The sequence below is a fragment of the Aquarana catesbeiana genome, linkage group LG13 (genome assembly GCF_042186555.1).
Source record: "Aquarana catesbeiana isolate 2022-GZ linkage group LG13, ASM4218655v1, whole genome shotgun sequence".
Classification (NCBI taxonomy): Eukaryota; Metazoa; Chordata; class Amphibia; order Anura; family Ranidae; genus Aquarana; species Aquarana catesbeiana.
Window position 1 is genome coordinate 214,888,165 of NC_133336.1, and position 72,089 is coordinate 214,960,253.

General features: G+C 46.2%; 1 protein-coding gene and 2 pseudogenes across 1 annotated transcript; 1 reads left to right on the plus strand and 2 right to left on the minus strand.

Moving 5' to 3' along the window:
• Window positions 1–13,135: 13,135 nt before the first annotated feature.
• On the minus strand, window positions 13,136–14,095 carry LOC141117440 (beta-1,4-galactosyltransferase 3 pseudogene; annotated as a pseudogene).
• Window positions 14,096–45,009: 30,914 nt separating this feature from the next.
• On the minus strand, window positions 45,010–46,060 carry LOC141116666 (beta-1,4-galactosyltransferase 3 pseudogene; annotated as a pseudogene).
• A 3,611-nt stretch (window positions 46,061–49,671) lies between these two features.
• Window positions 49,672–57,684, plus strand: LOC141116395 (uncharacterized). Its single transcript, XM_073608645.1, has 3 exons — window positions 49,672–49,777; window positions 53,549–53,709; window positions 55,236–57,684. Exons 2-3 carry the CDS (start codon window positions 53,572–53,574, stop codon window positions 57,234–57,236), a joined length of 2,139 nt encoding a protein of 712 aa, XP_073464746.1. The 5' UTR covers window positions 49,672–49,777; window positions 53,549–53,571; the 3' UTR covers window positions 57,237–57,684.
• The last annotated feature ends 14,405 nt before the right edge of the window (window positions 57,685–72,089 follow it).

Genomic DNA, 72,089 nt, shown 5'->3' on the forward strand with positions numbered 1-72,089 from the left:
TGTCCCCTCAAAATAACTCAACACACAGCCATTAATGTCTAAACCGCTGGCAACAAAAGTCAGTACACCCCTAAGAAAAGAAAATCTCCAAATTGGGCCCAAAATGTCAATATTTTGTGTGGCCACCATTATTTTCCAGCACTGCCTTAACCCTCTTGGGCATGGAGGTCACCAGAGCTTCACAGGTTGTCACTGGAGTCCTCTTCCCCTCCTCCATGACAACATCACGGAGCTGGTGGATGTTAGAGACCTTGCGCTCCTCCACCTTCCATTTGAGGATGTCCCACAGATGATCAATAGGGTTTAGGTCTGGAGACATGCTTGGCCAGTCCATCACCTTTACTCTCAGCTTCTATAGCAAGGCCGTGATGGTCTTGGAGGTGTGTTTGGGGTGGTTATCATGTTGGAATACTGCCCTGCGGTCCAGTCTCTGAAGGGAGGGGATCATGCTCTGCTTCAGTATATCACAGTACATGTTGGCATTCATGGTTCCCTCAATGATCTGTAGCCCCCCAGTGCCGGCAGCACTCAGCCCCAGACCATGACACTCCCACCACCATGCTTGACTGTAGACAAGACACACTTGTCTTTGTCCTCCTCACCTGGTTGCCCCCACACACGCTTGTCACCATCTGAACCAAATACGTTTATCTTGGTCTCATCAGACCACAGGACATGTTTCCAGTAATCCATGTCCTTAGTCTGCTGGTCTTCAGCAAACTGTTTGTGGTCTTTCTTGTGCATCATCTTTAGAAGAGGCTTCCTTCTGGGAAGACAGCCATGCAGACCAATTTGATGCAGTTTGCGGCGTATGGTCTGTGCACTGACAGGCTGACCCCCCCACCCCTACAACCTCTGCAGCAATGCTGGCAGCACTCATACGTCTATTTCCCAAAGACAACCTCTGGATATGATGCTGAGCACGTGCCCTTAACTTCTTTGGTGGACCATGGCGAGGCCTGTTCTGAGTGGAACCTGTCCTGTTATACCGCTGTATGGTCTTGGCCACCGTGCTGCAGCTCAGTTCCAGGGTCTTGGCAATCTTCTTATAGCCTAGGCCATCTTTATGTAGAGCAACAATTCTTTTTTTCAGATCCTCAGAGAGTTCTTTGCCATGAGGTGCCGTGTTGAACTTCCAGTGACCAGTATGAGAGAGTGAGAGCGATAACACCAAATTTAACACACCTGCTCCCCATTCACACCTGAGACCTCGTAACACTAACGAGTCACATGACACCGGGGAGGGAAAATGGCTAACTGGGCCCAATTTGGACATTTTCTCTTAGGGGTGTACTGACTTTTGTTGCCAGCGGTTTAGACATTAATGGCTGTGTGTTGAGTTATTTTGAGGGGACAGTAAATTTACACTGTTATACAAGCTGTACACTCACTACTTTACATTGTAGACAAGTGTCATTTCTTCAGTGTTGTCACATGAAAAGATAGAAGAAAAGATTTACACAAATGCCACCGAGGGGTGTACTTACTTTTGTCAGATACTGTAGATATCCAGTGAAAGAAGCCATCATGAAAGCAGGCGCACAAATAGCCTTATTTCCAGATTTATCATGTAGAACTCTTATGCAACGCAGAATGATTAATCCCTTGTGGGGAAGTTCTACAAGCAGCTGATGTTAAATATCGCTGGGGATTTCCCTTTTATGGTTGTAGTAACCCGGAAAACAGCAACACTTAAAACGAAAGAAGACTTGCTACACGTCATAGAGGTGCTGGAGCTCCCCCTGGTGGAATTTCCGGATTGCAGCTTGAATAACTATAAACCATCACCACAACAACCAGAACGATGGCAACAAGTGCCAGTTAAAGGTCGATGGAAAATTGATGTGGATGTGGATAAGACAGGACTATAATCCGGTCCGTAGTGGTGTAAAGTGAAAAAGGCTAATGCCGCGTACACACGATCGAAATTTCCGTCAGAAAAGACTTGGATGGTTTTTTGACGGGATTCCGCTCAAGCTTGCCTCGCATACACACGATCACACAACAGTTCTCTGAACTTTCGACCGTCAAGAACGCGGTGACGTACAGCACTACGACGAGCCGAGAAAATTAAGTTCAACGCTTCCGAGCGTGCGTCGAATTGTTTCCGAGCATGCGTGACTTTTTCGCACGTCCGAAATTGCATACAGACGAACGCATTCTCGGATAGGAACTTTTCCGGACCGGAAAATTGAGAACCTGCTCTCAGTCTTTTGCTGGCTGGAATTCCGCCAGCAAAAGACCAAGGGAGCGTACACGCGGTCGCATTTTCCGACAGAAAGCTCTCATCGGAGTTTTGCTGGCGGCATTTCCAATCGTGTGTATGCGGCATAAGAGGAAAGGAGCAGAGTTGACTGGGGGGGGGGTGTTTTGGGTGGGGAAGGTAGTTTTTTCCCTCTGTCCTCTCTTAATCCCCCACCATCCACCATGACAGGACCTCTTCAATATAAGATCTGGGGGGTCAAAAAGACCTCGCATCTCATATTTACAATAAAATGCAATAATAAAAAATAAAAAATAAAAATTGTCATTTAAAATTTTTTTAAAAAAAGGCCCTTTAAAGGCTATGGTCGGAAGTGACGTTTTGACGTCGCTTCCGCCCTGCAATGATATGGAGACGGGTGGGGGGGGGGCCATCTTCCCCTCACTCGTCTCCATACCAAGCAAGGGTGAAGGTCCGATCGCCTCCGCCGCTGCCGACGGCTCCGGTAAGCGGCGGAGGGCACTAGAGCATGGCGGCGAATCCACTGCAGAGACCACTCTTCTCGAAAAGCAGACCGCCAGCCGAAGAAGAGGATAGAGTGACTGACTGTATAGTTTTTCACTTGGTTTTTCCCTAAGCTTTACCACTTTACCCCCCCCCCCTTCATGACCAGGCCATTTTTTGAGATACGGCACGGCATAACGTGCGTGCCCCCTACCCGGCAGTGTCAGGTGGCGCATGAACACCGCCAATTGCAAGATTGAGATAGGAGCGATCTGATCCTGGGAATAAAGGGTCATTTCCAGGTTTGGAGATCAGAACGATGAGGGCTTCTCCTATGGTAGCAGGTAAAATGGCAGAGTCGAATATACTATATTACCAAAAGTATTGGGACGCCTGCCTTTACACACACAAGAACTTTAATGGCACCCCAGTCTTAGTCCGTAGGGTTCAATATTGAGTTGGCCCCACCCTTTGCAGCTTTAACAGCTTCGAATCTTCTGGGAAGGCCGTCCACAAGGTTTAGGAGGGTGTCTATGGGAATGTTTGACCATTCTTCCAGAAGCGCATTTGTGAGGTCAGGCACTGATGTTGGACGAGAAGGCCTGGCTCGCAGTCTCCACTCTAATTCATCCTAAAGGTGTTCTATCGGGTTGAGGTCAGGACTCTGCGCAGGCCAGTCAAGGTCCTCCACCCCAAACTCGCTCATCCATGTCTTTATGAACCCTGCTTTGTGCACTGTTCCAATCCACTTGGTCGAGGGGGGATTATGGTGTTGTTTTTCGGGGGTTGGGTTTGGCCTCTTAGTTCCAGTGAAGGAAGCTCTTGAGGCATCAGCATACCAAGACATTTTGGACAATTTCATGCTCCCAACTTTGTGGGAACAGTTTGGGGACGCCCCCTTCCTGTTCCAACATGACTGCCCATCAGTGCACAAACCAAGGTCCATAAAGACATGGATGAGCGAGTTTGGGGTGGAGGAACTTGACTGGTCTGCACAGAGTCCTGACCTCAACCCGATAGAACACCTTTGGGATGAATTAGAGCGCAGACTGCCACCAGGCCTTCTCGTCCAAAATTAGTGCCTGACCTCACAAATGGGCTTCTGGAAGAACAATCCTATAGACACACTCCTAAACCTTGTGGACGGCCTTCCCAGAAGAGCTGAAGCTGTTATAGCAGCAAAGGGTGGGCCAACGCAATATTAAACCCTACGGACTAAGACTGGGATGCCATTAGGGTTAGGGTTTCCCCTTGAATAACAAGGTTAGGACTCAGGGATTAGAATAGGGACCTCCTCCAAAGGTCAAGAGGCGTGGCTGACCCACCCCCACCAAAGTGTTCCGCCTACCCCAACTAAGTCGGGGAATGAACACTATAGTATATATATACTATAGCCCCGTTTGATGAGTCTTTTTGGGAAAGATGCAACAAGTTTTTCACACCTGGATTTGGGGATCCTCTGCCATTCCTCCTTGCCGATCCTCTCCCATTCTGTCAGGTTGTAAAGTTCATAGTGTGTAAAGGCAGGCGTCACAATACTTTTGGTAATGTAGTGTATATGGGTAAATAATTCCCGCAGTCTTGAGACAAAAACCTCTCAGAATTGATTATAAAATGCCAGAGGAAGTCCATCTGACCCGGGGCCTTAGAAGGTGAAAGGTGCACCATGGCCTCCTCTATATTATTGATAGTAATCGGGCCCTCCAGCAGGCTAACCTGAGAAGGGGTCAAAGAGGGAATGCAGTTAGCTCAACCTGAGAGTGGTAAGCAATGGAGGAGTGAAGGTCAGTGAAAAACATACATACCAACAGTCCAGATTTTCCCGGGACATTCACGGGATTTAAACCCTTGTCCCATTTTTACATTGTCCCGGGAAAAGTCACGGGAAATTGACATTTGTCCCAAAGGCCAGCTCTCACGAAGCCAGATCATCTACCGAGGGAAAGAAACAAGAGGTGGAGCCCAGGTGGCTGCCAATAGAAATGGAAATGCCGCAAACCCCCCGCCCCGCAGCCTGCTGTCGGTCTGTGGCCTGTTGTGGGAAAGGCGGGGGGTTGGCAGCAGCTCCATTTCTATTGGCAGCTACCCAGGCTCCGCCTCTTGTTTCTCCCCCTCGGCAAGTCAGGCTCAGCCTGCACGAAGGCTGGTTTTCTGTAATGGCGACAGATCGTGCAGGAGGGACTCTGCTGGCTGATGTAAGGAGGGACTCCACTGGCTGATGTAAGGAGGGACTCTGCTGAGGGCACCTGATGTAAGGAGGGACTCTGCTGGCTGATGTAAGGAGGGACTTCACTGGCTGATGTAAGGAGGGACTCTGCTGGGGGCATCTGATGTAAGGAGGGACTTTACTGGGGGCTCCTGATGTAAGGAGGGACTCTACTGGCTGATGTAAGGAGGGACTCTGCTAGCTGATGTAAGGAGGGACTCTGCTGGGGGCATCTGATGTAAGGAGGGACTCTGCTAGCTGATGTAAGGAGGGACTCTGCTGGGGGCACCTGATGTAAGGAGGGACTCTGCTGGCTGATGTAAGGAGGGACTTCACTGGCTGATGTAAGGAGGGACTCTGCTGGGGGCACCTGATGTAAGGAGGGACTCTACTGGCTGATGTAAGGAGGGACTCTGCTGGCTGATATAAGGAGGGACTCCACTGGCTGCTGTAAGGAGGGACTCTGCTGGGGGGCACCTGATATAAGGAGGGACTTTCCTGGGGGAACCTGATGTAAGGGGGGACTTTACTGGCTGATGTAAGGAGGGACTCTGCTGGGGGCACCTGATGTAAGGAAGGACTCTACTGGCTGATGTAAGGAGGGACTCCGCTGGGGGCACCTAAAGTAAGGAGAGACTTCGCTGGGGGCACCTGATGTAAGAAGGGACTCCATTGGGGGCACCTGATATAAGGAGGGACTCTGCTGGGAATGCCTGATGTATGGAGGGACTCTACTGGGGGCACTGATGTAAGGAGGGACTCTACTGGGGGCACCTGATGTAAGGAGGGTCTTTGCTGGGGGCACCTGATATAAGGAAGGTCTTCGCTGGGGGCACCTGGTGTAAGGAGAGATTCTGTTGGGGGCACCTGATGTAAGGAGGGACTCCACTGGGGGCACCTGATGTAAGGAGGGACTCCACTGGGAGGCACCTAATGTAAGGAGGGACTCTATTGGGGGCACCTGATGTAAGGAGGGACTCCGCTGGGGGCACCTGATGTAAGGAGGGACTCTATTGGGGCACCTGATGTAAGGAGGGACTCTTATTGGGGCACCTGATGTAATGAGGGACTCTGCTGGGGGCACTTGATGTAAGGAGGGACTCTATTGGGGCACCTGATGTAAGGAGGGACTCCGCTGGGGCACCTGATGTAAGGAGGGACTCCGCTGGGGGCACCTGATGGCATTTGGTGGCAGGTGAAGTGGCAGGTGACACAGTCAGGGCTCCCAATGATTCCACATTATGGTGAGTTGAATGATAACATTTTATATTACAATGTAATAATAGAAATAATGCGCTTCAATCATCCTGACACCATAACAATCATGGTGCGCTGATGATTGAAGCACCAGGTGTTTGGAGTATCTTTATCTGCTGATTGTTAAACTTTCTGGAATACACACATTTCTATTGTGGTGTAGGATCTGGGCCTGCTGTCCCTCCATCCCTTTTCCTTCTCTCTCCTCCCCTCCCTATTCCTTTCTTTCTCCCTCTATCCCTTGTTCATCTCAGACTCTAACCACTCCCCCTTTGAGCCATGCCCCCTTTAAGCCACGCCCATTATTTCGGTTAAACCACGCCCAATATTAAGGAGGGTCTCCACTGGCTGCTGTAAGGAGGGACTCTGCTGGGGGCACCTGATATAAGGAGGGACTTTCCTGGGGGAACCTGATGTAAGGGGGGACTTTACTGGCTGATGTAAGGAGGGACTCTGCTGGGGGCACCTAATGTAAGGAGGGACTTTACTGGGGGCACCTGATGTAAGGAGGGACTCTACTGGCTGATGTAAGGAGGGACTCTGCTGGCTGATATAAGGAGGGACTCCACTGGCTGCTGTAAGGAGGGACTCTGCTGGGGGCACCTGATATAAGGAGGGACTTTCCTGGGGGAACCTGATGTAAGGGGGGACTTTACTGGCTGATGTAAGGAGGGACTCTGCTGGGGCACCTGATGTAAGGAAGGACTCTACTGGCTGATGTAAGGAGGGACTCCGCTGGGGGGCACCTAAAGTAAGGAGAGACTTCGCTGGGGGCACCTGATGTAAGGAGGGACTCCATTGGGGGCACCTGATATAAGGAGGGACTTTCCTGGGGGAACCTGATGTAAGGGGGGACTTTACTGGCTGATGTAAGGAGGGACTCTGCTGGGGGCACCTGATGTAAGGAAGGACTCTACTGGCTGATGTAAGGAGGGACTCCGCTGGGGGCACCTAAAGTAAGGAGAGACTTCGCTGGAGGCACCTGATGTAAGGAGGGACTCCATTGGGGGCACCTGATATAAGGAGGGACTCTGCTGGGAATGCTTGATGTAAGGGGGGACTCTTCTGGGGGCACTGATGTAAGGAGGGACTCTACTGGGGGCACCTGATGAAAGTAGGGACTCCATTGGGGGCACCTGATATAAGTAGGGACTCTGCTGGGAATGCCTGATGTAAGGAGGGACTCTTCTGTGGGCACTGATGTAAGGAGGGACTCTACTGGGGGCACCAGATGTAAGGAGGGTCTTTGCTGGGGGCACCTGATATAAGGAAGGTCTTCGCTGGGGGCACCTGGTGTAAGGAGAGACTCTGTTGGGGGCACCTGATGTAAGGAGGGACTCCACTGGGGGCACCTGATGTAAGGAGGGACACCACTGGGGGGCACCTGATGTAAGCAGGGACTCCACTGGGAGGCACCTGATGTAAGGAGGGACTCTATTGGGGCACCTGATGTAAGGAGGGACTCTATTGGGGCACTTGATGTAAGGAGGGACTCTATTGGGGCACCTGATGTAAGGAGGGACTCCGCGGGGAGCACCTGATGTAAGGAGGGACTCCGCTGGGGGCACCTGATGGCATTTGGTGGCAGGTGACGTGGCAGGTGACACAGTCAGGGCTCCCACTGATTCTACATTATGGTGAGTTGAATGATAACATTTTATATTACAATGTAATAATAGAAATAATGCACTTCAATCATCCTGACACCATAACAATCATGGTGCCGGGATGATTGAAGCACCAGGTGTTTGGTGTATCTTTATCTGCTGATTGTTAAACTTTCTGGAATACACACATTTCTATTGTTGTGTAGGATCTGGGCCTGCTGTCCCTCCATCCCTTTTCCTTCTCTCTCCTCCCCTCCCTATTTCTTTCTTTCTTTCTCCCTCTATCCCTTGTTCATCTCAGACTCTAACCACTCCCCCTTTGAGCCATTCCCCTTTAAGCCACGCCCGTTATTTCATTTAAACCACGCCCAATATTCGCTGCGGCTGCGGTCTTCTGCCGCTGTAGCCCATCTGCTTCCTGGTTGGATGTGTTGTGCGGTCAGAGATGGTATTCTGCATACCTTGGTTGGTTATTTGAGTTACTGTTGCCTTTCTATCATCTGGAACCAGTCTGCCCATTCTCCTCTGACATCAACAAGACATTTTCCTCCACACAACTGCCGCTCACTGGATATTTTCTCTTTTTCCCACCATTCTCTGTAATCCCGAGAGATGGTTGTGTGTGAAAATCCCAGAAATACTCAGACCAGACCATCTGCCACCAACAACCCCACCACATTCAAAGTCACCGAGATCCCCTTTCTTCCCCATTCTGATGCTTTTGAACTTCAGCAAGTCGTCTTCACTGCATCTAGATGCCTAAAATGCATTGAGTTGCTGCCATGTGATTGGCTGATTAGCAATTTGTGTGACCAAGCAATTGTAAAGGTGTACCTAATAAAGTGGCCGGTGGGTGTAACTATATTGCCTTCAATTCTTCTGGGAAGGCCGTCCACAAGGTTTAGGAGGGTGTCTATGGGAATGTTTGACCATTCTTCCAGAAGAGCATTTGTGAGGTCAGGCACTGATGTTGGATGAGAAGGCCTGGCTCGCAATCTCCAGAGGTGTTCTATTGGGTTGAGGTCAGGCCTCTGTGCAGGCCAGTCAAGTTCCTCCACCCCAAACTCGCTCATCCATGTCTTTATGGACCTTGCTTGTTGGAACAGGAAGGGGTCGTCCCCAAACTGTTCCCACAAAGTTGGGAGCATGAAATTGTCCAAAATATCTTGGTATGCTGACGCCTTAAGACTTCCCTTCACTGGAACTAGGGGGCCAAACCCAACCCCTGAGGAAAAAAAACCCCCACACCATAATGCCCCCTCCACCACCCCCCCACACCATGGCACTGTAGGGCACTGATGTGACAATGGTGGCACTGTAGGGCACTGATGTGGCACTGTGATAGCACTGGAGGGCACTGATGTGGCACTGTGATAGCACTGGAGGGCACTGATGTGGCACTGTGATGGCACTGTAGGGCACTAATGTGGCACTGATGGCACTGTGATGGCACTGATGCAGCACTGATGTGGCACTGTGGTGGCACTGTAGGGCACTGATGCAGCATTGATGTGGTACTGATGTGGCACTGTGATGGCCCTCTAGGGCACTGATGTGGCACTTATGTAGCACTGTAGGGCACTGATGTGGCACTGTGATGACACTGTAGGACACTGATGCAGCACCAATGACACTGATGTGGCACTGTAGGGCACTGATGGCACTGTGATGGCACTGTAGGGCACTGATGTGGCATTGTGATGGCATTGTGGGGTACTGATGTGGCAATGATGGCACTGTAGGGCACTGATGTGGCATTGTGATAGCACTGGAGGGCACTGATGTGGCACTGATGGTACTGTGATGGCACTGATGCGGCACTAATGTGGCACTGATGGCACTGATGTGGCACTGTGATGGCACTGATGCAGCCCTGATGTGGCACTGTGATGTCCCTGTGATGGCACTGTAGGGCACTGATGTGGCACTGTGATAGCGCTGTAGGGCACTGATGACACTGATGTGGCACTGATGAGGCACTGTGATGGCCCTCTAGGGCACTGACGCAGCACTGATGTAGCACTGTAGGGCACTGTGATTGCACTGTAGGGAACCGCTGTGGTTCTGTAATGGCACTGTAGGGCACTGATGTGGCACTGATGGCACTGTGATGGCACTGTAGGGCACTAATGTCGCACTGATGCGGCACTGTAATGGCACTGTAGGGCACTGATGTGACACTGATGGCACTGTGATGGCACTGTAGGGCACTAATGTCGCACTGATGCGGCACTGTAATGGCACTGTAGGGCACTGATGTGGCACTGATGGCACTGATGTGGCACTATACGGCACTGATGTGGCACTGTAATGGTGCTGAAGGGCACTGATGTGGCACTGTGATGGCACTGTAGGGCACTGATGTGGCACTGATGTGGCACTGTGATGGCAATGATGCAGCACTGATGTGGCACTGTAGAGAACTGATGCAGCATTGATTTGGCACTGATGGGGCACTGATGGCCCTCTAGGGCACTGACGCGGCACTGATGGCACTGATGTGGCACTGTAGGGCACTGATGTGGCACTGTAGGGCACTGATGGCACTGTTATGGCACTGATGTGGCACTGAGATGGCACTGTAGGACACCTATGTGGCACTGATGTGGCACTGTGATGGCACTGATGTGGCAATGTGATGACACTGTAGGGCACTGATGTGGCACTGTGATGGCACTGTAGGGCAATGATGTGGCAATGATGGCACTGTAGGGCACTGATGTGGCACTGTGATGGCACTGATGTGGCAATGATGACACTGTAGGGCACTGATGTGGCACTGTAATAGCACTGGAGGGCACCGATATGGCACTGTGATGGCACTGATGTGGCACTGTGATGGCACTGTAGGGCACTAATGTGGCACTGATGGCACTGATGTGGCACTGTGATGGCACTGATGCAGTACTGACGTGGCACTGTGGTGGCACTGTAGGGCACTGTGATGGCACTGTAGGGCACTGATGTGGCACTGTGATGGCACTGATGGGGCACTGTGATGGCTCTCTAGGGCACTGACGCAGCACTGATGTAGCACTGTAGGGCACTGATGTGGCACTGTGATGGCACTGTAGGGCACTGATGCAGCACCGATGGCACTGATGTGGCACTGTGATGGCACTGTAGGGCACTGATGCAGCACCGATGGCACTGATGTGGCACTGTGATGGCACTGTAGGGCACTGATTCAGCACCAATGGCACTGATGTGGCACTGTAGGGCATTGTGATGGCACTGATGTGGCACTGATGTTGCAGTGATGGCACTGTAGGGCACTGATGTGGCACACATGGCACTGTGATGGCACTGATGTGGCACTGTGATGGCTCTCTAGGGCACTGATGCAGCACTGTGATGGGACTGATGTGGCACTGTGATGGCACTGATGTGGCACACATGGCACTGTGATGGCACTGATGTGGCACTGTGATGGCACTGATATGGCACTGTAGGGCACTGATGTGGCACAAATGGAACTGTGATGGCACTGATATGGCACTGTGAAGGCACTGATGGCACTGATGTGGCACTGGAGGGCACGGGGCACTGATCCCGGGGCCCTTTACTCCTGTCGGGGAGCCCTTTATAAACCCTGGTTCACACTGCTGCAATTTATCGTTCGACTTGCAACATATAAAGTCTCAGGACAAATCAGAACACATTCATTTCAATGGGTACCGTCTTAATGCGACTCAAGTCGCAGCAACAAAAAAAAAAGAGCCTGCAAAAACTATTCTGCGACTTTGGTGCCATAGACTGCAAAGTTAAATCACAAAAGTCACAAGGAAATTGCACGGCTTCTTATGCCGCGTACACACGAGCGGACTTTACGGCGGACTTTGCCCGGCGGACTGGATTTCGTCGGACAATTCGATGTGTGTGGGCTCCAGCGGACTTTGTTTTCTCAAAAGTTGGACGGACTTAGATTTTAAACTTGTTTAAAATTTATCCGTTGAAATCGAGTCCGGTCGAAAAGTCCGCTCGTCTGTATGCTAGTTCGACGGACAAAAAGGCACGCTAGGGCAGCTATTGGCTACTGGCTATGAACTTCCTTGTTTTAGTCCGGTCGTACGTCATCACGTACGAATTCGACGGACTTTGGTGGATTGTGTGTAGGCAAGTCCGTTCATTCACAAAGTCCGTCGGAAAGTACGTCGAAAAATCCGCCGGGCAAAGTCCGCCGTAAAGTCCGACCGTGTGTACGCGGCATTACGGTCCCACAGCAGGACCCTTTTACATGTTCTGCTGCATGCCCTCTTTCTTAACCCCCCCCCCCCCCACCCATCCCACAGTCACTAATGCAACCTTTGTGACTTAGTTCCACCTACACCATTCCATTACTATTGGATAGCAACAGCAGTTGGACAATCTACTGGGTTCTATCCACTTTCCCAAGCAAAAGAATACTTGTTCATGGGTTCTAAAAGGTTCTAATCCTCCTACACTCCATCCAACATTGCAAAAAGTCGATATACAGTACAGACTCACCATAAATCATGTGGACTAAAGAAGACCTTGGGGCAAGGGTTCATTCATTGAAGATGAGATGTATTTGCTACTTTGTTGTCTTGGTGTCTCTCCAACAAGACAATAAAAGAGACCAGATGAATATATTACATGATCAAACTTGGGGGAGTCGAAGGGTTAGCCCAGTTGGAAGCACGTCTTCCATTATCCAGTAAACCCTTCGTAATTTTCCCATGTAGATATACGTTGATGAGAAGGGGGTAAAGGCACTGCTTGTATTTGTAAAATTTGTATTAAGAAAACAAGAGAAAAGAATTTACAACAATCAATTGCAAACCAACTAAATAACATTTCTGTGATTGGTTGACCAACAACAACTAATCCAAGCATGACTCCGGCTCAAGACTTGATGGACTAATCATGGAACGATAGAAAGATGTATAATGATTACAATGTCTTGGGATGAGTAAAAGCTAATGGAGATAGAGAGGAAGGACTCTAGAAAATTGGGCAATGTGATCAGTGAAAATCCAGTCTCAGTTCCACCTTCTTGAAGGAACGCGTTTATTAGTTCCAATGTCCACCGTGATATTGAATCCCACCATCCATAGAAGGGATGCATCAACACGCCCAGGTCCTTCATCACAACAGCAATATATGCAAATCCACTTGGTCTGTTAATCAACAGATCCAAACACTCCAGACCTCACCCCCCCCCTGAGCAGGTCCCTTCAAACTGATCCAATTACGACTCCGGCCAAGACTTGTTGGACTAATCATTGATAGAAAGATATATAAAGATTACAATGTCTTGGGATGAGTAGAAGGCCAATGAAGTTAGAGAGGATGGACTCTAGAAAATTGGGCAAAGTGAGCAGTGAAAGTCCAGTTTCACCTTGACAGAACACGTTTCTCAGTTCCAATGTCCACCGTGATGTTGGTGTAAAGCGGTAGAAGCTCCTTGGACAGCAGTTTATATTTGAGGGAGTTTAGGCCATCTTGTTTCCAGGTCATCAATGTCTGTTCCAGAAGGCTAAACCGTTGATGGTTTAGCTCGTTCCCTTGGTCTGGAATATGCTGTATCATTTTGTACCTTCCAACAAGGGCCGACGGCCGAGATATCTTCATGCCTCCAAAATAAATTCGAGACGATAAGTCGTCGTCCTCGCCGCCCCAGCCCCAGTAGCTGTTGGATAATCCATTCGTCTTTTGGTACTGCTCAGGAGTCAACGCAGAGACACCCCCGAAGCAGGACTCATAGGGCAGAGTGTAATTAAACTTGTCTATGGCAACAGAAGCGTGTATAGGGAACTCGGCGCAGGTGTACAGGTTGCGGTCATCTTCGGGGATGAGGTCAACGTCATGGAGGAACAAGCAGTCCCAGGCCTTGTCCTTCATGGCTTCTTTAAAGCCAACGTTCATGAGTTTAGCACGGTTAAAAGTGGAGTTGCCCGCTTGGTGGATGATGTAGATGCCGTAGTTCAGCTGTTGGCGTTGCAAGAATGGATGCAAATAGTACAAGAGATATTTAAGGTGCTTCTCTCTGTTCCGGTGAGGGATAATGATGGCGGTCTTCTTTTTGGAGATACAGTCGGGGGGCTCGTAGCGGCCTCCTTGGGTCACATTGGGGTTCTCCTGTATCACCTCTTCCAATTTGAGGGACTCTAGTAACTGTACCTGAATTGGTCCTTTTAAATATGGCGAGATCACTGGGCAAGGCTTAGATCCATTATTTAATGGAGTCATGCGGACTTTGGTCATCTTTTGGTCCTTCTTGAGGAACAGGAAGGCTAAAACCCCCAGCTGGACACAGAGAAGGAGCAGCAGGCACCATACCTTTTTGGGGAGCATTTGGCTGTTTTCTCCCTGGTGTCAAAATCCAACAGATAAATAAGGAGAAGTGGATGACTACAGTCCGGCAACCAGCACGTTTCTGTGTGTTCCTCAAACTCTGCAAAGCTTATTATTGTCCATGAAACGCCCCCAGGCATGACCTTTGACGCAACAGGTTTGACAAGCTAACTGACCAAGAGGTAAGGAAGGCATTTTAAGACTTTCCCAGTCAATTCCAGGCAACCCCCCCTCCCCCAGTAATCTCTCATGTATTACCATAAGGTGCTTCGATAGGGCAGATATCAAAAACAACACATGGCGGGGCCAATAGGAACACAGCACCATTCTAAGGAGGGGCCGTTTTTTACCACTGATCAGCAAAGTCTACAAGAGTCTTGCTATGCACATGTCGCCCCCCTTGATCGAGCGATCCTTTGATCCTACGATCCATCAACTGATGTTTCCTACAATTGATTAACCGATACTTCCTGCGATCGCTTGATCTTCCTTCGATCAACCGATCCTTTGATCCCTTTTTTGATCGACCAATGCTTCCTGCGATTGATTAACTGATACTTCCTGGATACTTCCAGCCATGGACCGACCGATCCTTCCTGTGATCGATCCTACCTTCCATCAATCTTTTGATCCTTCTTTCGATCAACCAGTGCTTCCTGAGATCAATCGATCCTTCCTGCAATTGATCAACTGGTCCTTCCTGCAATCGATTGACCGTTCCTTTTTGCAATCAATCGGCCAATCCTTCCTGTAATAAATTGACTGATCTTTCCTCCAAATCGATCGGCCGATCCCTGCTGCAATCAATCGATCCTTCCTGCAATTGATCAATCCTTCCTTTGATTGATCCTCTGATCCTTTTTTTATCGACCAATGCTTCCTGTGATCGATTAAAATATAACCAATATTAAATTTGCGCTTACTCTAAATGTCCATAAATATTATTGTACAACCATATAAGCCGCTCACACCACAACTAGAATTGTTGCCAGACAGATGAATACATGCATAAAAAATTGTGTAGCGCTAGAACAACACACTGTCTTAAAACCAGTAAGTTGAAAAGGCCTAAACATGAATAGTAATAAACACAAATAAATGTATCATATATAATAAAAATAGGCAAACAGTGAATTACTCCCCAAAAGTGAAGTAAGGAGCACCTTCACCAAAATGCAGCAAAAAAAGAATGATAATGAAAAATATTATTTTAAAGTCAATTAAAAAGTCTCATTAATATAATGAATCCTCATATCACACCACTGTGTCTTGTCAAAACATGCAGTGCCCTTGGATGTTTAAGATGGGAGCTTACCGGAGGGTTTGAACCCAAAGCAGCATATGATCTATTAATAGATCTCACCCAAGAGGTTCATAAGGGTAAAGAAAGGGGGGACTGTGTCCGCAGAGGAGGCTGAGCAGAACACGGCTGTGGTTCCTGGTGACAGCCGTGTTCTGCTCAGCCTCCTCTGCGGACACAGTCCCCCCTTTCTTTACCCTTATGAACCTCTTGGGTGAGATCTATTAATATCGGTGGAGAAGATACGTTTTTTTGGATCAGCTTCGTCCATATCATCAGACTGCTGAGATTTTCCCACCATTGCCAGGGTGCAATACAAGCTGGTTTGACCCTCACAGCATATGCTGCTTTGGGTTCAAACCCTCCGGTAAGCTCCCATCTTAAACATCCAAGGGCACTGCATGTTTTGACAAGACACAGTGGTGTGATATGAGGATTCATTATATTAATGAGACTTTTTAATTGACTTTAAAATAATATTTTTCATTATCATTCTTTTTTTGCTGCATTTTGGTGAAGGTGCTCCTTACTTCACTTTTGGGGAGTAATTCACTGTTTGCCTATTTTTATTATATATGATACATTTATTTGTGTTTATTACTATTCATGTTTAGGCCTTTTCAACTTACTGGTTTTAAGACAGTGTGTTGTTCTAGCGCTACACAATTTTTTATGCATGTATTCCTGTGATCGATTGACTGATCCTTCCTGCGATCGATTGACCAATCCTTCCTGCGAATGATAAAATGATCCTTCCTGCGATTGATCAGCCGATCCTTCCTGCGATCAAACGACCAATCCTTTCTGCAATCACCTGACCGATCCTTTCTTAATTTGATCCTTCCTGAGATCAAAAGACCGATCCTTCCTGTGATCGACCGATCCTTCCTGCGATTGATCGACTGATGCTTCCTGCGATCGATCGACCGAGACTTCCTGTGATCACTTGATCCTTTCTTCGATGAACCGATCCTTCGATCAATCTTTACTGCGATTGTTTGATCCTTCCTGCGATCCAGTGACCGATCCATCCTGTGATTGATCAATCCTACCTTCAAACAATCTTTTGCTCCTTCTTTCAATCAACCAGTGCTTCCTGCGACTGATCAATCCTTCCTTTGATCGATCCTTTGATCCTTTATCATCGACTGATCCTTCCTGTGATCGAATGACCGATCCTTCCTGTGATTGATAAACCGATCCTTCCCCCAAATCAATTGGCCGATCCTTCCTGCGATCGATTGGCTGATCCTTTCTGTGATCGGACCGGAGCACATGTCACACTTATGGTGCGCAGGGTGGGAGCAATATAGCTGGAGATGAGTGGGGACCGGAGATATAGGAGGATTAGCAAACCAGAGAATCAGCAGAGCTGAGGGTTACTACTGAAGGGGGGGAATCAGCATTGCTGGGGGTTACTACTGATGAGGGGGATCAGCATTGCTGGGGGTTACTACTGATGGGGGGAATCAGCATTGCTGGGGGCTACTACTGATGAGGGGGATCAGCAAAGCTGGGGGTTACTACTGAGGGGGAATTGGCATTGCTGGGGGTTACTACTGATGAGGGGGATCAGCAAAGCTGGGGGTTACTACTGAGGGGGAATTGGCATTGCTGGGGGTTACTACTGATGAGGGGGATCAGCAAAGCTGGGGGCTACTACTGATGAGGGGGATCAGCAAAGCTGGGGGTTACTACTGAGGGGGAATTGGCATTGCTGGGGGTTACTACTCAGGGGAGAGTCGGGCTACTACTGAGTGGGGGAATCAGTATCACTGGGGGTTACTACTGAGTAAGGGATCAGCAAAGTTGGGGGTTACTATAGAGGAGGGAATCAGAATTGCTGGGGGTTACTACTAAGTAAGGGATCAGCAAAGCTGAGGGTTACTACTGAGGGGGGAAGCAGCATTGCTGGGGGTTTCTACTGAATGGGGGATCAGCAAAGCTGGGGGTTACTACTGAGGGGGAAATCAGCATTGTTGGGGGTTACTACTGAGTGGGGGATAAACATTTCTAGGGGTTACTACTGATGAGGGGGATCAGCAAAGCTGGGGGTTACTACTGAGGGGGGAATTGGCATTGCTGGGGGTTACTACTGAGGGGGGAGTCGGGCTACTACTGAGTGGGGGATCAGCAAAGCTGGGGGTTACTACTGAGGGGGGGAAGCAGCATTGCTGGGGGTTTCTACTGAATGGGGGATCAGCAAAGCTGGGAGTTACTACTGAGGGGGAAATCAGCATTGTTGGGGGTTACTACTGAGTGGGGGATAAACATTGCTGGGGGTTACTACTGAGTGGGGGGTGAGCATTGCTGGGGGTTACTACTGAGTGGGGGATAAACATTGCTGGGGGTTACTACTGAGTGGGGGAATCAGCATTGCTGGGGGGTTACTACTGAGGGAGGGAATCAGCATTGCTGGGGGTTACTACTGAGTGGGGATCAACAAAGCTGGGGGTTACTACTGAGCGAGGGATCAGCATTTCTGGGGGTTACTACTGAGTGGGGGATCAGCATTGCTGGGGGTTACTACTGAGTGGGGGATCAGCATTGCTGGGGGTTACTACTGAGTGGGGGATCACCATTGCTGGGGGTTACTACTGAGTGGGGGATCAGCAAAGCTGGGGGTTACTACTGAGTGGGGGATCAGCAAAGCTGGGGGTTACTACTGAGTGGGGGATCAGCATTGCTGGGGGTCACTACTGAGTGGGGGATCACCATTGCTGGGGGTTACTACTGAGTGGGGGATCAGCAAAGCTGGGGGTTACTACTGAGCAAGGGATCAGCAAAGCTGGGGGTTACTACTGAGTGGGGGATCAGCATTGCTGGGGGTTACTACTGAGTGGGGGATCAGCAAAGCTGGGGGTTACTACTGAGTGGGGGATCAGCATTGCTGGGGGTTACTACTGAGGGAGGGAATCAGCATTGCTGGGGGTTACTACTGAGGGAGGGAATCAGCATTGCTGGGGGTTACTACTGAGTGGGGGATCAGCAAAGCTGGGGGTTACTACTGAGTGGGGGATCAGCAAAGCTTGGGGTTACTACTGAGGGGGGGGGATCAGCATTGCTGGGGGTTACTACTGAGGGGGGTATCAGCATTGGGTGGGTTACTACTGGGTGGGGTCAGCATTGCTGAGAGTTACTACTGACTGGGTGATCGGCATTGCTAGAGGTTACTACTGAGGGGGAAATCAGCATTGCTGGGAGTTACTACTGAGTGGGGGATCAGCAAAGCTGGGGGGTTACTACTGAGTGGGTGATCGGCATTGCTAGAGGTTACTACTGAGGGGGAAATCAGCATTGCTGGGAGTTACTACTGAGGGGGGGATCAGCAAAGCTGGGGGTTACTACTGAGGGGGGAATCAGCATTGCTGGGGGTTACTACTGAGGGGGGTATCAGCATTGGGTGGGTTACTACTGGGTGGGGTCAGCATTGCTGAGAGTTACTACTGAGTGGGTGATCGGCATTGCTAGAGGTTACTACTGAGGGGGAAATCAGCATTGCTGGGGGTTACTACTACTGGGGGGGATCAGCATTGCTGGAAGTTACTACTGAGTGGGGGATCAGAAGAGCTGGGGGTTACTATTGAGTAGGGGATCAGCAAAACTGGGGGGTTTCTACTGAGTGGGGGATCAGCAAAGCTGGGGGTTACTACTGAGGGGGAATCAGCATTGCTGGGGGTTACTACTGAATGGGAGATCAGGGGAATCAGCAGAGTTGGGGGTTACTACTAAGTGGGGGATCAGCATTGCTGGGGGTTACTACTGAGGGGGGATCAGCAAAGCTGGGTGTTACTATTGAGGGGGGAAATCAGCATTGCTGGGGGTTACTACTGGGGTGGGGGGGAGCAGCATTGCTGGGGTTTCTACTGAATGGGGGATGAGCATTGCTGGGGGTTACTACTGAGTGGGGGAATCAGCATTGCTGGGGGTTACTACTGAGTAAGGGATCAGCAAAGCTGGGGGTTACTACTGAGTGGGGGATCAGCAAAGCTGGGGGTTACTACTGAGTGGGGGATCAAGAAAGCTGGGGGTTACTACTGAGCAAGGGATTAGCATTGCTGGGGGTTACTACTGAGTGGGGGATCAGCATTGTTGGGGGGTTACTACTGAGGGAGGGAATCAGCATTGCTGGGGGTTACTACTGAGTGGGGGATCAGCGAAGCGGGGGGTTACTACTGAGGGGGGGAATCAGCATTGCTGGGGGTTACTACTGAGGGGGGGTATCAGCATTGGGTGGGTTACTACTGGGTGGGGTCAGCATTGCTGAGAGTTACTAATGAGTGGGTGATCGGCATTGCTAGAGGTTACTACTGAGGGGGAAATCAGCATTTCTGGGGGTTACTACTACTGGGGGGGGTGGGGGTTGATCAGCAGAGCTGGGGGTTACTATTGAGTGGGGAATCAGCAAAACTGGAGGGTTTCTACTGAGTGGGGGATCAGCTAAGCTGGGGGTTACTACTAAGTGGGGGATCAGCATTGCTGGGGGGTACTACTAAGTGGGGGATCAGCAAAGCTGGGTGTTACTATTGAGGGGGGAAATCAGCAGAGCTGGGGGTTTCTACTGAGTGGGAGATCAGCAGAGCTGGGGGTTTCTACTGAGTGGAGAATCAGAAGAGCTGAGGATACTACCGAGCAGGGTATCTGGTGAACGAGGGTACTAATAAGCTGAGGATCACCTGAAGGAGGGTATTAATAAGCTGGGGATCTGCTGAACAGGGATGCTAATGAGCTAGGGATCTGCTGAGTTGGGGGTACTACTGAGCCAAGATTCTACAGGGCCCCTTTAAAACAAATAGAAAGTCAACACACACAGGACATTTGCCAGGCTGGCCCAGGATACTTCCTCCCGCTTAACTCCTCACAGGATGTCAGGAATAGGGTTTGCCCGTTGGTGTCGCTGTCGGTCTCTTGGATCGCAGTACCAGTGTCCACCAGCAGGTGTCTTCCAACACTCAGGATCTGTGGTGAAGGGATTCACCTGTTGGTGGCACTGTTGGATCCTTTGGCTGTAATACCGGTGTCCACCTGTGAGGTGCTTCCCGGCGCTGTGGAGCAGACAGCACCTCCTGCCTTCGGGCGTCAACCTGGATCGGATGGCTTGTTTAAGATGGACTTTTAATGAGACTGTTTATTATTATCTCTGCTGGCGGCGGAGGATGGTGAATATTGCCGCCAGGCTTTAAAAAGGTCAGACCGGTGACCAACTGCTGGAAACGATCCGATCAGCTCATTCCCTGGTGGATCAGGGCTATACATTATTTGAAGATATTCAGCCTTTAATCCAGCTATGTGCCAAGCCGGCCCTGTCCTGTATTCCCGAAGGAAGTGATGACTTCTCTCCTCCCTTCAATGGTGAATGCCTGGTCCGCCTTTTTTCACTGAACATTATTGCTCTTGTCCAGGTGTTGTCTGCATTTCTTCAGTAGAATCCCTGGTTAGACAGGCTGTATATGTGATCCAACTTCTGTTCAACCTGTGCTACAGGCATGGTCAGATCTTTTGCCTTTAGCCAAGCCACAACAATCCAACCCTGCCATTAGAAACCTGATTCCCCGAGAGTCTATCTCCCCGTCGCCCATGGCAACCTCAGCTACAGCCCAGTATACGCTGCTTCCCACCCAGTACCAATACCTAGTCTCTACCCACTGCACCTACCCTGCCTTCAATCCACCTGCCTCTTCCCTTCCACAAAAACCTCCTTCAGCCATTGTTCCCCTTGTCTCTACCGTATTCCAGCCCTTGTTTTTACCCAGTTCCATCCTTTCCTTACAGCCCTGCAGTTACCTACAAAACTGCGGTGGCTAAATCAAAAAAGAAACGGAAGTTCTTTCCAACCCACACAATCCTGCCAGTAACCCAACCTGCCTCCACACCGACCAACCTTCTCCAGTCTGCCTTCATGCCAGCTGAACCTGATGACCCACTTGATCCTGCCAAATCTCTGCCTACTACCCAGTCCGACGTCCCAGTGCCTGCTACCCAATCCGACGTCCCAGTGCCTGCTACCCAATCCGACGTCCCAGTGCCTGCTACCCAGTGCGACGTCCCAGTGCCTGCTACCCAGTGCGACGTCCCAGTGCCTGCTACCCAGTGCGACGACCCAGTGCCTGCTACCCAGTCCGATGTCCCAGTGCCTGCTACCCAGTGCGACGTCCCAGTGCCTGCTACCCAGTGCGACGACCCAGTGCCTGCTACCCAGTCCGATGTCCCAGTGCCTGCTACCCAGTGCGACGTCCCAGTGCCTGCTACCCAGTCCGACGTCCCAGTGCCTGCTACCCAGTCTGATGTCCCAGTGCCTGCTACCAAGTGCGACGTCCCAGTGCCTGCTACCCAGTCTGACGTCCTATTGCCTGCTACCCTGCCCGACATCCCAGTGCCTGCTACCCAGTCTGACGTCCCTGTGCCTGCTACCCAGTGCGACGTCCCTGTGCCTGCTACCCAGTGCGACGTCCCAGTGCCTGCTACCCAGTCTGACGTCCCAGTGCCTGCTACCCAGTGCGACGTCCCAGTGCCTGCTACCCAGTCTGACGTCCCAGTGCCTGCTACCCTGCCCGACATCCCAGTGCCTGCTACCCAGTCTGACGTCCCAGTGCCTTCTACCCAGTCTGACGTCCCAGTGCCTGCTACCCAGTGCGATGTTCCAGTGCCTGCTACCCAGTCCGATGTCCCAGTGCCTGCTACCCAGTGCGACGTCCCAGTGCCTGCTACCCAGTGCGACGTCCCAGTGCCTGCTACCCAGTCCGACGTCCCAGTGCTTGCTACCCAGTCCGACGTCCCAGTGCCTGCTACCCAGTCCAACGACCCAGTGGCTGCTACCCAGTGCAACGTCCCAGTGCCTGCTACCCAGTCCAACGACCCAGTGGCTGCTACCCAGTGCGACGTCCCAGTGCCTGTTACCCAGTGCGACGTCCCAGTGCCTGCTACCCAGTGCGACGTCCCAGTGCCTGCTACCCAGTCCAACGACCCAGTGGTTGCTACCCAGTGCGACGTCCCAGTGCCTGCTACCCAGTCCAACGACCCAGTGGTTGCTACCCAGTCCGATGACCCAGTGCCTGCTACTCAGTCCGACGTCCCAGTGCCTGCTACCCAATCCGACATCCCAGTGCCTGCTACCCAGTGCGACGTCCCAGTGCCTGCTACCCAGTCCGACGACCCAGTGCCTGCTACCCAGTCCAATGTCCCAGTGCCTGCTACCCAGTGCGACGTCCCAGTGCCTGCTACCCAGTGCGACGTCCCAGTGCCTGCTACCCAGTGCGACGTCCCAGTGCCTGCTACCCAGTCCGACGTCCCAGTGCTTGCTACCCAGTCCGATGTCCCAGTGCCTGCTACCCAGTCCAACGTCCCAGTGCCTGTTACCCAGTCTGACGTCCCAGTGCCTGCTACCCAGTCCGATGACCCAGTGCCTGCTACCCAGTCCAACGTCCCAGTGCCTGCTACCCAGTCTGACGTCCCAGTGCCTGCTACCCAGTGCGACGTCCCAGTGCCTGCTACCCAGTCTGACGTCCCAGTGCCTGCTACCCTGCCCGACATCCCAGTGCCTGCTACCCAGTCTGACGTCCCAGTGCCTTCTACCCAGCCCGACGTCCCAGTGCCTTCTACCCAGCGCGATGTCCCTGTGCCTGCTACCCAGTGCAACGTCCCAGTGCCTGCTACCCAGTCCGACGTCCCAGTGCCTGCTACCCAGTCTGACGTCCCAGTGCCTGTTACCCAGTCTGACGTCCCAGTGCCTGCTACCCAGTCCGATGACCCAGTGCCTGCTACCCAGTCCGACGTCCCAGTGCCTGCTACCCAGTCTGACGTCCCAGTGCCTGCTACCAAGTGCGACGTCCCAGTGCCTGCTACCCAGTCTGACGTCCTATTGCCTGCTACCCTGCCCGACATCCCAGTGCCTGCTACCCAGTCTGACGTCCCTGTGCCTGCTACCCAGTGCGACGTCCCTGTGCCTGCTACCCAGTGCGACGTCCCAGTGCCTGCTACCCAGTCTGACGTCCCAGTGCCTGCTACCCAGTGCGACGTCCCAGTGCCTGCTACCCAGTCTGACGTCCCAGTGCCTGCTACCCTGCCCGACATCCCAGTGCCTTCTACCCAGTCTGACGTCCCAGTGCCTGCTACCCAGTGCGATGTTCCAGTGCCTGCTACCCAGTCCGATGATCCAGTGCCTGCTACCCAGTGCGACGTCCCAGTGCCGGCTACCCAGTCTGATGTCCCAGTGCCTGCTACCCTGCCCGACATCCCAGTGCCTGCTACCCAGTCTGACGTCCCAGTGCCTTCTACCCAGCCCGACGTCCCAGTGCCTGCTACCCAGTGCGACGTCCCAGTGCTTGCTACCCAGTCTGACGTCCCAGTGCCTGCTACTCAGTCCGATGTCCCAGTGCCTGCTACTCAGTCCGACGTCCCTGTGCCCATGTTCCAGCCTGAAGTTCCACTGCCAGTGTTTCAGTCTGATGTTCCTGTGTCCATGTTCCTGCCCAAAGTTCCAGTGCCAGTGTTCCAGCCTGAAGTTCTCGTGTCTCAGCCTGATGTTCCGGTGTCCATGTTCCAGTCTGACGTTCCAGTGACTGTGGTCCAGTCTGATGTACCTGCTGTCCAGTCAGACGCCCCGGTGCCTGCTGCCCAGTCTGACGCCCCGGTGCCTGCTGTCCAGTCTGACGTTCCAGTGACTGCAGTCCAGTCTGATGTACCTGCTGTCCAGTCAGATGCCCCGGTGCCTGCTGTCCAGTCTGACGCCCCGGTGCCTGCTGTCCAGTCTGACGTTCCAGTGACTACAGTCCAGTCTGATGTACCTGCTGTCCAGTCTGATGCCCCGGTGCCTGCTGTCCAGTCTGACGCCCCGGTGCCTGCTGTCCAGTCTGACGCCCCGGTGCCTGCTGTCCAGTCTGATGCCCCGGTGCCTGCTGTCCAGTCTGACGTTCCAGTGACTGCAGTCCAGTCTGATGTACCTGCTGTCCAGTCTGACGCCCCGGTGCCTGCTGTCCAGTCTGACGCCCCGGTGCCTGCTGTCCAGTCTGACGCCCCGGTGCCTGCTGTCCAGTCTGACGTTCCAGTGACTGCAGTCCAGTCTGATGTACCTGCTGTCCAGTCAGACGCCCCGGTGCCTGCTGTCCAGTCTGACGCACCGGTGCCTGCTGTCCAGTCTGACGTTCTAGTGACTACAGTCCAGTCTGATGTACCTGCTGTCCAGTCTGACGCCCCGGTGCCTGCTGTCCAGTCTGACGCCCCGGTGCCTGCTGTCCAGTCTGATGCCCCGGTGCCTGCTGTCCAGTCTGACGCCCCGGTGCCTACTGTTCAGTCTGACATCCCGGTGCCCATGTTCCAGTCTGACGTCCCGGTGTCCATGTTCCAGTCTGACGTTCCAGTGACTGCTGTCCAGTCTGATGCACCTGCTGTTCAGCCTGTTGTGCCAGTGTCAGCTGTTCAGCCTGTTATGCCAACGCTCAGCTGTCCAGTCTGACATCCGGGCACCCATCTTCCAGCCTGATGTCCCTGCGCCCTTGTTCCAACTTGATGATCCTTTGCCCATGTTCCAGTCTGATGTGTCTGTGTCCCTGCTTGAAGTTCCAGAGCCTGTATCCCAGCCTGTCCCGGTGTCCCAGCCTGAAGTCCCAGTGTCCCAGCCTCAGCCTGAAGTTTCAGTGCCCATGTCTCAGCCTGTCATTCCAGTGCCCGTCATCCGGCTTTCTGGGCCAGTGCCCGGCGTCCGGCTCACTGCTCTGGGGCCCGTTACCCAGTCCACTGGGCTGGGACCCATTACTCAGCTTGCTAAGCCGGTGCCTGTTACCCAGCCTTCCGTTATGGTGCTCGCTGCTCAGCCTGATGTCCCAGTGTCTGCTGCCCAGCTTGATGACCCGGAACCTGCTGTCCAGCTCGATGACCTGGAGCCTGCTGCCCAGCTCGATGACCCGGAGCCCACGTTCTGCCCTGATGTGCCCGCTGTCTGTCCTGATGTGCCCGTGGCCCAGTTTGATGTACCTGTTGCAGAGTTTGATGTTCCTGTTGTCCTGTCTGAAGTGCCTGATGCCCAGCCTGAAGTGCCTGATGCCAAGCCTGATGTACCCCCATCCGTTGTTCTGCTTGATGCCATAGACTATGGACAATTACAACTAGTTGGAGCGTCCATCGGTCTCTTGGATTGCAGTACCAGTGTCCACCAGCGGGTGTCTTACAACACTCAGGATCTGTAGTGGAGGGATTCACCTGTTGGTGGCACTGTTGGATCCTTTGGCTGTAATACCAGTGTCCACCAGTGTTTCCGGCGATGTGGATCAGACAGCACCTCCTGCGTTCAGGTTTCACTTGAGGCTAATTACAGGCATTCATATAAATACCTGGCTGATGATTGCTCTCATCGCCTTGGTATTGTCCTTGCGCCCTGCTAACCTGTGACCTGAACCTGTACCCGATCCCAAGCCTGTATCTGATCCCCATCCCGAGCCTGTCCTGATCCTGTCCCTACTGTGTTCCAGTTCCCTTTCATCCTTGCCTTGTTTCCCATTCACCTTTCCCCATCTGCTGATTCCCTGTGTATGACCCTGGCTTGGCTTACGTTTGTGATTCTGGAACTGCCCTTGTTTATCTGCTCATCCTCTGTGTATGACCCTGGCCTGGCTTACGTTCTTGATTACGGTATTCCCCACGTGTATAGTTATTTGTGGGTCACTGTTTGGCTTATTGTCACTCTGTTTGGTATTGGAGGTGTTTGTGTATTTATATATCACTAATCTTAATAAACGTTTATATTCACTTACATGCATTTTGGTTCTCTCTGGGCCAGTGGTTCTCAACCTGGGGGTCGGGACCCCCTTGGGGGTCAAATGATGATTTGCCAGGGGTCACCGAATCCTGAACTGTTCCTGAAGCTCGCACCGCTCTCCCAGCCTTTTCGCGGCCACCCAGCAGGGCTGTTTCTGGAGCCCGTGGCCGCCCACTCAGCCTCTTCACAGCCGCCCATTCAGTTCACGTCATGGCTGGGGGGCAGAGACTGGAGGTCAGCTGACTGGTGAGGAATGTGAAGTGGAAGGGGCTGGAGGAGACTCTATCTCCTGATTTTGGCATAGGTGTCACTGCTACGAGACGCCCCAAAGTGCACAGTGAAGCTGGAGACACAGTAAGTAACACTACCTGTGGTTATAGTTGCCATTAAAAGTCCTCACTATAGTTCTCAGATCAGATGACCTTGATCAAGAGCATCTAAGTTGGCTCATCAGAACCCCCTGAGCATTGGCACTCATCCCAACTCCCCGCCAGCACTGCTACTCATCCCATTCCCCCCCACCAAGGAGTAAGAGAAGGAATAAAAATAGAGAATACATGGAAGGGAGGGGAAAAGAGGGGGAGGAACAAAGAAAAAGGGAGAAAAAGAACAAGGAAGACAGCTAGAGAGAGGGGTGGGGGGAAAAAAAAAACAATAAACTAGTATAGAGAGATAAAAGGGAAAGAATGGAGAACAGAAAGAGTCGTACATCCTAAAATGTACCATAAGGGTTTTTAATACTGGAAGGAGTGGAAGGGAGTCAGGAAGCGCTAAATGTCCATGTGTTAGGGGCGCAGATTACTTGTCTTGCCTTGGGTGCTGACAACCCACGCTGCGAAAATTATTTTACTATTAGGGGTCCCCACAACTTGGGAAATTTTATCAAGGGGTCACGGCACTAGAGAGGTTGAGAACCACTGCTCTGGGCAGTCCACACGGTCTGGTCTTACCAATTCGTGACACAGGACTTGAGCGGGTTGCACACATACCTTATTTTTTAGGAAACTGTTCTGCCATTTTGGGGTCACTCCCATCCTATTGGCCTGAAGGCCACATTCTGAGTACCCAAGGATCTGCTGTAATAAAGGATTGTCCACACTAGCTGCTTTTTAGATAACTTACTTGAATCAGAATGAATTTGCTCCATAACACTACATTTTGCCAAACTTCTTTCCCCTTTTCCAGCTCTTACATCCCTTCAAGTTCTTGAGGTTTCATACAACCTTATGGAAGTGCCAAAGTTCTTCCATTTATATTCTTAATTTAGGTCCCTTCTATGGCCAAGTGGTGGACTACAATAAAATAGAGATGGAGACATTGCTCTTTATTTATTTCTCTCTCTATATTAAGGTGCTGATGTTGTGCTTCCCTGTTCTCCTCTGGCCAAAAGAGGGAGCACTATAGTTCAAGGAGCCCATAGACATTCATGGAGAGCTCCCGGAATCCTAGGATGTGTAGTCCAAGATGGCAGCCATGTAATGGAACAGCTGACTTTCCGAGCTACAGGTTCCAATGGACTCTGGGCAGCAGGAGGAGCCAGGAGTGGGTTTTTATTGAATTGCCCGGGAAAGCCAGCTCTTGGCACCACAGGAATCCATGAAGACGAAACTGAGAGGCATTCATCTGTCAGCCGAAAGGCCAAGCCAGCCAGCACTCAAACTCAAGGTAGGGAGGGGAGACTCTGGAGGTTCAATAGCTTGATCAACCCTGCTGTTTTAGCACTGGAGCATGCATCTCAACCTTCAATTCAGATAACTGTTGCCACCTGCTAGGAGTCGATGGTCCGTCTTTACACTGCTAGCAGACACTGAGCCACTAAGAGCAGGACATTTTGTGCCACAAACCTATACAGCACTTCCACCAAACTTATACTGCATGTTTACCAAATTCAGACTGCACTTCACCAAACCTACACCTCAAGACTTCCAACTCCTTATTACCCCTTTTTCCACCCTTCTACTGCACTGTCATCACCTCTGGACTGAATCCAAGGCACCTCTTGTTAACACTGTATGGCACCTCCCAATACTTTACTGCATGCCGGATAAAAAGACTATAATCAAGGGCTCCAACGCTTCTTGAAGGACCCCAACAATAGCTGGCAGAAGTCTAACTTTAAGGACTATTAATTTTGTAGCACATTCCCTTCCTCCTTTTTGTTATTTAAATGAGGTCAGTGCCTACCCAGTCAGTTTAGGCCTAGTATAAGGCCCCTATGATAGCCGGCAGAGGACCGACTTTAAGAACTGCCCCTCCTATTACTTTCCTAGCACATTCTCTTCGTCCCCTTCACGTTTTTGTTATTTAAACAAAAACAGTGCCTACCCAATCAGTTTAGGCCTAACATAGCCACCATTAGTGCGGGCTGGCAGTAAGGTTCCTGCACTTTGGTAGATCGGATCTTATTACTGTTTGCTGCTGCACATCAGGTGGTGTCGTTATGGTTTATGTTGATCTGGATGCCATCTACCATCCTATGTCTAATCTTTCCTGATGATCTCACGTGCTAGTTAATCTTGTATGTTGTGGAGACTGCGCTGGATTGACTGAAACGGTCGCTGATCCTGGGTGGGTGGGTGGTTTGGAAGGACTCCCTCCAGTAGGAATAAATAAATAACTAGAAATAAGGATGACAGGTTCTCTTTATGGAGAGCTCTGGGGTCAAAAAGACCCCAAATCTCTCCTTTGTGATCTTTTGCTTTAAAATAAATAAATAGAAATAAGGATGACAGGTCCTCTTTATGGAGACATCTCATGCAATATAAATAAGGGATGACAGGTCCTCTTTATGGAGATCTCATGTAATAGAAATAAGAGATGACAGGTCCTCTTTATGGAGATCTCATGTAATAGAAATAAGAGATGACAGGTCCTCTTTATGGAGATCTCATGTAATAGAAATAAGAGATGACAGGTCCTCTTTATGGAGATCATGTAATAGAAATAAGAGATGACAGGTCCTCTTTATGGAGAGATCTCATGTAATAGAAATACGAGATGACAGGTCCTCTTTATGGAGATCTCATGTAATAGAAATAAGAGACGACAGGTCCTTTTTATGGAGAGATCTCATGTAATAGAAATAAGAGATGACAGGTCCACTTTATGGAGATCTCATGCAATATAAATAAGGGATGACAGGTCCTCTTTATGGAGAGATCTCATGTAATAGAAATACGAGATGACAGGTCCTCTTTATGGAGATCTCATGTAATAGAAATAAGAGATGACAGGTCCTCTTTATGGAGATCTCATGTAATAGAAATAAGAGATGACAGGTCCTCTTTATGGAGATCTCATGTAATAGAAATAAGGGATGACAGGTCCTCTTTATGGAGAGATCATGTAATAGAAATAAGAGATGACAGGTCCTCTTTATGGAGATCTCATGTAATAGAAATAAGAGATGACAGGTCCTCTTTATGGAGATCTCATGCAATATAAATAAGGGATGACAGGTCCTCTTTATGGAGAGATCTCATGTAATAGAAATACGAGATGACAGGTCCTCTTTATGGAGAGATCATGTAATAGAAATAAGAGATGACAGGTCCTCTTTATGGAAAGGTATGGAGTCAAAAAGACCCCAAATCTCTCCTTTTTGATCTTTTGCTTTAAAAAAAATAAACAAATTGAAATAAGCATGACAGGTCCTCTTTATGGAAAGATCTGGGGTCAAAAATACCTCAAATATCTCCTTTTTGATCTTTTGCTTTAATTTTTTTTTTTAAAAAGCCTGGAAAAAGTCATACGTCACTCCAGTCCTCCAAGACCATAGAGGCTATCAAAGAGGATCTATGCAATGCAGGAAGATCATGGCTGCCCTCAAGCAAATTTCACCTAAACAGTCCAAAAAGCAAAATATAGATAGAAGAATATATATATATATATATATATATAGATAAAAAAAGAAAAAAATGTCTATTTTTTTTTTAAATGCTCATTGGACGAATGTGACAAGCCTTTGCCCAGCTGTGAAGGATTCTGATTATATTTTGCTCAATACATTGATTTCTTACGATCTCTAGCTCCATCCAGTGGCCATAAAAATATAATTTTTTTTCCTGATATACCTCAGCTTAGAAAAATACCGCCTTATGGCCACTAGATGGAGTTGAGGATCATAGAATCGTCCAATGATTTTTTTTATATATAAATAGGCACGTAAGAGTTTCTGCTTCAACAAAGTTTTGACAACAGCAAATTTGGATATTTTATTGAAAATTCTTATTGGCCCGAAATGTCGACTCACCGTTACCTCAGCTCTCCTCACCAAAACCCTTATCTATGAAACATGCCTTGGCATTGATCACTTATCATGGAGGGGCCAATGATCTGAGATCCACCATCGCTCTTCTCTCTCAGACCGTACTTATGAAACATTACTTGTTCAAAAAAGAATCACAAATTAATTTTTTTTTCGTGGCGCCACCACATCAATCATAAAACCCGACCAACAAGTTAATTAAAGGTAGATATAGTCAGTGTTAAAAAAAAAACAACATTCCTCCTCAGTGATCATCAGAAGAATCTCATCGGTATGACAAACGAGTGGTAAAAAATGTGACTATTGTCCTCAATGAGAAACAAAAAATAAATTGTGTGTTTTTTTTCAAATGACGCAATTTTTTTTTTCCCATCAAGATCCCTTCCATTACTTGTCCTTGGAAACTTGGAACAGGGGTCTCATTTTGGACAGAACCCAAAAAAGGAACCAGCACATCAAAATTGTATCCATGAAATGTTCACCAATTCAAATGTGGTCACCAATAATTATCCCCAACACACGTCCACCATAAAACTGGATCTTTTCCGGTGTTTTACAGGTTTGGGTTATGAGCTCTGACTAATGAGAAACTCATTTATAGGCGTTCTGAGTGGTTATAAAACCTGGTCAGTTCTTGAACTCGTGCGTCAATGTGGAGAGACCGAAGCCAAGGAGAGGATCTGAAGATAGAGAGATACAGATCTGAAGATCCTAGTAGGAGATCATAGATGGAGGTTATAAGTGGACATCGCAGTGCTGAGGATTGCCGGAGGAGATGATCACACTTGAAGTCAATGGCAACCATACTGGAGAATTGGTAGAGATCATAGTGCTGAATATCATAATTAGAGAGTATAGTGCTGGAGATCAAAGGTAGAGAATATTGGACATAAATCACAGTGCTGAAGAATATAGGTGTAGACCATAGGTGAGGATCCTTGATAGATTTCATAGTTAGAGACTAGGGATGAGCCGAACACCCCCCGGTTCGGTTCGCACCAGAACCTGCGAACGGACCGAAATTTTGCGCGACCATTACAACCCCATTGACGTCTATGGGACTCGAACGTTCAAAATCAAAAGTGCTAATTTTAAAGGCTAATTTGCATGGTATTGTCCTAAAAAGGGTTTGGGGACCCGGGTCCTGCCCCAGGGGACATGTATCAATGCAATAAAAAGTTTTAAAAACGGCCGTTTTTCGGGAGCAGTGATTTTAATGATGCTTAAAGTAAAAAAAAAAAAAAAGTGAAATATTCCTTTAAATATCGTACCTGGGGTGTGTCTATAGTATGCCTGTAGAGTGGCGCGTGTTTCCCGTGTTTAGAACAGTCCCTGCACAAAATGACATTTTTAAAGGAATAAAAGTCATTTAAAACTGCTTGCGGCTTTAATGTAATGTCGGGTCCTGGCAATATGGATGAAAATCAGTGAGACAAACGGCATGGGTACCCCCCAGTCCATTACCAGGCCCTTTGGGTCTTGTATGGTTATTAAGGGGAACCCCGCACCCAAATTAAAATAAGCAAAGGTGTGGGGCCACCAGGCCCTATATACTCTGAACAGCAGTATACAGGCGGTGCAAACAAGACAGGGACTGTAGGTTTGTTGTTAAGTAGAATCTGTTTGTAATTTTGAACGGGTACATTTTTAACGTGTTTAGCTCCAGCCAAAAAATCTATTTTAAGCTTTTTGGAAAACATAAGGAAGGGTTATCACCCCTGTGACATTTGTTTTGCTGTCTGTGCTCCTCTTCAGAAGATTTCACCTCACTTTCTGTCCCAATGACAAATGTTTTTTGAAAATGTGAGGTTTTTTGTGAAACAAGGATTGGTGATAAAGCATCAGTGGAGAGGAGAAATGTTTTTCCTATATTAACTCTTACAGGAGAGAATTTCCCTTCCTAGGGGTAGATTTCATCTCACTTCCTGTTGTCTCCTTCCGTTTGCAAGTAGAAGTCGTTTGTAAGTTAGATGTTTGAAAGTAGGGTCCTGCCCTATATACTCAGCAGAAATTGGATCCTTAGGTGTTGTTGTGGCCACAACACTGTAAGCCCTCACAGGGCCCTGCTGTGAAATATTAGATCAAGAATTGTAATTACACGCCCCTGTTGAACAGGTGCTGAAAAATTGGGCCTTAGGCACTGGTGCTGGTGCCACAACACTGAAACCCCTCACAGACACTCTAGTTGGAACGCAGGAACGAGCCCTGCTGCAAAGTATTGCATCAAAAATTGTAATTACACGCCCCTGTTAAACAGGGGCAGAAAAATTGGGCCTTAGCCACCGGTGGCGGCGCCCAGAACCAAAAATGTTCTTACAAGCTATCAGCGTGATCATTGAAGAGGATTGTCACTCAGCATAACAGGATAGTCACTCAGCATCAGCATAGGCAGTCTTGAAGGGATCTCACATTAAAAACAAAATTATTCAGTTACATCAGCATCAGGTGCTTGGTATCTGGTGGTGATCCAAGACTGATTCATTTTTATGAAGGTCAGTCGATCGACCAATTCGGTGGACAGGCGCATCCTGTGATCAGTTACAAAGCCTCCAGCAGCACTGAATGTGCGTTCCAAAAGAACGCTGGATGCAGGACAGGCCAGTAGCTCAGTTGCATACTTTGCAAGCTCTGGCCAGTGAGCCATCCTCAAGACCCAGTAACCCAGAGGATTTTCGGTGGGAAAGGTGTCCAAGTCAGATCTTGCCCCTAGGTATTCCTGCACCATGTGAATCAGACGCTGGCGATGATTGCTGGAACCGATCATACCTTGGGGCTGCAGACTAAAAAATTGTCTGAACGCATCGGTCAGACGGCCACCTTCTCCACTGCTCCTTCTTTGACTGACCGAAGCCTCAGCAACACGTTATCCGGGAGGACCAGTTGTCCGGGAACCTCCCAGGCTCTGGAAACGCGTTGCACAAACCTTTCTGCAAGGCTTCCCGAAGATGTTTCATCCTCTGCTCCCTCTGCGACGGCAAGATAAGGCCCGCAACATTACCCTTGTAACATGGATCAAGGAGGGTTGCCAGCCAGTATTGGTCCTTCTCCTTGATACCACGAATACGAGGATCCTTACGCAGGCTTTGCAGGATCAGGGAGGCCATGCAGCGTAGGTTTGCTGAGGCATTCGGTCCGGAGTCCTCTGGGTCACTAAGGACAACATGATCTGCAGCCACCTCCTCCCAGCCATGTACAAGTCCATGGGTTTCTTCGGACTGTAAATGATCCCTTAAAGACTGCTGTTGATGCTGAGTGCCAGGCTCCACCTCCATACTGACACAATCTTCCTCCTCCTCCTCCTCTTCCTGTGTGATCGGCGGGCACGCAGGAACACTGTCTGGATAAAGGGGGCCTTGAGAGGTAAGGAAGTCCTCCTCTTCCTCCCTCTGTTCTGCCTCAAGTGCCCTGTCCATTATTCCACGCAGCGTGTGCTCCAACAGGTGGACAAGGGGGACAGTGTCACTGATGCATGCACTGTCACTGCTCACCATCCTCGTGGCCTCCTCAAATAGTGACAGGACAGTGCATGCATCCCTGATCATGGCCCACTGGCGTGGGGTTAAAAAAAACAAGCTCCCCTGACCCTGTCCTGGTGCCATAGTCGCACGGGTACTCATTGAAGGCCCTCTGCTGTGTGTGCAGCCGCTGCAGCATGGCCAACGTTGAGTTCCACCTGGTGGACATGTCACAGATTAGGCGGTTTTTGGGCAGGTTAAACTCCTTTTGGAGGTCTGCCAGCCGAGCACTGGCATTATATGACCGGCGGAAATGCACACAGACTTTCCTGGCCTGCCTCAGGACATCCTGTAAGCCCGGGTACCTGCCCAAGAACCTCTGCACCACCAAGTTAAGGACGTGAGCCAAACAGGGCACATGGGTCATTTGTCCCTGTCGGAGGGCAGAGAGGAGGTTGGTGCCATTGTCGCAAACCATCATTCCTGGCTTAATTTGGCGTGGCGTCAACCACCTCTGAACCTGCCCCTGCAGAGCTGACAGAACCTCTGCTCCAGTGTGGCTCCTGTCCCCCAAGCACACCAGCTCAAGCACCTCATGGCATCTTTTGGCCTGCATGCTTGCATAGCACCTTGAACGCCTGCAGACCAACTTTAAGGACTGCCCCTACTATTACTTTCCTAGCACATTATCTTCATCCCCTTCATGTTTTTGTTATTTAAACAAAAACAGTGCCTACCCAGTCAGTTTGGGCCTAACATAGCCGCCATTAGTGCGGGCTGGCAGTATAGTTCCTGCAGTTTGGTAGATCGGATCTTATTACTGTTTGCTGCTGCACTTCAGGTGGCGTCGTTATGGCTTATGTTGATCTGGATGCCATCTACCATCCTATGTCTAATCTTTCCTGATGATCTCACATACTAGCTAATCTTGTATGTTGTGGAGACTGCGCTGGATTGACTGAATCGGTCAAAAAAGACCCCAAATCTCTCCTTTTTGATCTTTTGCTTTAAAAAAATTGAAATAAGAGATGACAGGTCCTCTTTATGGAGAGCTCATGTAATAGAAATAAGAGATGACAGGTCCTCTTTATGGAGATCTCATGTAATAGAAATAAGGGATGACAGGTCCTCTTTATAGAGAGATCTCATGTAATAGAAATAAGAGATGACAGGTCCTCTTTATGGAGATCTCATGTAATATAAATAAGAGATGACAGGTCCACTTTATGGAGAGATCTCATGTAATAGAAATAAGAGATGACAGGTCCTCTTTATGGAGATCTCATGTAATATAAATAAGAGATGACAGGTCCTCTTTATGGAGAGATCATGTAATAGAAATAAGAGATGACAGGTCCTCTTTATGGAGATCTCATGTAATAGAAATAAGAGATGACAGGTCCTCTTTATGGAGATCTCATGTAATAGAAATAAGAGATGACAGGTCCTCTTTATGGAAAGGTATGGGGTCAAAAAGACCCCAAATCTCTCATTTTTGATCTTTTGCTTCAAATAAATATATAAATAAATAAAAATAAGGATGACAGGTCCTCTTTCTGGATAGATCTGGTGTCAAAAAGACCCCAAATCTCTCCTTTTTGATCTTTTGCTTTAAAAAAAATAAACAAATTGAAATAAGGATGACAGGTCCTCTTTATGGAAAGATCTGGGGTCAAAAATACCTCAAATATCTCCTTTTTGATCTTTTGCTTTAATTTTTTTTTTTAAAAGCCTGGAAAAAGTCATACGTCGCTCCAGTCCTCCAATACCATAGAGGCTATCAAAGAGGATCTATGCAATGCAGGAAGACCATGGCTGCCCTCAAGCAAATTTCACCTAAACAGTCCAAAAAGCAAAATATAGATAGAAGAATATATATATTGATAAAAAAAGAAAAAAATGTCTATTTTTTTTTTTTAAATGCTCATTGGACGAATGTGACAAGCCTTTGCCCAGCTGTGAAGAATTCTGATTATATTTTGCTCAATACATTGATTTCTTACGATCTCTAGCTCCATCCAGTGGCCATAAAAATATAATTTTTTTTCCTGATATACCTCAGCTTAGAAAAATACCGCCTTATGGCCACTAGATGGAGCTGAGGATCATAGAATCGTCCAATGATTTTTTTTTTTTTTTTTTATAAATAGGCACGTAAGAGTTTCTGCTTCAACAAAGTTTTGGCAACAGCAAATTTGGATATTTTATTGAAAATTCTTATTGGCCCGAAATGTCCACTCACCGTTACCTCAGCTCTCCTCACCAAAACCCTTATCTATGAAACATGCCTTGGCATTGATCACTCATCATGGAGGGGCCAATGATCTGAGATCCACCATCGCTCTTCTCTCTCAGACCGTACTTATGAAGCATTACTTGTTCAAAAAAGAATCACAAATTAATTTTTTTTTTTCGTGGCGCCACCACATCAATCATAAAACCCGACCAACGAGTTAATTAAAGGTAGATATAGTCAGTGTTAAAAAAAAAACAACATTCCTCCTCAGTGATCATCAGAAGAATCTCATCGGTATGACAAACGAGTGGTAAAAAATGTGACTATTGTCCTCAATGAGAAACAAAAAATAAATTGTGTGTTTTTTTTCAAATGACGCAATTTTTTTTTTCCCATCAAGATCCCTTCCATTACTTGTCCTTGGAAACCTGGAACGGGGGTCTCATTTTGGACAGAACCCAAAAAAGGAACCAGCACATCAAAATTGTATCCATGAAATGTTCACCAATTCAAATGTGGTCACCAATAATTATCCCCAACACACGTCCACCATAAAACTGGATCTTTTCCGGTGTTTTACAGATTTGGGTTATGAGCTCTGACTAATGAGAAACTCATTTATAGGCGTTCTGGGTGGTTATAAAACCTGGTCAGTTCTTGAACTCGTGCGTCAATGTGGAGAGACTGAAGCCAAGGAGAGGATCTGAAGATAGAGAGAAACAGATCTGAAGATCCTAGTAGGAGATCATAGATGGAGGTTATAAGTGGACATCGCAGTGCTGAGGATTGCCGGAGGAGATGATCACACTTGAAGTCAATGGCAACCATACTGGAGAATTGGTAGAGATCATAGTGCTGAATATAATTAGAGAGTATAGTGCTGGAGATCAAAGGTAGAGAATATTGGACATAGATCACAGTGCTGAAGAATATAGGTGTAGACCATAGGTGAGGATCCTTGATAGATTTCATAGTTAGAGACTAGGGATGAGCCGAACACCCCCCGGTTCGGTTCCCACCAGAACCTGCGAACGGACCAAAATTTTGCGCGACCATTACAACCCCATTGACATCTATGGGACTCGAACGTTCAAAATCAAAAGTGCTAATTTTAAAGGCTAATTTGCATGGTATTGTCCTAAAAAGGGTTTGGGGACCTGGGTCCTGCCCCAGGGGACATGTATCAATGCAATAAAAAGTTTTTAAAACGGCCGTTTTTTCAGGAGCAGTGATTTTAATGATGCTTAAAGTAAAAAAAAAAAAAAAAGTGAAATATTCCTTTAAATATCGTACCTGGGGTGTGTCTATAGTATGCCTGTAGAGTGGCGCGTGTTTCCCGTGTTTAGAACAGTCCCTGCACAAAATGACATTTTTAAAGGAATAAAAGTCATTTAAAACTGCTTGCGGGTTTAATGTAATGTCGGGTCCTGGCAATATGGATGAAAATCAGTGAGACAAACGGCATGGGTACCCCCCAGTCCATTACCAGGCCCTTTGGGTCTTGTATGGATATTAAGGGGAACCACGCACCCAAATTAAAATAAGGAAAGGTGTGGGGCCACCAGGCCCTATATACTCTGAACAGCAGTATACAGGCGGTGCAAACAAGACACGGACTGTAGGTTTGTTGTTAAGTAGAATCTCTTTGTCATTTTGAACGGGTACATTTTTAACATGTTTAGCTCCAGCCAAAATATCTTTTTTAAGCTTTTTGGAAAACATAGGGAAGGGTTATCACCCCTGTGACATTTGTTTTGCTGTCTGTGCTCCTCTTCAGAACATTTCACCTCACTTTCTGTCCCAATGACAAATGTTTTTTGAAAATGTGAGGTTTTCTGTGAAACAAGGATTGGTGATAAAGCATCAGTGGAAAGGAGAAATGTTTTTCCCATATTAACTCTTACAGGAGAGAATTTCCCTTCCTAGGGGTAGATTTCATCTCACTTCCTGTTGTCTCCTTCCGTTTGCAAGTAGGAGTCGTTTGTAAGTTGGATGTTTGAAAGTAGGGTCCTGCCCTATATACTCTGCAGAAATGGGATCCTTAGGTGTTGTTGTGGCCACAACACTGTAAGCCCTCACAGGGCCCTGCTGTGAAATATTAGATCAAGAATTGTAATTACATGTCCCTGTTGACCAGGGGCTGAAAAATTAGGCCTTAGGCACTGGTGCTGGTGCCACAACACTGCAACCCCTCACAAACACTCTAGTTGGAACGCAGGAACGAGCCCTGCTGCAAAGTATTGCATCAAAAATTGTAATTACACGCCCCTGTTAAACAGGGACTAAAAAATTGGGCCTTAGCCACCGGTGGCGGTGCTCAGAACCAAAAAAGTTCTTACAAGCTATCAGCATGATCATTGAGGAGGAATCTCATGTAATAGAAATAAGAGATGACAGGTCCTCTTTATGGAGAGATCTCATGTAATAGAAATAAGAGATGACAGGTCCTCTTTATGGAGAGATCTCATGTAATAGAAATAAGAGATGACAGGTCCTCTTTATGGAGAGATCTCATGTAATAGAAATAAGAGATGACAGGTCCTCTTTATGGAGATCTCATGTAATAGAAATAAGAGATGACAGGTCCTCTTTATGGAGAGATCTCATGTAATAGAAATAAGAGATGACAGGTCCTCTTTATGGAGAGATCTCATGTAATAGAAATAAGAGATGACAGGTCCTCTTTCTGGAGATCTCATGTAATAGAAATAAGAGATGACAGGTCCTCTTTATGGAGATCTCATGTAATAGAAATAAGAGATGACAGGTCCTCTTTATGGAGATCTCATGTAATAGAAATAAGAGATGACAGGTCCTCTTTATGGAGATCTCATGTAATAGAAATAAGAGATGACGGGTCCTCTTTATGGGGATCTCATGTAATAGAAATAAGAGATGACAGGTCCTCTTTATGGAGATCTCATGTAATAGAAATAAGAGATGACAGGTCCTCTTTATGGAGAGATCTCATGTAATAGAAATAAGAGATGACAGGACCTCTTTATGGAGATCTCATGTAATAGAAATAAGAGATGACAGGTCCTCTTTATGGAGATCTCATGTAATAGAAATAAGAGATGACAGGTCCTCTTTATGGAGATCTCATGTAATAGAAATAAGAGATGACAGGTCCTCTTTATGGAGATCTCATGTAATAGAAATAAGAGATGACAGGTCCTCTTTATGGAGATCTCATATAACAGAAATAAGAGATGACAGGTCCTCTTTATGGAGATCTCATGTAATAGAAATAAGAGATGACAGGTCCTCTTTATGGAGATCTCATGTAATAGAAATAAGAGATGACAGGTCCTCTTTATGGAGATCTCATGTAATAGAAATAAGAGATGACAGGTCCTCTTTATGGAGAGATCTCATGTAATAGAAATAAGAGATGACAGGTCCTCTTTATGGAGATCTCATGTAATAGAAATAAGAGATGACAGGTCCTCTTTATGGAGACATCTCATGTAATAGAAATAAGAGATGACAGGTCCTCTTTATGGAGATCTCATGTAATAGAAATAAGAGATGACAGGTCCTCTTTATGAAGAGATCTCATGTAATAGAAATAAGAGATGACAGGTCCTCTTTATGAAGATCTCATGTAATAGAAATAAGAGATGACAGGTCCTCTTTATGGAGATCTCATGTAATAGAAATAAGAGATGACAGGTCCTCTTTATGGAGATCTCATGTAATAGAAATAAGAGATGACAGGTCCTCTTTATGGAGATCTCATGTAATAGAAATAAGAGATGACAGGTCCTCTTTATGGAGAGATCTCATGTAATAGAAATAAGAGATGACAGGTCCTCTTTATGGAGATCTCATGTAATAGAAATAAGAGATGACAGGTCCTCTTTATGGAGATCTCATGTAATAGAAATAAGAGATGACAGGTCCTCTTTATGGAGAGATCTCATGTAATAGAAATAAGAGATGACAGGTCCTCTTTATGGAGATCTCATGTAATAGAAATAAGAGATGACAGGTCCTCTTTATGGAGAGATCTCATGTAATAGAAATAAGAGATGACAGGTCCTCTTTATGGAGAGATCTCATGTAATAGAAATAAGAGATGACAGGTCCTCTTTATGGAGAGATCTCATGTAATAGAAATAAGAGATGACAGGTCCTCTTTATGGAGAGATCTCATGTAATAGAAATAAGAGATGACAGGTCCTCTTTATGGAGAAAACTCATGTAATAGAAATAAGAGATGACAGGTCCTCTTTATGGAGATCTCATGTAATAGAAATAAGAGATGACAGGTCCTCTTTATGGAGAGATCTCATGTAATAGAAATAAGAGATGACAGGTCCTCTTTATGGAAAGGTATGGGGTCAAAAAGACCCCAAATCTCTCATTTTTGATCTTTTGCTTCAAATAAATATATAAATAAATAAAAATAAGAGATGACAGGTCCTCTTTCTGGATAGATCTGGTGTCAAAAAGACCCCAAATCTCTCCTTTTTGATCTTTTGCTTTAAAAAAAATAAACAAATTGAAATAAGGATGACAGGTCCTCTTTATGGAAAGATCTCGGGTCAAAAATACCTCAAATATCTCCTTTTTAATCTTTTGCTTTAATTTTTTTTTTTAAAAGCCTGGAAAAAGTCATACGTCGCTCCAGTCCTCCAAGACCATAGAGGCTATCAAATAGGATCTATGCAATGCAGGAAGATCATGGCTGCCCTCAAGCAAATTTCACCTAAACAGTCCAAAAAGCAAAATATAGATAGAAGAATATATATATATATAGATAAAAAAAGAAAAAAATGTCTATTTTTTTTTTAAATGCTCATTGGACGAATGTGACAAGCCTTTGCCCAGCTGTGAAGGATTCTGATCATATTTTGCTCAATACATTGATTTCTTACGATCTCTAGCTCCATCCAGTGGCCATAAAAATATAATTTTTTTTCCTGATATACCTCAGCTTAGAAAAATACCGCCTTATGGCCACTAGATGGAGTTGAGGATCATAGAATCGTCCAATGATTTTTTTTATATATAAATAGGCACGTAAGAGTTTCTGCTTCAACAAAGTTTTGGCAACAGCAAATTTGGATATTTTATTGAAAATTCTTATTGGCCCGAAATGTCGACTCACCGTTACCTCAGCTCTCCTCACCAAAACCCTTATCTATGAAACATGCCTTGGCATTGATCACTCATCATGGAGGGGCCAATGATCTGAGATCCACCATCGCTCTTCTCTCTCAGACCGTACTTATGAAACATTACTTGTTCAAAAAAGAATCACAAATTAATTTTTTTTTCGTGGCGCCACCACATCAATCATAAAACCCGACCAACGAGTTAATTAAAGGTAGATATAGTCAGTGTTAAAAAAAAAACAACATTCCTCCTCCATGATCATCAGAAGAATCTCATCGGTATGACAAACGAGTGGTAAAAAATGTGACTATTGTCCTCAATGAGAAACAAAAAATAAATTGTGTGTTTTTTTTCAAATGACGCAATTTTTTTTTTCCCATCAAGATCCCTTCCATTACTTGTCCTTGGAAACTTGGAACGGGGGTCTCATTTTGGACAGAACCCAAAAAAGGAACCAGCACATCAAAATTGTATCCATGAAATGTTCACCAATTCAACTGTGGTCACCAATAATTATCCCCAACACACGTCCACCATAAAACTGGATCTTTTCCGGTGTTTTACAGGTTTGGGTTATGAGCTCTGACTAATGAGAAACTCATTTATAGGCGTTCTGGGTGGTTATAAAACCTGGTCAGTTCTTGAACTTGTGCGTCAATGTGGAGAGACTGAAGCCAAGGAGAGGATCTGAAGATAGAGAGAAACAGATCTGAAGATCCTAGTAGGAGATCATAGATGGAGGTTATAAGTGGACATCGCAGTGCTGAGGATTGCCGGAGGAGATGATCACACTTGAAATCAATGGCAACCATACTGGAGAATTGGTAGAGATCGTAGTGCTGAATATCATAATTAGAGAGTATAGTGCTGGAGATCAAAGGTAGGGAATATTGGACATAGATCACGGTGCTGAAGAATATAGGTGTAGACCATAGGTGAGGATCCTTGATAGATTTCATAGTTAGAGACTATAGGTAGATATCATAGTGCTGGAGAGCATAAGTAGATATTGTAGAGCTAGACATCATAGATAGAGATCATAGTGCTGGAGATCATAGGATGAGCTTTTGGCACTGTAGATCATAGGTAAAGATCGTGGACAGAGACCCCAGTGGTGGAGATCATGGACAGAGACCATAATGCTGGTGATCGTAGTAGAAATCATAGGTGGAGATCATGGACAGAGACCTTAGTGCTGGATAGATATTATAGTGCTGGAGATCATAGGTTGAGCTTATGGCACTGAAGATCATAGGTAGAAATCATGGACAGAGACCCCAGTGGTGGGGATCATGGACAGGGACCATAATGCTGGTGATCATAGGTAGAGATCATAGGTGGTGATCATGGGTAGAGTTCAAAGGTGGAGATTATGGATTGATATTATAATGCTGGTGATCGTAGGTAGTGGTTATAGTGCTGAAGATCATAGGTAGAGATCATGGACAAAGGCCATAGTGGTGGAGATCATAGGTAGTGATCATAGGCGGAGAGCATGGACAGGGACCGTAGGGCTGGAGATCATAGGTGGAGATAATGGACACTCAAGGATGATAGTGCTGGAGATCATATGTAAAGATTATGGTGCTGAATATCACAGATAAAGGTAGTGGACAGAGACCATAGTGGTGGAGATCATGAGCAGAGACTATTGTGCTGGAGATCATAGGTAGAGATCATAGTTGGGGGGTCATAAGTAGAAATCATAGATGGAGATAATGGACAGAGACCATAGTGCTGGAGATCATAGGTAGAATTCACAGTTGGGGATCATAGGTAGAGATAACAGGTGGAGATAATGGACAGAGATCATAGTGCTGGAGATCATGGACAGTGACCATAGTGCATAGGTAGGGATCACAAGTGAAAACCATGGATAGATACAGTAGCAAGTGTTGAAGATCACAGGTAGAAATCATAGGTGGGTATCATGAATAAAAATAATAACGCTGGAGAACATAGATAGAGACGGTAGAGCGGGACATCGTGGTGCTAGAAATCATAGTGCTGGAGATCATACATAGAGATTATAGGTCTGAGGATAAAAACAGAGAGAATTGTACTGGAGATCATAGGTAGAAATCATAGTACTGGAAGGCAAAGGTAGATTGGATATCGGATGTAGAGATCATAGTCTTGGATACCATAGGCAGAAATTATAATGCTGGAGATCATAGACAGAGCTCATAGTGCTAAACAACATAGGCAGAGATCATAGTGAGATCATGGATAGATATCATAGCGCTAGAGATCATAGGCAGAGACTTTGGGTAGATATCATAGTGAATGAGAGCATAGGTTGAGATTGTAGGCCATCATAGATAGAGATCATAATGTTGGATTTCATAGGTAACCCAAACTTTCATGATGCAGAGTTCATATTGGGGGGCATGTGGCCCTTCTTTCCATGATGCACAGTTGGTATGGGGGGCATGTGACCCTTCCTTCCATGATGCACAATTGGTATGGGGGACATGTGACCCTTCCTTCTGTGATACATAGTTGGTATGGGGGCATCTGACCCTACCTTCCATGACGCAGATTGGTATGGAGGCATGTGACCCTTCCTTCCATGATGAAAAGTTGGAGTATGGGAGGCATGTGACCCTATCATCCATGATGCATATTGGTATGGGGGCATGTGACCCTTCCTTCTATGATGCAAAGTTGAGGCATGGGGGGCATGTGACCCTTCCTTCCATGACACCGAGTTGGTATGGGGGGCATTTGACCCTTTCTTCCATCATGCAGAGTTGGTATGGGGGGCATGTGACCCTACCTTCCATGATGCAGAGTTGGTATGGGGGGGCATGTGACCCTCCTTCTATGATGCAAAGTTGGGGTATGGGGGGCATGTGACCCTACCTTCCATGATGCAGAGATGGTATGGGGGCATGTGACCCTACCTTCCATGATGCTGAGTTGGTATGGGGGGGGCATGTGACCCTTCCTTCCATGATGCAAAGTTGGGGTATGGGAGGCATGTTACCCTACCTTCCATGATGCAGATGTGGTATGGGGGCATGTGACCTTTTTTTCCCATGACGCAGAGTTGGTATAGGGGGCATGTGACCCTTAGTTTCATGATGCAAGTTGGGGTATGGGAGGCATGTTCCCTACCTTCCATGATGCAGATTGGTAGGGAGGCATGTGACCCTTCCTTCCATGATGCAAAATTGGGGTATGGGAGGCATGTGGCCCTTCCCTCCATGGTGCAAAGTTGGTATGGGGGAGCATGTGATTCTTCCTTCCATAACATACAGTTAGTATGGGGGCCTATGGCTCTTCCTTCCAAGAAGCAAAGTTGGGTTCTTGAGCAGCCAAGGTCTGACACATGAGAGTGGAAGGAGGGTACTTAGCCCTGTGTAACATACATCCCAGGTCACCCCAAAACAGGGACCTACCCTGGGGCTCTGGCAGACTAACGGTGACGCAAGGGAGCACAAATAGGTAAGTAGATTAGCCAACAGAAGACTGGCTATCAGGCCTACCTGTTAGTTTGCCCTGAGTAGATAAAGTATAGTTTCCCTTTAACACAAAAAAACATAATAAAAAATAAATAAATAAATGGAAAATACAAAAATACAATCATAAAAAAAGAAAATCTGCTTGTTGACTTGTCTTTTTTTTTAAATCTGGATGAAGCCTTAACCCTTCTGAACGCCGCAGAAATATGAAATGTTTTGGTAGGAGACCTTGGATCAAAATTGAAAAAATAACGAAACATTTCAGCATTGTAGTATAGCTAGTCAGTGTTGTCAAGCTAGCCAGAATTGTCAAAATCATGGTGTGAATCCTTTGCTTGTGCCAATGTCCACCATGATGTTGGTGTAGAGCAGGAGAAGTTCCTTGGACAGCAGTTTAAACTGGAGGAGGTTGTTCAAGTCATCTTGTCTCCAAACCTTGGCCAAAAGTTCCATCCATCCATCCATCCTGGGTTTACTTCATTCCCTTTGTGTGGTTCACGCTACATCATTTTAAATCTCCCATAAACAATGGAGGGCCACAATACCGACATGCCACTGACCTCCACTCTAGTGGTAATATCATCGTCCTCACCACCCCAGCCCCAGTAGCTATTTGGTAAACCATTAATTTACAAGTACTGCTCAGGGGTGAATGCACAGGCGCCTCCAAAATAGGAGTCATAGGGCAAATCATAACCGAATGTGCACTGGCAGCATGCTTGGGGAACCAGTCACAGGTGTGTAGGTTGCGGCCACCTTTGGGGATGAGGTCCATGTCATGAAAGAACAAGTAGTCCCAGTCCTCATCCCTTATGGCTTCTTTGATTGAAGCCAACGTTCATCAGCTTAGCACAGTTAAAGGTTAACTTGCCTGCCCACTGGATGATGTAAATGCTGTAGTTCAGCTGCGGGAGCTGCATAAATGGGTGCAAATTGTACAAGAGATACCTAAGGTGGTACTCCCTGTTCCGGTGAGGTCTGATGATTGCAGTTTTCTTCCTGGAGATACAGTTGGGGGGCTTGTAGTGGCCTCCTTGGGTCACATTAGGGTTCTGGTATAGTACTTCTTCCACTGTCAAGGACTTTAGAAACTGAACCCTGATAGGCCCAGATGAAGAGATCTTCCAGCAGTTTGTCAATGTATGATTTCCTTCATTGCTCCCAGCTATGAAACTTAGCTTGCCATACACATCCTCAAGAAGGGTTCTGGATACTGGGCTGTACCATGAAACTTGAGGATACTCTGCTGTAGAATGCCAAAGGAGCATGTGAACATCTTCTTAACCCCCAAGTAGTACAGGAGGGCCAAAGCCACCAGCTGGACACAGAGAAAGAGGAGCAGGCAACATCTTTTTGCTGTGACCATTGTTCAGTTCCCTGAGGCCCAAGTCACCCAAATCCAATCCAGGTAATTAACAGCAAGTTCTGCCTGGTCCTTCTTAAGAAACAGTATCTTCTTGTTCTACACAGTCATGTGATTTAGAAGACTGATATAAAAAAAAAAGTGTGGGAGAGGAACATCTACAAAACTGGATCTCCAGGATACAGGCTTGGAGCGGCAAGACACGTTTCAAGCGCATTTGAGTCTTCAACCACGCTGGCTCTTTTGAAGAAAACCTTGCTTGCAGATGAATCCCGTGCCAATGTAGGCAAGTCATGGTGACATCCCAGCAATTTCATGCACTGGCTTGAAACTGGGTTCCTGATCTAGATGAACAGGCTACTGACCCAACAACTGCAATGGTGGCTCTACTCCACCTCTAAGAAGAAGAACCAGAATAATTTTAAGTTTCTCCTTGATTTCTTGCCAAATACACCGGGAGATGTTCCAGATATCAGTTGAGATAATAAGACAGGCAAAATTTCAGAAAGTCAAAGCAGAGCATTTTTTTCTGTCCCAAATATCTTGAAGAACGCATCCATGACTGTAAACAAACCATAGAAGTGTAAGTCCAACCAGAACTTCTTACTTTAGTTTGCGGTAGAGTGGGGAAGAGTAAAAACCATAGTACTTCTATCCCAGGCTATGGTTTAGAGCAGCCATCACTAAATGGAGGAAGGTGGTCCAGACCTGGACCGAGGGACAGTCCTATCCCAGACCACCAGCCAGTCCCCAGCACAGGTTCTTACCCTTCTCTGCAGCCATTGGTTGCTAGGACTGTATCCTCACAACCAATGATACCATGTGCATGCCCCCATCAAGTAGAATTTCTTTGTCCAGACCTGTAGCTTGCTAACCTCCTGCCTCTCACTTTCTGCTTGCCTGGTGCTAAAAGGCATGGGGGGACTGTTAAGGGGACACTTGATGTAAGGGGGACATCTGATGTATGGGGACACTGTGATGGGTACACCTGAAGTAAGGGGCATGGGGACAGCAGATGTAGGGGGTATGAAGATAGGGACAGCTGATGTAAGGGGTCGCTCTGATGGGGACATCTGATGTAAGGGGACACTGTGATGGGGACACCTAAAGGGGACACTGTGATGGAGACACCTGATATAAGGGGGCATGGGGGCAGCAGATGTAGGGGTACAAAGATGGGGACATCTGACGTAAAGAGGCATGGGGACACCAGATTTAGGGTATACTGAGATGGAGACACCCGATGTAAGGGGGCCAGTCTGAGGGGGACATCTGATATAAGGGGGCACTGTGATGGGGACATCTGATGTAAGGGGGCACTGTGATGGGGACATCTGTTGTAGGAGGCAACTGTGATGGAGACACCTGAAATAAGGGGGCATTCTGATGGGGACACCTGATGTAAGGGGACACTTTATTGGGGACACCTGATGCAAGGGGGCACTGTGATGGGGATACCTGATATAAGAGGGCATGGGGACACCAGATGCAAGGGGGCACTGTAATGGGGACCCCTGGTATAAGAGGGCATGGGGACACCAGATTTAGGTCATACTGAGATGGGGACATCTGATGTAAGGAGCCATTGTGATGGAGACACCTGATATAAGGGGCCACTTTCATGGGGAAACCTGTTGTAGGGGATACTTTATTGGGGACACCTGATGAAAGGGGGCGCTATGATAGGGATAACCGATATCAGGGGGTACTGTGATGGGGATACCTGATATAATAGGGCATGGGGACACCAGATGTAGGGGTTCTGAGATGGGGACACCTGATGTATAGGGGTATTGTGGTGGGGACACCTGATATACAGTAAGGGGGCATTTGGACACCAGATGTAGGTCATACTGAGATGGGGACACCTGATGTAAGCAGTCACTCTGATGGGGACACCTGATGTAAGGGGTCCCTCTGATGGGGACATCTGATGTAAGGGGCAACTGTGATGGAGACACCTGATATAAGGGGGCACTGTCATGGGGACACCTGTTATAGAGGACAATTTAATGAGGACACCTGAAGTAAAGGGGCACTGTGATGGGGACACCTGATATAATGGGGGAAGGGAACACCTGTTAAAGGGGACACTTAGATGGGGACACCTGATGTAAGGGGGCCCCGTGATGGAGATACCCGATATCAGGGGTCACTGTCATGGGGACACCTGTTGTAGGAGGCCACTCTAATGGGGACACCTAATGTAAGGGGGCACTCTGATGGGGACATCTGATGTAAGGGGCACCTGTGATAGAGACACCTGATATAAGGGGGCACTATCATGGGAACACCTGTTATATGGGACACTTTAATGGGGACACCTGATGTAAGGGGGTACAGTGATGGGGTCACTTTGATTGGGACATCTGATGTAAGGGGCAACTGTGATGGAGACACCTAATATAAGGGGGCTCTGTCATGGGGACATCTGTTATAGGGGACACTTTAATGAGGACATCTGATGTAAGGGGGCACTGTGATGGGGACACCTGATATAAGGGGGCATGGGGATACCTGTTGTAGGGGACACTTTGATGAGGAAACCTGATGTAGGGGGGCACCGTGATGGGAATACCCGATATCAGGGGGCACTGTCATGGGGACACCTTTTGTAGGAGGCCACTTTGATGGAGACACCAGATGTAGGGGGGTTCTGAGATGGGGACACCTGATGTATAGGGGTACTGTAATAGGAACACCTGATATAAGCGGGAACACCTGATCTAAGGAGTCACTGTCATGTGGACACCTGCTGTAGGAGTCCACTGTAATGGAGACACCTGGTGTTAGGGGGCAATCTGATGGGGACATCTGATGTTAGGGGCCACTCTGATGGAGAAAGCTGATGTAAAGGGGCACTCTGATGGGGACCTATCTGAGTCATAGCACAAACATGAAATCCGTCTCCTTTGGGTCAACTACTGGAATTTGCGCCTTTCTGTTAGCAATTTACACTCACCTTCTGTCTGGTAAATCCATTGCCACCAGAACAGGAAGTGAGGGGAAATACACCGATATCCGGGGCTTTGCGAGAAGGCTTAACCCTTCCCTAAGCCCTCTAAAGCAACAAGTTTCGGCTTGACGCTTTAATTCAGCCTAATATTTTGGCCAGGGGACAGGGAGGTGTCCCGAATCTGCTTTTGGACTAATGATGTGCATCAATATTCAGAAATTTCAAGTACGCAATTTCTTTCTGAAACAAAGGGCTCAGTAAGGTGGCCCTATTAAGTCATCTATCAAACTAGATAAACAGGTTAATTAAACTTGCAGATTGAACTTTCTTCTGTGATAAAGCACAAAGCCTCTTCGTGTCATACAAAACTTCTGAACGGTGTAACCTGAGACAGAAGTCAATAAGAAATGGACTTTTTTAAATGTAGACTGTTAGATATTTTATTTATTTTTTTGATATTTTTTGGCCCATCTTCTGATCCAGATGTACGTTGGCCACCCAGGGAGTCACGTGAAAAGTTGTTGACTAGCAGTGGCAGGACGTGTTTGGAACTCTGGGCTGGGTGACACATGTTGTCTCATTTTAGGCAGAACCTCCCTAATTGATGGTACTGGCCAAACAAGTATGGGCTGGCCATGAAGTCAGAAATAATGAGGTGACACAAGGTGCCTCCTCGGGAATAACTAGGCCACCCTCTCCCTATAAATGCTGACTGAGTTTGGTCATTCCTATTCTGCTGTCTGCTCCGTATCAGTGTGGAGGAGGTAAGTCCTGCATTCTTTTACACATTCCTGACAGAACTCATAGCTTATACATTTTCTTTAAAAGAAATAGGTTTAACCTTAATGTTCATACTGTACATAAGGAATCTGAAAAGATTGCAGAGAACATTTGGGGCTGCTAAGTTCAGTTTGGTGCATTCAAACTAAATTGACAGTCTACCGTTATAAATGTCTTGAGAATGATGGAAAATTTAGGTAAGGGCGTGCTCGGTGGTCAAGAGTTTTTTAAAGCAGTAGAAGGGTCCTTGGTTTGGGTGAGACTCTGTAAAGCCACAACATCCTTTATCAGCCTTTCTCAATCTTTTTTCTACCCCAGAGGAACTCTTAAGATAGTATTCAGGTCTCAGGGAACTCCCTGCCAAATTGTACAACGCTTCTCCTACAATGGTGGTCACAAGGCCATCCTTAAAGATCATCTGTGTCATGCCACAAGCGTTGGACCCAGAATCATGCCAGCAACATTAGATAGCGTGTCAATTGGCCACAGCTCAAGGGACCAATAGCATCCTCTAAAACAGCCTTTGTTAACTTTTTTTAACATAGAGGAACCCTTGAAATTTTTGGGGGCTTTGCGAAACCCTTGCTAATAATTATTACATTCACAGAAAAGAATGCAGAGAACATTTGGGTCTGCTAAGTTCAGTTTGGTTACCTCAAACAAAATTGAGAGTCTACCATTATAAATGTCTTGAGAGTGTTGGTAAATTTAGGTAAGAGCAAGCTCAGTGGTCAAGAGTCTTTAGAGGCAGTAGAAGGGTCCTTGGTTTGAGATGGGCTTCCTTATAGGAATAAACTCTGTAAACAAAGTACATCTTATATCAGCCTTGTTCAACCTTTCTACCCCAGAGGAAGCCTTAAGATAATTTTAAGGTCTCAGGTTACCCTCTGATAAAATGAACCCATTGGTGGTCAGTGAGGAGAATGCTTCCCTTACAGTGGTGGTCAGAATTCCGCCTTTAAAGATCACTTGTGTCCTGCCACTGGGTTTGGACCCAGAACCACACAGGCAGCATCAGATAGCAGGTCAATCAGCCACAGCTCAAGGAACCAATAGCATCCTCTAGAACAGCCTTTCTCAATGTCTTTAACATGGAGAAACCCTTGAAACAATTTTTTGGCTTCTAGAATCCCCTGCTAAGAATTTGTGGTCATTGGGAAGAATTATCCCCTTACAGATAGAATTAAAGTAAATTAAAATGACCATTGGTGTCAGTGCTTACTCATATGAGAGGCAGAAATTGTTCATTGTTCAAGGAACCCCTAGAAACCTTTGGAGCAACCCTAGGGTTCCACAGAACCCTGGCAGAGAAGCATTGTTCTAGAGCAGGGGTCTACAAATGTTCTGAACAAAGAGACAGTTTACTGTCCTTCAGACTTTGAGGAGGCTAGACTGTGGCCATTGTGAGTAGAAAATGCCCTGGCGAGTAAAGTCAATGGGAGTAAAAGATGCCCCATCCTTGGTATTAGTGGGAGGAATAGTGCCTTATTGTTGGTATTAAGGGAAGAAATAGTTCCCCATCATTAGTGTCATTGGGAGGATTAGTGCCCCATCATTGGTCTCATTGAGAGGAATAGTGCTCCATCATTTGTGTCATTGGGAGGAATAGTGCCCCATCATTGGTATTAGGGGGAAAAATAGTGCCCCATCATTGGTGTTAGTGAGAGGAATAGTGCCCCATCATTGGTATCAGGGGTAGGAAGAGTGCCCCATCATTGGTATCAGGGGATGGAATAGTGCCCCAGCATTGGTATCAGGGGTAGGAATAGTGCCCCATCATTGGTATCAGGGATAGGAAAAATGCCCCATCATTGGTATCAGAGGATGGAATACTGCCCCATCATTAGTGTCATTTGGGGGAATAGTGCCCCATCATTAGTGTCATTTGGGGGAATAGTGCTCCATCATTAGTGTCATGTGGGGGAATAGTGCTCCATCGTTAGTGTCATGTGGGGGAATGGTGCCCCATAATTGGTATCAGGGGTAGGAACAGTGCCCCATCATTGTTGTCACTAGGAGGAATTGTGCCCCATATTTGGTATCAGGGGTAGGAATAATGCCCCATCATTGTTGTCAGTGGGAGGAATAGGGCCTTTCAGTTGGTGTCAGTAGGAATAGTGCCCCAACATTAATGTCAGTTGCTGGTGTAGAAGACATAGTGGCTTGTATCTGTGGGAGTAATAGTGTCCCAAGCGCCTGATAAAGGCAAGCAAAAGGCCACATCTGGCCCTGGGTTGCAGTTTGGAGACTGTAGGGTAGGGTAGGGTTATAAGGAACCCTAGTTGAGAATGGCTGTCCTATCTAGTTTCTCTTACAGGATGTTTCTACTCTTGTAGCTAACATAGTTTTAGCCATACCTTGGCCAAACTTTGTAGAAGGTCTAAACTTTTTTCTCCATGGAGTGCTGAGGGTCAACAGAACTGGGAAATCTCAGTCAAAAATTGTCCATGACCAGTACAGGGCAAAAACCCATACAGATACCCTCTACTGTTCAAAGTGCGGAAAATCGGAGAGTAGAGTCCAACCACCACCCTTAAATTTCTATGTGTCTTGTAAAATAGGCAAAATTCCCATCAATTCCTCTCTCACCATCAGTCGTTTTCAAACCTTCTGAAAGACTATTCAGTCTAAAGAACTTTATCTTTGGCTTTAGTCCCTCACCAAGTAAAATAATCGAGTTCACATTCATACGTTCCAAAATATATTCCCAAGATTAATTTTAATTTTAAACGTCTCAATTAAGGATGTGTCTCCCACAGACAACTTTCCTGTTCTACATTCCTGCTCACTCATAATGGGAGTGTGTACGTGGGTGGAAGAGAAGACTTATTATTTCACATATAAATCTGGTAATTATCAGTGACTGGCTAATGATGTGTTGTCAAATGGATATATTAACATGTTATACATTACAGACCAGCTCGGGCAGTTTTTTTTTTTTTTTTTTTAGGCCCTATCATCTCATTAGGTAGGTTTGCCAAAAGCTTCCCAAACCATTCTGCACATTTTAGCATCCTTTGGTGCTCCTTAATACTTTTTTTGGAGTTTGGTTCGAATTTTCTTTGACTTGGTTAAGACTTTTGGTTGGAAAATTCAAAATATGTAGAGTTTCAGGAATTTTTTTTAAAAATGGCTGAACCGCAACCCTCTACTCAGGGTTACTGGTGTCACCAGCAGTGGGCCAACTCCATTGGTTGAGACTTTTGGTTTCGGAAATACCAAATAATTCAAGTTTTCCAAATTTTTTAAAAGGATGGCTGAACCACGATGTGATTGATCTCTGCTCAGGATTACTGGTGCTACCTGCAGTCGGCCAACTCCATTGGTTGAGACTTTTGGTAGGGAAATTTCAAATTTTTGAGTTTCGTGAATTTCAGGACGTACTAATTTCCAGAAGAATATATTAGTGGGATGAAGTTTCCAAGTGTACCTCTAGTGTTAGTCAGGAGGTGGGACAAAGCTTCCTATTGGACATTAGAGGCCACACAGAAACCCAGAAGGCTGTCTCCTAAATAGCAAGGCATCCCTGGTGTAGCTAAACCTTACCTCCCCACCCATATCCTTGGGGCAAAGAGAGAAGAAAAAAATTGGGAGAAATAAAAAGTCATAGTAATTGGAAAGGGTCAGGAGGACTCCTCAGATTCTGGGGTGACCCTGTCTATTAGGGCCCATACAGCTGCTAAAGTATGAAAACCTCTTTAATAAACTCAATTACCAATTCTAAAAAATCTAATCTTTTTGTTCTCTACCTGCAGGAAAAAATCCCTAGTTTGCAAAAATGCCAAATCTCATCGGATCAATCCAAGACATTATTGCGGTTTTTGAAAAATATGCCAAGCAGGACTGCAGCCACTCCAAACTGAACAAACAGGAGCTCAACCTTCTGATTCAGAATGAGTTCACAGATGTCATAAAGGTAAGATGACCAATTGGTAATTGGACAAACATCTTGAAGGGGACCTGTCTTTGTTAGAGCAGATGGTTCCATCCAGTTGTGCAGGGTCCTATTGCTCGACATTGAGAAGGGGTGTTGGTTCAGGGGTGGAGCTCATCTTGCTGATGCACAGCCACAGCCCTGAAACTAGAAGCGATACTCGATGTTGGGCAACCTATGGTACAGGACTGAAGTTCATTGAACTCCAAAATGTATGTCTACGCTAGCGAACTGATATACTAAATATTTATATACAGTATCTATCTATATTATATAGCCAAAAGTCTATGAACAATTGGCCATCACATTTTTATGAGTTTATTGGACATACCATTCCAGAACAATGGCCGTTAATATGGAGTTGCCCCCTCCCTTCATGGCCATTAATAAGGAGTTGCCCCCTTCCCCCATGGCCATCAATATGGTATTGCCATACCATATACCATACCAGCTATCAACATCCTCTACTCTTCTGGGAAGACTTTCCACAAGATTTTGAAGGTTATCTGTGGAAACTGGTGCCCATTTGTGAGGTTGGGTACCAATGTTGGATGAAAAGACCTGGTTCACACATTGGGCTTCATGTTGGGCACCAAAAAAAAAAAAAATACCTGGCTCACACATCGGGCCTTACGTTGGGCACCAAAAAACAGACTTGGCTCACAGATCTGGCCTCAGGTTGGGCACCAAAAAAAAACCCACCTGGCTCACACATCTGACCTCACATTGGGCACCAAAGAAAAAAAAAGACCTGGCTCGCAATCAGCATTCCAATTGATCCCAAAGGTGTTTAGTAGGGTTGAGGTCAGGGCTCTGTATAGGACACTCTAGTTCCTCCACACATAACTGGTCAAACCATGTCTTTATGGAGCTGACTTTGTACACAGGGGGGCACAGTCATGCTGGAACAGAAAAGGTCTTTACCAAACTGCTACCACAAGGTTGAAAGGACATAATTGTGTACAATGTTTTTGTATGATGTAATATTAACAGGACCCTTCACTGGAGACACCTGAACTACCATCATGTGGAGGGGTCCTCATACTTTTGGCCATATAGTATAGATTTGGCTGAAAAATATGTTTTGGCCTAGCTAAACCTTAAACAATTCCCTTGTTTTAGTGTTTTCCTTTATTTTTAACCTGGTAATTTTGCAACCATCCCACACCATTATCCCTAGGTGGCTGCACTCACTCCTTAGGTGTATCTATAGAGAGCCATGACTGCCACCCAGGCTAGGCTACAAATATGTCTGCCTTTGTTCATCTCCATTACATTGAGGATGGGGGAATTACTAGTTTAGAGAAGGAAGCTAAAATGTATTCTTGACCTCAGCCTTAAAAATGAAAACTAATGCAGCGACCACATCTAACGCCTGGCAAGCTGCATTATATTACATTTTTATTCTTGGTTATCTTAGTTATCCTTGAAGGAAAGTTGCCTTCAACGCGTTCACAGTGCTATCTCTGGTCAGCCGCAATACCAAAAACCTTTTTATTTTCTTTCAGAACCCCAAAGATCCCAATACCATCTCAACTCTGCTTAAAGTTCTTGACGAGAACAATGACGGAGAAGTGGACTTCAATGAATTTTGTGATCTCCTCTGTAGAGTACTGAAATCCTATTACAAGGTTGTGCATGAATCAGATGCTGCATGCCAACAAGATTCATCAGTTAAACAAGATGAGAAGACAACACAGGATTCATCAAAGGCAAGTGATGCCCCTCCTAAATATTACCAGAATCCCCTTTACCCCAAGCCTTTTTATGGCTCTCAAGATAAGTCTTCATACCAAGGCCAAAGTGGAAGCAGTGTGGATCAACGTGGTGGGCAAAAATTGGGAGATGCCACCTCTATATCAGGTACCCCCCAATCATGCGGAGATAATGATGTGCCTACAGATAATAGCTCAACTCAGACTGACAACCGCAGAGCGCCAGATAACACATATTCAACATATCGCCAAGATGGCAGTCAAACATCTCAAGTAGGGAATGCCTCTTCCAGTTCTCAGCAGAGTCAACAGGGAAAAGATCAAACATCCCAAGTAGGTACCACCTCCTCCTCTGGTTCCCAGCAGAGCCAACAAGGAACATATCAAACAGGTACCACCACCTCATCCTCCAGTACTCAGCAGAGCCAACAGGGAACAGATCAAACATCCCAAGTAGGTACCACCTCCTCCTCTGGTTCCCAGCAGAACCAACAGGGAACATGTCAAACAGGTACAGCCACCTCATCCTCCAGTACTCAGCAGAGCCAACGGGGAACAGATCAAACATCCCGAGTAGGTACCACCTCCTCCTCCGGTTCCCAGCAGAGCCAACAGGGAACATGTCAAACAGGTACCACCACCTCATCCTCCAGTACTCAGCAGAGCCAACAGGGAAAAGATCAAGCACCCCAAGTAGGTACCACCACCACCACATCCCCCTCCAATTCTCAGCAGAGTCAACAGGGAACATATCAAACAGGTACCGCCACATCCACCAGTGCCAATCAGAGCCAACAAGGAACTGATCAAACATCTCAAGTAGGTACCACCTCCTCCAGTTCCCAGCAGAGCCAACAGGGAACATGTCAAACAGGTGCCACCACCTCCTCTGGATCCCAGCAAAGCCCACAGGGAACATACCAAACAGGTACCACCTCCTCCACCACCAGTAACCAGCAGAGCCAACAAGGAACAGATCAAACATCTCAAGAAGGTACCACCTCCTCTGGTTCCCAGCAGAGCCAACAGGGAACATATCAAGCAGGTACCACCACATCCTCCGGTTCCCAGCAAAGCCCACAGGGGACATACCAAACAGGTACCACCTCCTCCACCACCAGGACTCAGCAGAGCCAACAAGGAACAGATCAAACATCTCAAGCAGGTACCACCTCCTCCGGTTCCCAGCCAAGCCAACAGGGAACATATCAAGCAGGTACCACCACATCTTCCAGTACCCAGAAGAACCAACAAGGAAAAGATCAAACATGTCAAATAGGTACCACCTCCTCTGGTTCCCAGCAGAGGCAACAGGGAACATATAAAATAACTCAAGTAGGTGACACCACCACTTCCACTGGTTCCCAGTCTCAGGATTACCGACAAGATAAAAATCAGATTACTCAGTCTGACTCCTCTAATACTTCCCAGTCCCAAAACCAACAAGGCACCTCCACCACCACTGCTCAGTCTAAACAGGATCAAGACCAAACAGCTCAAGTAAGTACCACCTATCAGTCCCGAAACTACCAGAAGAGTACAGACCAAACATCCCAAGCAGACCAGACATCTGCACAAGATAGCTCTGGACGAGCCCAACAGGAACCCCAGAGGTTCTATCAAAAAGCCGTATACATACCTCCCCCAACTCTGGGCAAAGCGGCTCAACCCCCACAACAGCCACCTTCTTACTCCGAAGTCCAACAGGGCTCAGCCATTAGCCAACAACCCCCACAGGAGTACCAACAAACCCAACAACCCCAGTTTTATCAGTGCCACAAGAAAAACATGTAAGATGAAGTTCCTCTCAACTGTCGATACATCAACTAAGATCTCTTGCCTAAAATCAATATTCTCTATAAGGGTGTCCATCGAGAGGAGGTTGCACCAAGAAGGGTGGATGATAGAAAATTTAGAAGCAGGTAAATCCGGGACCTACAGGAAAACTTTCTCTTCGACTTGCTTGACTTACCTCAATTCTTACATGATTTCATTGGACAGTTAATGGTCGACCAAACTCATAATAATAATTTTGTGTTGATGATTCCGACACTTTTTCCTGGTTTGTGGTAGCTTACAGCCTACAGAATCGTTGGGTTAATAATAATTGCATCTGAAGTCTTCCTCCACCATGATGTGACCTGTTACTCTTATGTGTGAGTCTCAAGTCCTTTCTTTGTTCTTTGCAAATTGACCTTATTTACTACAGTATTGTAATAAACAGTAAAAAAAAAAAAAAAAACGGTTGTGTGAATGGTGGCGGGGTTTTTTTGTTTCTTAAGAAAAGGGTCCTCAAAATTTATAGATGAGCTTCCTGCACTGAAAATAATGGAAAATAACTAGATTCTGGTGCCGGCTGAGTCCAAAGACACTCACTGTAGATAGAAGTATGGCCGTTAGAAGGTAAGTTGTGTTTAATATTAGTTTGAGGGCTAGCGTAGGAGTTGGGTCGAGGGGTTAGGGGTCAATGTCATCTCTGGATCTCTGGACCCTGGATCTCTGTCAGTGCCGGGACAAGGCCATCCAGCACCCAGAGCAAAGATGCCAAACTGCACCCCACCCCTTCCCTTAGGGTTCGGCTCAGGGCGCCTACGTCCCTGCAATAAACTATTGCGCCCAGGGCAACTGTCCCACCTGCCCACCCCTTGTCCCGGCCCTGATCTCTGTGCTTGTCTACGCAATGCAGGCAGACCATTGCTGGTGCAAGGGGCCGGCAGGGTGCTGTACATAGCTTCCTGAAAACATCACAGCACCCAGCCTCAGTACTCCTCTCAAGACGAGCCCTCAACCCTGATGCAAGAAGTGGGAGGAGTTATGCAAATATAGATGATGCTAGATGTCCTCCAGCCAGGAAATGAGGCGGGGCTTCGTATGACTAACTGCAGCTTCTCATGCACATTGTGAGAAGCTGACAGTGTGCATTAGACTGTCTAAGAAGGGACAGACTTCCCTCCACTTCCTGTTGCATTTCCAGGTCAGGAAGTGAAGGGAGATTTTGCAAAGGGTTACCAGCCGAAGATACACTGACCGAGGTGCTCTAGCCCCAACTAAGAACAATGTTGGGCTCTATATACACTATAAATGTCAGACTCTGGGGTTAGGGTCAGGGTTATATTTGGGGGCTCAATGGAGGGAGCTCATTTTAAGGGTTGAAGTTAAAGAAGAATCTAATTTTTTTACCCTTGGCTTCAGTAAAATAAGGTGTCCTCTCTCTGATGAAGCACTGGTGGGAAGCCAGCCCCAGAGGAAGAAAAAAGTATTTACAGGGCAAAAAAAAAAACACTAAAAAATGGTAACCCTTACACTAACAATAAAGGTAACTCTAATAGTAACCCCAACACTAACCCTAATAATAACCCTAATAGTAACCCCAACACTATCCCTAATAATAAAACTAATAGTAACCCCAACACCAACCCTAATGGTAACCCCAATGCTAACCCTAAAGGTAACCCTAATAGTAACCCCAATACTAACCCGAATTATAACCCTAATAGTAACCCCAACACTAACCCGAATAATAAAACTAATAGCAACTCCAACACCAACCCTAATGGTAAAACTAATAGCAACTTCAACACCAACCCTAATTGTAACCCTAATAGTAATCCTAACAGTAACCCCTATAGTAACCCCAACACCAACCCTAATGTTAACCCTAATAGTAACCCCAACACTAACCCTAATAATAAAACTAATAGCAACTTCAACACCAACCCTAATGGTAACCCCTATAGTAACCCCAACACCAACCCTAATGGTAACCCTAATAGTAACCCCAACACTAACCCTAATTATAACCCTAATAGTAACCCCAACACTAACCCTAATAGTAACCCCAACACTAACTCTAATGGTAACCCTTACACTAACCATATTGGTAACCCTAATAATAACCCCAACACTAACCCTAATTATAACCCTAATAGTTACCCCAACACTAACCCTAATGGTAACCCTAATAGTAACTCCAACACCAACCCTAATGGTAAAACTAATAGCAACTTCAACAAAAACCCTAATTGTAACCCTAATAGTAATCCTAATGGTAACCCCTATAGTAACCCCAACACTAACCCTAATGGTGACCCTAATAGTAAGCCCAACACTAACCCTAATTATAACCCTAATAGTAACCCCAACACTAACCCCAATGGTAACCCTAATAGTAACCCCAACACTAACCCCAATGGTAACCCTAATAATAAAACTAATAGCAACTCCAACACCAACCCTAATTGTAACCCTAATAGTAATCCTAACGGTAACCCCTATAGTAACCCCAACATCAACCCTAATTGTAACCCTAATAGTAATCCTAATGGTAACCCCTATAGTAACCCCAACACTAACCCCAATGGTAACCCTAATAGTAACCCCAACACTAACCCTAATAGTACCCTCTATAGTAACCCCAACACTAACCCTAATGGTAACCCTTATAATAATCCCAACACTAACCCTAATTATAACCCTAATAGTTACCCCAACACTAACTCTAATGGTAACCCTAATAGTAACCCCAACACTAACCCCAATGGTAACCCTAATAGTTACCCCAACACTAACCCTAATGGTAACCCTTACACTAACCATATTGGTAACCCTAATAGTAACCTCAACACTAACCCTAATTATAACCCGGAAAAACATGGGATTGGTGCAGCGCTAAATGTGTTGATCCAAAAGTGAAAAAAAAACAAAAAACTGAATAAAATTCTATTTCAAATATTCAGTAGTGGTGAAAAAAATTGTGAATGGAATACTAAGGCAGAGTCCCTATATCTCAAAACAGGGAAGCTACAAAAGCAGTGCAAAAAATCAAATCAATGTGGAAAAATAAAAAGTGGTGTGAGTAAAAATAGAAAAGAACCAAATAATATAAGTGACAATAGTGAAGTGTACGAATCACAAATATTATAATGAGGTCTCACAAACTTTGAGGCATTACACACCAAAAATTGGCAGTCTCACCAAGCAGCGGGAATTGGGTCTCCCACAAACCTATGTGGATGTCCCAATCTGCTGGATCCCTGTCACTCAGAAACATAAACCACAAATTGCACCCATAGTGCAGTATGTATAAAAATATTTAATCTGATCAAAAAGATTGCACTTACAGGATAAAGCTTAAACAAGCGCGTTGTAATATCAAGCGTAGCGGCGTCTCCTCTAGGCTTCCTCTGCCTGCTGCTTGCTGTACCATCAATCTACGATCCCCGCCCTGAAGAGACAAAACGTGATGACGTCAGGATCGCAGGCCCACCCTACGCGTTTCGTCACGATAGGACGTCGTCGGGGGGATTGGCTGCTGTGATTGTGTCATCCCGCACGTCGCTTATTTAGTAGCGCGGCGCCATCTTAAGTAAGGGCCACTGTAATGGTAACGATAGAGCGTAGAAGCCAGCTTGCCACTTTAATTCACGGCAAGCTGGCTAAAACTAAGCAAAAAAGAGGAAGCAGTGAACACCACCGCCGTCTGGTGGCAGAATAAAATATTGCAAAAATATTTGATAAACCCTGGGTCACAGCAAGGAACAGGAATTGGAAGGCAGACGTAAATAATAAATTAGATTGGATTAAATGAAATCAATCCGCTAAGATTATACATATTATATATCATGCATGTCTTGTAAAACAGTAACAACCTGTACAGATCTAGATGACTGCTAAGTTAGAGTACAAATTTAATTTAAACAATTTTAAATATATAAAAAATGATTAAAAATAAAAAATATAAAGTAAAAATTTTTTAAAAATGTAAAAAAAGGGAAAGATGCTTCCCAAGGATTATGCATTAATAATGAAGCAGTTTATATCCCAGTCGACGTTTAGGCCAAAGGGCACGTAAGATTTCATGTCGAAAATCCATTTTGTTTCCAGCCTGGAGATTGATCCGATCTTATTAACACCCCTCCAATCTGGTTTGATCTTGTCGATGGGTAAAAAAAAAAAAAAAGGGTACCTTTAAGCTTTTTATCATGGTGTTTGGCATAATGCCTAGAAAGGTTTGGTGAAGCCGCAGTTCAATGTCACCGACACGCTCATCCAGACGCACATGTAAGGCTCTTTTCCTGCGTCCAATGTATTGTTTACAACAAGGACATTGGATAAGGAGTACCACACATTCCGTAGAGCACGTAATAAAAGATTCAATATTATAAGATCTATTGGTCTGAGTGGATTGAGTGGATTGCTTTTGTGGCTTCCCTATTTTGAGTTATAGGGACTCTGCCTTAGTTTTCCATGAACAATTTTTTCACCACTACTGAATATCTGAAGTAGAATTTTATTCAGTTTTTTGTTTTTTCACTTTTGGATCAACACATTTAGCGCTGCACCAATCCCATGTATTTCACTGACTTGAGTTTTGTATTGAGGACTTCTGGTGCCGGCAGCTTTACTTATCTTTTCATTTTGAATTTTCCATACAGATTGTTTTGAAGCGTAGCATTAACCACTCGGTTCTTTTATCGTCTAATTATAACCCTAATAGTAACCCCAACACCAACCCTAATAGTAACCCCTATAGTAACCCTAATAGTAACCTCTATAGTAACCCCAACACCAACCCTAATAGTAACCCCTATAGTAACCCCAACACCAACCCTAATAGTAACCCCTATAGCAACCCCAACACTAACCCTAATAGTACCCTCTATAGTAACCCCAACACTAACCCTAATAGTAATCTCTATAGTAACCCCAACACCAACCCTAATAGTACCCTCTATAGTAACCCCAACACCAACCCTAATAGTAACCTCTATAGTAACCCCAACCCTAATAGTAACCTCTATAGTAACCCCAACCCTAATAGTAACCTCTATAGTAACCCCAACACCAACCCTAATAGTACCCTCTATAGTAACCCCAACACCAACCCTAATAGTAACCTCTATAGTAACCCCAACACCAACCCTAATAGTAACCTCTATAGTAACCCCAACCCCAATAGTAACCTCTATAGTAACCCCAACACCAACCCTAATAGTAACCCCTATAGTAACCCCAACACCAACCCTAATAGTAACCCCAACACTAACCCTAATAGTAACCCCTATAGTAACCCCAACACTAACCCTAATAGTAACCTCTATAGTAACCCCAACACTAACCCTAATAGTAACCTCTATAGTAACCCCAACACCAACCCTAATAGTAACCTCTATAGTAACCCCAACACTAACCCTAATAGTAACCCCTATAGTAACCCCAACACCAACCCTAATAGTAACCCCAACACTAACCCTAATAGTAACCCCAACACTAACCCTAATAGTAACCCCTATAGTAACCCCAACACTAACCCTAATAGTAATCTCTATAGTAACCCCAACACCAACCCTAATAGTAACCCCTATAGTAACCCCAACACCAACCCTAATAGTAACCCCAACACTAACCCTAATAGTAACCCCTATAATAACCCTAATAGTAACCCCAACACCAACCCTAATAGTAACCCCAACACTAACCCTAATAGTAACCCCTATAGTAACCCCAACACTAACCCTAATAGTAATCTCTATAGTAACCCCAACACCAACCCTAATAGTAACCCCTATAGTAACCCCAACACCAACCCTAATAGTAACCCCAACACTAACCCTAATAGTAACCCCTATAGTAACCCCAACACTAACCCTAATAGTAACCCCTATAGTAACCCCAACACCAACCCTAATAGTAACCCCTATAGTAACCCCAACACTAACCCTAATAGTAACCCCAACACTAACCCTAATAGTAACCCCTATAGTAACCCCAACACCAACCCTAATAGTAACCCCAACACTAACCCTAATAGTAACCCCTATAGTAACCCCAACACCAACCCTAATAGTAACCCCTATAGTAACCCCAACACCAACCCTAATAGTAACCCCAACACTAACCCTAATAGTAACCCCTATAGTAACCCCAACACCAACCCTAATAGTAACCCCAACACTAACCCTAATAGTAACCCCTATAGTAACCCCAACACCAACCCTAATAGTAACCCCAACACTAACCCTAATAGTAACCCCTATAGTAACCCCAACACTAACCCTAATAGTAACCCCAACACCAACCCCAATAGTAACCTCTATAGTAACCCAAACACCAACCCTAATAGTAACCCCTATAGTAACCCCAACACCAACCCTAATAGTAACCCCTATAGTAACCCCAACACCAACCCTAATAGTAACCCCAACACTAACCATAATAGTAACCCCTATAGTAACCCCAACACCAACCCTAATAGTAACCTCTATATTAACCCCAACACTAACCCTAATAGTAACCTCTATAGTAACCCCAACACTAACCCTAATAGTAACCCCTATAGTAACCCCAACACCAACCCTAATAGTAACCTCTATATTAACCCCAACACTAACCCTAATAGTAACCTCTATAGTAACCCCAACACTAACCCTAATAGTAACCTCTATAGTAACCCCAACACTAACCCTAATAGCAACCTCTATAGTAACCCCAACACTAACCCTAATAGTAACCTCTATAGTAACCCCAGCACTAACCCTAATAGTAACCCCAAAACTAACCCTAATAGTAACCCCAACACTAACCCTAATAATAACCCCTATAGTAACCCCAACACTAACCCTAATAGTAACCCCTATAGTAACCCCAACACTAACCCTAATAGTAACCTCTATAGTGACCCCAACACTAACCCTAATAGTAACCTCTATAGTAACCCCAACACTAACCCTAATGGTAACCCCTATAGTAACCCCAACACCAACCCTAATAGTAACCTCTATAGTAACCCTAAAACTAACCCTAATAGTAACCCCTATAGTAACCCCAACTTTAACCCTAATAGTAACCTCTATAGTAACCCCAACACTAACCCTAATAGTAACCCTAACACTAACCCTAATAGTAACCTCTATAGTAACCCCAACACTAACCCTAATAGTAACCTCTATAGTAACCCCAACACTAACCCTAATAGTAACCCCTATAGTAACCCCAACACTAACCCTAATAGTACCCTCTATAGTAACCCCAACACTAACCCTAATAGTAACCCCAACACCAACCCTAATAGTACCCTCTATAGTAACCCCAACACCAACCCTAATAGTACCCTCTATAGTAACCCCAACACTAACCCTGATAGTGACCCCAACACTAACCCTAATAGTAACCTCTATAGTAACCCCAACACTAACCCTAATAGTAACCTCTATAGTAACCCCAACACCAACCCTAATAGTAACCTCCATAGTAACCCCAACACCAACCCTAATAGTAACCTCCATAGTAACCCCAACACTAACCCTAATAGTAACCTCCATAGTAACCCCAACACCAACCCTAATAGTAACCCCTATAGTAACCCCAACACTAACCCTAATAGTAACCTCTATAGTAACCCCAACACTAACCCCAATAGTAACCCCTATAGTAACCCCAACACTAACCCTAATAGTAACCTCTATAGTAACCCCAACACTAACCCTAATAGTAACCTCCATAGTAACCCCAACACTAACCCTAATAGTAACCTCTATAGTAACCCCAACACCAACCCTAATAGTAACCTCTATAGTAACCCCAACACTAATCCTAATATTAACCTCTATAGTAACCCCAACACTAACCCTAATAGTAACCCCAACACCAACCCTAATAGTAACCCCTATAGTAACCCCAACACCAACCCTAATAGTAACCCCTATAGTAACCCCAACACCAACCCTAATAGTAACCCCTATAGTAACCCCAACACCAACCCTAATAGTAACCTCTATAGTAACCCCAACACTAACCCTAATAGTACCCTCTATAGTAACCCCAACACTAACCCTAATAGTAACCTCTATAGTAACCCCAACACCAACCCTAATAGTAACCCCTATAGTAACCCCAACACCAACCCTAATAGTACCCTCTATAGTAACCTCAACACCAACCCTAATAGTAATCTCTATAGTAACCCCAACACCAACCCTAATAGTAACCTCTATAGTAACCCCAACCCTAATAGTAACCTCTATAGTAACCCCAACCCTAATAGTAACCTCTATAGTAACCCCAACACCAACCCTAATAGTAACCCCTATAGTAACCCCAACACCAACCCTAATAGTACCCTCTATAGTAACCTCAACACCAACCCTAATAGTAACCTCTATAGTAACCCCAACACCAACCCTAATAGTAACCTCTATAGTAACCCCAACCCCAATAGTAACCTCTATAGTAACCCCAACTCCAACCCTAATAGTAACCCCTATAGTAACCCCAACACCAACCCTAATAGTAACCCCAACACTAACCCTAATAGTAACCCCTATAGTAACCCCAACACCAACCCTAATAGTAACCCCAACACTAACCCTAATAGTAACCTCTATAGTAACCCCAACACTAACCCTAATAGTAACCTCTATAGTAACCCCAACACCAACCCTAATAGTAACCTCTATAGTAACCCCAACACTAACCCTAATAGTAACCCCTATAGTAACCCCAACACCAACCCTAATAGTAACCCCAACACTAACCCTAATAGTAACCCCAACACTAACCCTAATAGTAACCCCTATAGTAACCCCAACACTAACCCTAATAGTAATCTCTATAGTAACCCCAACACCAACCCTAATAGTAACCCCTATAGTAACCCCAACACCAACCCTAATAGTAACCCCAACACTAACCCTAATAGTAACCCCTATAATAACCCTAATAGTAACCCCAACACTAACCCTAATAGTAACCCCTATAGTAACCCCAACACTAACCCTAATAGTAATCTCTATAGTAACCCCAACACCAACCCTAATAGTAACCCCTATAGTAACCCCAACACCAACCCTAATAGTAACCCCAACACTAACCCTAATAGTAACCCCTATAATAACCCTAATAGTAACCCCAACACCAACCCTAATAGTAACCCCAACACTAACCCTAATAGTAACCCCTATAGTAACCCCAACACTAACCCTAATAGTAATCTCTATAGTAACCCCAACACCAACCCTAATAGTAACCCCTATAGTAACCCCAACACCAACCCTAATAGTAACCCCAACACTAACCCTAATAGTAACCCCTATAATAACCCCAACACCAACCCTAATAGTAACCCCAACACTAACCCTAATAGTAACCCCTATAGTAACCCCAACACTAACCCTAATAGTAACCCCTATAGTAACCCCAACACCAACCCTAATAGTAACCCCTATAGTAACCCCAACACTAACCCTAATAGTAACCCCAACACTAACCCTAATAGTAACCCCTATAGTAACCCCAACACCAACCCTAATAGTAACCCCAACACTAACCCTAATAGTAACCCCTATAGTAACCCCAACACCAACCCTAATAGTAACCCCTATAGTAACCCCAACACCAACCCTAATAGTAACCCCAACACTAACCCTAATAGTAACCCCTATAGTAACCCCAACACCAACCCTAATAGTAACCCCAACACTAACCCTAATAGTAACCCCTATAGTAACCCCAACACCAACCCTAATAGTAACCCCAACACTAACCCTAATAGTAACCCCTATAGTAACCCCAACACTAACCCTAATAGTAACCCCAACACCAACCCCAATAGTAACCTCTATAGTAACCCAAACACCAACCCTAATAGTAACCCCTATAGTAACCCCAACACCAACCCTAATAGTAACCCCTATAGTAACCCCAACACCAACCCTAATAGTAACCCCAACACTAACCATAATAGTAACCCCTATAGTAACCCCAACACCAACCCTAATAGTAACCCCAACACTAACCCTAATAGTAACCCCTATAGTAACCCCAACACCAACCCTAATAGTAACCTCTATATTAACCCCAACACTAACCCTAATAGTAACCTCTATAGTAACCCCAACACTAACCCTAATAGCAACCTCTATATTAACCCCAACACTAACCCTAATAGTAACCTCTATAGTAACCCCAACACCAACCCTAATAGTAACCCCAACACTAACCATAATAGTAACCCCTATAGTAACCCCAACACCAACCCTAATAGTAACCCCAACACTAACCCTAATAGTAACCCCTATAGTAACCCCAACACCAACCCTAATAGTAACCTCTATATTAACCCCAACACTAACCCTAATAGTAACCTCTATAGTAACCCCAACACTAACCCTAATAGTAACCTCTATAGTAACCCCAGCACTAACCCTAATAGTAACCCCAAAACTAACCCTAATAGTAACCCCAACACTAACCCTAATAGTAACCCCTATAGTAACCCCAACACTAACCCTAATAGTAACCCCTATAGTAACCCCAACACTAACCCTAATAGTAACCTCTATAGTGACCCCAACACTAACCCTAATAGTAACCTCTATAGTAACCCCAACACTAACCCTAATGGTAACCCCTATAGTAACCCCAACACCAACCCTAATAGTAACCTCTATAGTAACCCCAACACCAACCCTAATAGTAACCTCTATAGTAACCCTAAAACTAACCCTAATAGTAACCCCTATAGTAACCCCAACTTTAACCCTAATAGTAACCTCTATAGTAACCCCAACACTAACCCTAATAGTAACCCTAACACTAACCCTAATAGTAACCTCTATAGTAACCCCAACACTAACCCTAATAGTAACCTCTATAGTAACCCCAACACTAACCCTAATAGTAACCCCTATAGTAACCCCAACACTAACCCTAATAGTACCCTCTATAGTAACCCCAACACTAACCCTAATAGTAACCCCAACACCAACCCTAATAGTACCCTCTATAGTAACCCCAACACCAACCCTAATAGTACCCTCTATAGTAACCCCAACACTAACCCTGATAGTGACCCCAACACTAACCCTAATAGTACCCTCTATAGTAACCCCAACACTAACCCTAATAGTAACCTCTATAGTAACCCCAACACTAACCCCAATAGTAACCCCTATAGTAACCCCAACACTAACCCTAATAGTAACCTCTATAGTAACCCCAACACTAACCCTAATAGTAACCTCCATAGTAACCCCAACACTAACCCTAATAGTAACCTCTATAGTAACCCCAACACTAACCCTAATAGTAACCTCCATAGTAACCCCAACACTAACCCTAATAGTAACCTCTATAGTAACCCCAACACCAACCCTAATAGTAACCTCTATAGTAACCCCAACACTAATCCTAATAGTAACCTCTATAGTAACCCCAACACTAACCCTAATAGTAACCCCAACACCAACCCTAATAGTAACCCCTATAGTAACCCCAACACTAACCCTAATAGTAACCTCCATAGTAACCCCAACACTAACCCTAATAGTAACCTCTATAGTAACCCCAACACCAACCCTAATAGTAACCTCTATAGTAACCCCAACACTAACCCTAATAGTAACCCCAACACTAACCCTAATAGTAACCCCTATAGTAACCCCAACACTAACCCTAATAGTAACCTCCATAGTAACCCCAACACCAACCCTAATAGTAACCTCTATAGTAACCCCAACACTAACCCTAATAGTAACCTCTATAGTAACCCCAACACCAACCCTAATAGTAACCTCTATAGTAACCCCAACACTAACCCTAATAGTAACCTCTATAGTAACCCCAACACCAACCCTAATAGTAACCTCTATAGTAACCCCAACACCAACCCTAATAGTAACCTCTATAGTAACCCCAACACTAACCCTAATAGTAACCTCCATAGTAACCCCAACACTAACCCTAATAGTAACCCCTATAGTAACCCCAACACCAACCCTAATAGTAACCTCTATAGTAACCCCAACACTAACCCTAATAGTAACCTCTATAGTAACCCCAACACCAACCCTAATAGTAACCTCTATAGTAACCCCAACACTAACCCTAATAGTAACCTCTATAGTAACCCCAATACCAACCCTAATAGTAACCTCTATAGTAACCCCAACACCAACCCTAATAGTAACCTCTATAGTAACCCCAACACTAACCCTAATAGTAACCTCTATAGTAACCCCAACACCAACCCTAATAGTAACCTCTATAGTAACCCCAACACCAACCCTAATAGTAACCCCTATAGTAACCCCAACACTAACCCTAATAGTAACCCCTATAGTAACCCCAACACTAACCCTAATAGTAACCCCAACACTAACCCTAATAGTAACCCCTATAGTAACCCCAACACTAACCCTAATAGTAACCCCAACACTAACCCTAACCTTATAAACAGTAACCCTTACACTAATCCTAATGGTAACTCTAACACTAGCCATAAAGTTAAGCTTAACCTTAATCCTAAAGTACCAACCATAATGTAACCCTAACACTAACCCTTATGATAACCCTAAACCTTTTTTAATAAACAAAGTCATGTGATTGCTATGACCCTCAAAGCCAAAGAGGTGATCTGGGTTGGGGGGGGGGGTTGGGGGTTGGGGGCGGGGTCTGTGTGTAAGCCATAACTTCCTCCTTCACTCCTCGGATTAAAAAAAAAAATGGCCGCTCTGTCATGTGACTCTAAATCCTCTGAGCTGTAGATCACATGGGCTACCAGGAGCATTGTGTGTGTTTGATGACATCAGAGACTGCGGAGAGTTCCTGGAGCCGGCAGTGAGATATGAGAATCAGGAAGGTACAACAATTGTGTTACACCTAGTAAGAAGAAGGCGGAGCCTGCATATCTAATGAGCATGTATAGCTGCACCCGGGTTGGCTTTAGAAAGGCTCTAGCATCGTGCAATGTCCCCCTATGAGGTCTCTGTATAAAACACGAACTTGTATTGTTTGTAATATGATTATCTACTATGATCATCAACTCCATCTAGTGGCTGTAATTTTTTTTTTTTTTTTTCGGTTGAGATATTTCAGGAAAATACAAATTATGGCCACTGGATGGCGCTCATGATCATAGGAGATAATTATGTTCCAAACAATATGGCGATCATTTCTGGTGAATCTACTCAGTGAATGTTTTATACATGGTGGGGGGGAAATACTGATCGTCTCCCCTGCAGATTGTGTAAGTTTTGCCCACAAAGAAATGAAGGGTCTATAATTTTTATCATAGGTGTATTTTATATGATAGAGACAGAATATCAACCAAAAATCCAGAAAAAACACACAATACAAATGTTATAAATGGAGTAAAATAAGTATTTGATCCCCTACCAGCCAACAATAATTCTGCCCCCCACAGACACTACAGTAGGTGCTCATGTGGTCCACAGATTAGTCCTGTCAATGTAAGAAGGTTCTCCTAACGACAACTCGTTATGTGTATAAAAGACACCTGTCCACAGAATCTCTTTCTTCCATTCAATCCTCACCATCATGGGGAAGACCAAAGATCTGTCAGAGGACGTCAGGGAGAAGATTGTAGACCTGCACAAGGCTGGAATGGGCTACAAGACCATCAGCAAGAAGCTTGGTGAGAAGAAGACAACTGTTGGAGCGATTATTCACAAATGGAAGAAATACAAAAATAACCATCGATCGTCCTCAGTCTGGAGCTCCATGGAAGGTTTCTCTTCATGGGGTGAGGATGGTCATGAGAAAAGTGAGGGATCCGCCCAGAACTACACGGGAGGAGCTTGTGAAGGATATCAAGGCAGTTGGGACCTCAGTCACCAAACAAACCATTGGTAACCAGGGCTGGTGCAAGGATTTTTGACACCCTAGGTGAAACCTCATTTTGCCACCCCCCTGGCTCCACACCTGACTCCACCCCCTTTGCCCTGCCCATGTATACCCCACCTTTTTAATGAAGCGCCCATCAAATGTGGCCCACCAGCACCCATAAAATGCAGCCTCACCAGCGCCCATCAATGCAACCTCACCAGCGCCCATCAATGCAGCCTCACCAGCGCCCATCAATGCAGCCTCACCAGCGCCCATCAATGCAACCTCACCAGCGCCCATCAATGCAGCCTCACCAGCGCCCATCAATGCAACCTCACCAGCGCCCATCAATGCAGCCTCACCAGCGCCCATCAATGCAGCCTCACCAGCGCCCATCAATGCAACCTCACCAGCGCCCATCAATGCAGCCTCACCAGCGCCCATCAATGCAGCCTCACCAGCGCCCATCAATGCAACCTCACCAGCGCCCATCAATGCAGCCTCACCAGTGCCCATCAATGCAGCCTCACCAGCGCCCATCAATGCAGCCTCACCAGTGCCCATCGATACAGCCTCACCAGCGCCCATCAATGCAACCTCACCAGCGCCCATCAATGCAGCCTCACCAGTGCCCATCAATGCAGCCTCACCAGCGCCCATCAATGCAGCCTCACCAGCGCCCATCAATGCAACCTCACCAGCACCCATCAATGCAGCCTCACCAGCCCCCATCAATGCAGCCTCACCAGCGCCCATCAATGCAGCCTCACCAGTGCCCATCGATACAGCCTCACCAGCGCCCATCAATGCAGCCTCACCAGCGCCCATCAATGCAACCTCACCAGCGCCCATCAATGCAGCCTCACCAGCGCCCATCAATGCAGCCTCACCAGTGCCCATCGATACAGCCTCACCAGCGCCCATCAATGCAGCCTCACCAGCGCCCATCAATGCAACCTCACCAGCGCCCATCAATGCAGCCTCACCAGTGCCCATCAATGCAACCTCACCAGCGCCCATCAATGC

Bases quoted from the DNA above. Each gene is read 5' to 3' on its own strand.
- LOC141116395 (XM_073608645.1), top strand. From the start codon at position 53,572: ATGCCAAATCTCATCGGATCAATCCAAGACATTATTGCGGTTTTTGAA. The intron at 53,710-55,235 runs GTAAGATGACCA...ATTTTCTTTCAG, and splicing joins AGTTCACAGATGTCATAAAG to AACCCCAAAGATCCCAATAC.